At 47.4% G+C, this 72,089-nt stretch overlaps 4 protein-coding genes across 4 annotated transcripts; all 4 read left to right on the forward strand.

Annotated features, from left to right (window-relative positions):
- The first annotated feature begins 15,110 nt into the window (after positions 1-15,110).
- LOC119405748 (transcription factor Jun) lies at positions 15,111-15,956 on the forward strand. The gene has a single exon (XM_037672583.2). The coding sequence runs from the start codon at positions 15,120-15,122 to the stop codon at positions 15,954-15,956; it is 837 nt and encodes a 278-aa protein (XP_037528511.2). The 5' UTR covers positions 15,111-15,119.
- Positions 15,957-20,268: 4,312 nt separating this feature from the next.
- Positions 20,269-21,237, forward strand: LOC125759957 (transcription factor Jun-like). The gene has a single exon (XM_049419498.1). The coding sequence runs from the start codon at positions 20,269-20,271 to the stop codon at positions 21,235-21,237; it is 969 nt and encodes a 322-aa protein (XP_049275455.1).
- A 4,650-nt stretch (positions 21,238-25,887) lies between these two features.
- On the forward strand, positions 25,888-27,108 carry LOC119405749 (transcription factor JunD). The gene has a single exon (XM_037672584.1). The coding sequence runs from the start codon at positions 25,888-25,890 to the stop codon at positions 27,106-27,108; it is 1,221 nt and encodes a 406-aa protein (XP_037528512.1).
- Positions 27,109-38,414: 11,306 nt separating this feature from the next.
- On the forward strand, positions 38,415-39,020 carry LOC119405750 (transcription factor kayak-like). Its single transcript, XM_037672585.1, has one exon. The coding sequence runs from the start codon at positions 38,415-38,417 to the stop codon at positions 39,018-39,020; it is 606 nt and encodes a 201-aa protein (XP_037528513.1).
- The last annotated feature ends 33,069 nt before the right edge of the window (positions 39,021-72,089 follow it).

A 72,089-nucleotide genomic window follows, 5' to 3' on the forward strand; every position in this document is an offset into this window, starting at 1 on the left:
GCCGCCAGCGACAGATCGACTATAACTTGCAGCTGCAAGTGAGGGTGAGAGAGCTCAAGACGGAGATAGCTTGGATGAAATCCACAGCGAGCCCTCTACTCCACCGGCTGCACTGGCTCAGGCAGGAGGTGTCGAGGCATGTAACTCAGGGCTGTCAGATATGATGCTGTCACACGCGTCCTATGATTGCAGCTGACTTCCATTAGAGCGACTTCGCGCGCGTGTTGTGTGTGCAAAGTCAAATAGGCAGTTTATGGCACTCCACAACACCGTCATCACCCCCATAACCACCATTGACATGGATGCTTCGCACATCGCGCGAGAAACAATCATCTTTAGAGCGTAGTCATTGGAAAGATTCGATAAAACGCATTTTTGTACAGAAAAATAAGTACTTGTCATTACCCCCCTTGTTGTTTCTTCGCCGCTTCCTTGTCACAGGAAATACCGGTTTGACGAGGCACAGGACGGATTTTCTGCGCGCCCGCAGCGCAATGTTTCAATATGATCATTGATGTTCAATTGTACATTGAAAATGTTTGGTGCAATCTGTCGGAATCTATCTATCTATCTATCTATCTATCTATCTATCTATCTATCTATCTATCTATCTATCTATCTATCTATCTATCTATCTATCTATCTATCTATCTATCTATCTATCTATCTATCTATCTATCTATCTATCTATCTATCTATATATCTATCTATCTATCTATCTATCTACCTATCTATCTATCTATCTATCTATCCATCTATCTTTCTATCTATCTGATCGCCTCCTTAACTTGGTGTCATAAGCGTATCTACTGGGGGGGCAAGGGGAGCGCTAGCCCGCCCATTGAGAAAAATGTTGGGGGGGCGGAGACCCCTCACTTTCGACAGTGGTTATGGTCGACTGCAGACTGGGAAACTATCAAGTCAGGCAAAGTTTTACTTGAACGCAGCAATAACGTAATTTTGTAATAAAATTTGTCCTACGATTCTGCGGTGACGACTGTCCTCCGTGTGCCATGACACGCACTGTAGGCTACCTGCGGTGCGGGCTGCCTATTCCACGCTTGTGCGTCTTGCGCTCGAGCATTTCAGAGGAGGCTATTGCTCAGCAGGGGCTCTATAACATTACAGCAATGTGTCATGATTTTAGTTTGTCCTGCCTGGCCTGAAATTTAAGTAATCCGCGACGCAAATTTGGGCGGGAACCAGTAAACGTTTGAGGGGCGAAGCTCCTTTGGGTGTGAGTCTGTCCCTCCGCTGTAGTATGTAGTAGTAGTAGTAGTAGTAGTAGTACTAGGTAGCCCACGGCCACCTCTAGTTCTTTGAGTGTTCACTAGATGACGTCGTCGTAGCCACCTCTAGTTATCAGAAAGATCCCTAGATGGCGTGGAAGAGCTCGCTGCGTTTTTGGGAACTCAGTTGGGAACTCAGTGGTGTGCATGAAGTCAGAGGTGCAATCAGGAATGGATGTAAATCAAAGGACGGTGGGCCGCCTCGCGTTGGGCGCTCACGGGAAGACGACAAATGAGGCGGTAAAGGGTGATATGGGATGGACAGGCTTTGAAGTGAGGGAAGCGCAGAGCAAAATGAGACTCGAAGAGAGGCTGAGGAAAATGAAGGAGAGTAGATGGGCAGAGAAGGTTTTCAGGTATTTGTATAGAAAAAGCGTTGACACGCAGTGGAGAAAAAGAACTAGGAGGCTCACCAGTAAATATACGGCTGGCAGCGCGGGCGATATGGCAACAAGGAGCATTAAGCGGAAGGTCAGACAGGCGGAGAGGACTTATTGGATGACAGCGATGGAAAAGAAGCCGGCTCTGAGTAACTACCGAAAAGGAAAAAACGAAATAAGGAGGGAAAGGTTTTATGATAATTCAAGGGGAAGCGCTTTACTGTTTGAAGCAAGGTCGGGCTGCCTTAGAACGCGTAGTTATAAAGCGAGATTCAGTAACGAAGAAGAACAATGTACATGCTGCGGGGGAACTAAGGAAACGATGGAACATGTACTGATTGAATGTGGCGATATTCACCCAGGTATACGTGTGGGCACGAGTCTACATGAAGCCTTGGGTTTTAGGGACAACAATGGAAAGCTGAACACGTCCGCCATAGAAATAAGTAAGAGACGGTTAGAGTATTGGTGGCAGAAAAGTAGAGATAAAGTACAAAAATAAATAATGGGGGAAAATAAGGTCATTCTGCCTTAAGAGGCAGAGAGATGGACCGTGAATTTATATTTTTTGGTATAATAACATAGATTTAATCAATGTAGATAAGGCATTAGGACAACATGAAACAAGGAAGCTTTTTTTCTTCTTTCTCTTTTTTTTCGCCTTCGAGCCTGGTGGCAGACATGTCACCGCCCCGTTATAAAGGGGACGCTCATAGCATCCATCCATCCATCCGTTGCAAATGCGTGCTCTAGTCCCCCCCTCCCCCCCCCTATCTCGCCTCGCGTCGCCGACGCTCCGCGCTCGCTGCGTTGCAGATGCGTGCTCTAGCCCCCGCCCCCCCCCCCCTCGCCCCCCTCTCTCGCCTTGCGACGCCGACGAAGGCAGCGTCTGCTAGCGAGTTTCTTGACCGAAATAACCGACTGCTCGCGCTGCACAGCCGTTCACTGACCACCCCGTATATATGGGCACTACAGTTTGACCTCCAAGGTAGTGCCTGTGTGAGATTTTTCCTGTGCGTGAATAAACAATAAAAATTCACAGCGTACATGTAAAATTAAAGTGAGCTTCAAGTCGCCAAGACTCTCATCGACCCTTTAGTATAAACGTGCCCGATCTCACGTCGTTGATGATGTACGGGGCAGAATTCACGGAAGATTCACATATGGGGTGTGTCATTGGTGGAAGGCAATCGTTCGATTTATTGCGGCGACGTACACTAGGGGGACCGTTGTAATGAAGGGACCACGTAAACCAACAGTACAATAAAAGATTGATGTTTAATATGTACACGGTGTTTCTCACGTGTTTACTTGGTCATATATTGGGAGAATTACTCGGAGTATTCACGCTTTACCGATGATTTCCTCCGGAGCTTCGCCCCACTCATCATCATTCACCCCGTGGATATGCTGTGGATTTTATAGCCCGATCAAACGCTCTCCTTTTTCAGGAAATTCAGTTTCGTTGAAAACGAATAGCATATAGCGACTGCTCCATACATAAGCTGCTGTGAGTTGATGAGTGTGCAGAGGTGTCTAGTATTTTAGTTGTGCCTAGCCAGGACAGCTAAAATAGATTCCCACTTTAATCTCCGATTAGCCTGCTTCACTTGGCTTATCATATGGTAGCCTGCCGCGATCGTGGCGGCTTGTAACAAGGCAGCGGACTCGAGCACATTGAGAAACCCAGCTTTCAAGTTTGCCCCGTTACATGGATCTCCCTCACCAGGGAGATGATCAGCGTCCACGGTTTTCTGGACTAAGAAGGCTGCCTACCTGCAAAGGATTGCGTCTGTTCCTAATAATGTTTATTTCTCTCTCTACCTCTTTTTCAGCAACGATGAGTTCACATAGAGTTGTACACACGCAAAAACAGCTCAACATCGTTATACTACAACTGAAAGTATCTATTATACACATATGAATTCATGTCGCCCGCTGTTATAAGCAGCCGCTGCCAATGTGATTGGCGGGCAGCCTTCTTAAATTACGTTCAGAAAAAGACACTGCCTGGCTATTCCGAAAAAAATGAGTTATTGTTCAGCAGCAGCACAGTGATGTGCTGCTTATTGTGCACACTTCATTTTACCGCCGCGAGTTTTCGCAGACTTGTGACGTCGCGTAACAATTGGAGGCGATTTTATGGCACATTGAAAATTTTTGACGAAGAGCGAAAAACCAATGACAAACAAGACGTCATATTGAAAATAGTTCATTAATATTATTTTTTACGCAGTCATGCGTACGTGGTAATTACGTGGTGGATCACTTACGCGTCATTTGTTGCATCGTTTTAGGAGCAGGTGCTGTGAGTATGGTGCAGAAAATTTCGACCAATCATTAACACCTAACGACCTGTACGGAAGGAAACAATGCGGGGTAGTTTAACGTTATAGTCACCCACATTTTTTCAAGGACAATTTGAGCTTACACAGCTTACGTATAGGCTATTTACTTGGAGGAACCGGAGGGGGGTAGTAAAGGGCCACTTCACCGCTTTTCCTCCACCCCCCACCCAAGATAGGAAAAGTAGGAGGGCAAGGAACGACACCTAATATATAAATTCGTAGTAATTTATATTCTTATACCTATACACAACCAGCTCAATGCGGTTTCCTTAAGTATTAATCCACTGAACTTGGTCTTTTTCTCAAGAAAGACTTTATATTAGTGGGCTCTAACAGTAAAGAAATTTGCACTCGGCTTATCCTGAACACTTCTGCGAAGTACCGTGCTTTGTCAGCCACATGTTTTGTATAATAAGTGAAAATTTAAGGCACTAAAGTCATAGAGGTTCTTCATATGCGCAAGCCCTCGTGTGCTTCTTGAGAACCACCGGTCTTCACGAGCACCTGTGAACTAACAGCGCGAGTTCGTGTTGTGTAGTTTCAAGCTAACTGTTCATCCATCTCTTTCTTACTCTTCTTCTCTACCTTTTCCTTTCTATTAGTTCCCCTTCCCCCACCCCAAGTATTGGGTAGCCAACATAGCCAAACCTTGGTTAACCTCCCTGACTTTCGTCTTCGTTTCTCTCTCTCATACTCATCGTATCTACAACGCCAAACTAGCACTGGGAAGTTAGCTGATGGAATGCTCAGATGATCAGGTTAAATTTGGGTGTACTTTTCAAACTTCACGGTAATATTTACAAAACGTTATTAAACACTGCTGTGTTGTCGCGGTATGCCTGCACAATTTGTTTGTGCAGATTCTTCCTTGATTTAAAACAAACCATTTTGCAAACCTAGTCAAGTGATATATATATATATATATATATATATATATATATATATATATATATATATATCTGCATATATATATATATATATATATATATATATATATATATATATATATATGCCTGCACAATTTGTTTGTGCAGATTCTTCCTTGATTTAAAACAAACCATTTTGCAAACCTAGTCAAGTGATATATATATATATATATATATATATATATATATATATATATATATATATATATATATATAATATATATATATATATATATATATATATATATATATATATACACACACACACACACACGGCGGACATAGTGAGCGACGCCAGCCCCCCCACTCGCGAACGAGTTGGTACGCCACTGCTTGGTGTAGACCAAAATTGGCATGGTAGAGTAAGAGGATTTGACGAATATGACTGTCGGGTCATGACATGAATAACGGGAAAAACATGTCGCGCGTACGTCGTCAAACCCTTTCCTCCAGACTCGTGTGGCACTTACCCGTGGCACATACCCGGAAGCAAGCGAGAAATAAAAAAAAAGAAAGGGAAATAATACGAAGAAAAATAGAAATAAATACGTAATAGGGAAAGAAATAAAAAAGAGAGAAAGAACGGAAAAAGAGAAAAGGGAGGAGAAAATCTAAGAGAAACGAAGATGGCTACCCAGCTCCGCACTTCCTTCAGGCTTGACGCTACTAATGCGGAGCTGCCATAAATTATTTTGTAAAGAAAAATAAGCGTTTGTCGTTACTCCCAGTTGCTTGTTTTTGCCGTTGGCATCCGCGTCTGCTTTCAGAGCAGGCATGGGCGCCTCTGCCGTGGTTTGTCGTTTTGTTCGCGGCCGCATGTGGGCGTGAGCAATCCGCGCTGCATGATCAGATGTCCGAGATAGCAATGGTAATTACTGTGGTTGGAGTGGGTAACAATGATACTCACACGCTGTAGTGGGGCGCTCCGAATTAATTTATACCCCCAGAGGTTCCTGAACATGAACCTAAATCTAAACACAAACATGGATGTTATTTGCACTTCGACCTCATCGAAATGCAGCCGCCTTGTCCGACAATCGAACCCAATCCCTCTAGCTTGCCGTAAGCAACGCGATGCCGTAAGCAACCATGCGGGTTTCCATTTTTTTCTTTTACTGCAGAAAGCGTAAATCTCAGTGGCAACCACCGCTGCGCTTCTTGCAGACATCGAAACAGGCTAAAGCCTGCTGTGTTCATATTTACGGTTGAAGAGAGGAACAGATCAGCGGCGCATATCACACGCATAGAATAAGCGACCCACTCGCGTGTTTCATAAGACTTAATCCGCTTTCCTGGTCAGATGCTACTGCGATGCCCCCCCCCCCCCTCTTTTTTTTTCGGTATTTGCCGCTTATTGGTCACAGGGAGTTGCGGTATGACGCAGGGTTGCCAGGTTTGGCTACTTTGCGCCAAATGGGCTACTTTTTTAGGCCGGTGGCAGCAGAAAAGCGTCTTGGCTAGTTTTTGGCCAGTTTTTGTTGGCTCAATTTGGATCTAATTAGCAATATCTTGCGACGTCGCAGCCGCTGGCGTTCGTGTGTGGGGTGTCAAAACATGATGACCAAGGAGTTTTACAGCTCCCAAAAATGAATTCGGCGTTTGCATTATAGAAAAGAAAAGCCTTATGTGTCGGTGGCTGGAACCCAGCGAAAAACTGCTGCGTGGCATCTGTCATCGCGTTGAATACCGGACAACACCAAAGAAACCTCCACGTAGCTGCTTCTGCGGAGAGAGCGATGGTCCTGCGAATTTCTTCGTGGGGAGAGTGAAACAAGCAAACAAACAATGAAGCCAAAGACAACACAGGGGCATTATTTGTAGTATTATAACTGCAATGTGGCAATTAGGATATAAATGTAAAGAAATTGAAATGCACGAAAAGACAACTTGACGCTGGTAGCGACCGAACCTACAGCCTTCGGATCACCCTTCCTATGCTCTACCAATTGAACTACAGCCGCGGTCGTCCTCCCGTCGACTTTCTTGGGTATTTGTAGAAATACCCAATAAAAACCGGTGTTCTACCAATTAAGCAACATGGCGGTCCTCCTTCCGTCAACTTTATTGCGTATATCTAGAAATACCCAATAATGTTCGATGCTCTACCAACTGAGCTACAGCGGCGGTCCTCCTTCAGTCCACTTTATTGCTTATTTCTAGAAATACCCAATAAAAAACCGCCAATACATGCACGTGCCGCCAGATCATTTATGGTGCTGTCCCTAGAAAATTCCGCGCGAGGTCTACCTAGCCTGGTCACGTGGTTTTACGCACGTGCAATGCGTTGTGCCTTCAGGAGGAGGTGGAGAAACGTTCATTTGGCACTATATACAGGGAGCTGAAGTTCAGCGTGCGAGAGTCCACTGTTGCTCACAGGCACGTAGGCAAGGGGGGGGGGGGGCGCCCCACCCCGAAATACGTACAGACTTCACAGACTTCAATATTACCGGGGAACTTTTTTTCCCGCGTTGCCGTGGAAATATATTCTTTCGAACGACTAGGCGTTGACACCCCCCCCCCGAAAAAAAATTCCTGGCTACGTGCCTGGTTGTTCAGGTGGCCAGCAGACCTTGGGCCCTGGCGGCTGCTTCTGCCCGCTTGAGCTGCGCGGCCTCCCACAGCTGAGGGGTAGTGATGTGTGCAGCCAGGGGATCATTATGTTCCAGCGGTTTAAGGCGTAGAGATGTGCGTCATCTTTTCGGGTGTGAAGGTATTCTGCAGTTGTCTCCAAATGATTTCCTCTCTCTTCTTTGGAGTTTTGTGCTCTTGGGGATACACTAATCCGGCTAGACTATAATGTTGCGTTATCTCCTCAAGTATTACCATGCGGTCGCGCGCCGAGGATCCGGGCTCTTGGCTCCGGTACGCTCATTTCCGGTTGGTGAATGGCCTTCGGCTCCGAGAAAGAATGCTCGAGCTTTCAGAGATCGTGCGACTGAACCACGGAAGCGAAGGCGGCTTGAGTTCGCGGGCGCACGTACCGTAATATCGTGAAAGATAGCCCACCTAGAATCGAGAGAAAATCTAGTGACAATACGAGCTGGGCCAACTTTCTGTGTGCAGTAAAAGTAGTTGGAAAATCTATAGAAGCCAGTCGATGAACACGCGCGTTTAGCAATACCGAAGACATTCTTCATTAAAGCCGTCGAACAACCATTCGCTCTCGCTCTGAAGCATAAGGTCGATAACCAGGCCCGTATAACGAGGCCCGTAGCCAGAACCTCCCCCACCCCCTCACTGTTTTTTGGGGGCGTAGCTCCTCTTATGGCTCATTCACACTGGGGAATCCGCCCGCCACAGCGACCGGAATTCGCGTGCCGCCGAAATTGAACATTGTTCACACCGCTTAGCAACCGCACCGCCGAAACTAGGGCGTCTAGTTGTCATCGTCCCTTCGCGCGAAGGAACGCTGGCATCGACGCGCTCGGCGTTGTGTACGCGTTTCGTTATGGCGAAGCGCATAAACAGGAACAGGGTCGTCGAACTGCTGGGCCTGCTGCAAAGCAACTTTCTGGCGATGTCTGAGGAAGATAAACATGCATTCGCCGAACAAAAGAAACGACGCAAGCAGTTGTGGTTGGTTCGTCCTTATTTGCAAGACGCGAGAAGCTTGGTCGAGCCGAGGTAATGCTACCCGTTTTGCGAGATCGTGATGATGTATTGCAAAGATGCTAATCGCGACAACACTTGGTAGTTGTCGAGAGCTACAAGATGATTACGAAAGACTTCGCTGTTGCTGCGGGCTTCGACGACTCCGATATCACAAGCGCGCCGCCATTTTTCGAATGTTCGACTCACGTTCCGATTGGTTCGCGGTGAGGGAATCCGGCGGCAGCTGCCGCAAAAATCGGTCCAGGACCGATTGGCGCGGAATGGGCTTTTCCGGCGGATCTCGCTGCCGCCGAAGCGGATTCCGCGCGCTCTCGCCGCCGAATGTCTCAGTGTGAACGCGCCATTAGTCTAACCTTGTCACGTCTCCGTTGTCCGGCGTATCTCCCGGCAGCCGGTCCCCCTCACCATTCCCCATGTCCTCTACCCCTCTCCACTCACCCTCTCTCCTCCCCCTCTCCCATACCCCTCTCCGCTCCCCCTCCCCCCTCCCCCTTTCCACTCTTCCTCTGAAACGCGGGCTAGACCTGCCGAAATTCTCTCCTGCGCAACGCCGCGATGAGCTCGAGCGCATGCGCGTCCCCTCCCCTTCTCTCTCCTCTCCTACGCTGCCTCCCTCTCGGCCGCCTGTCGACGGCGTTCCCCGCTCGCCTTAACGGCCAGGCTAGATGGAAGATACGACGCGCGTAGCGTCCCTCTTCGCGTTCCACGACGCGAGGTCGGTAGCATGCCCAACGAACGCCAACGGAACTCGATCGTGCAAGTGCTCCGGATTCGCATCGCCTCATGGTCCTCCTACGGTCCCCCCCCCCCTCCCATCTTGCCTCGCGGCGCAGCGTCGCGAGGCAGCGTCGCGGCAGCGTCTTGATTGAAAAAACCCACCGCTCGCGCTGCACAACCGTTCACTGATCACCCTGTATATATAGGCACTGGATTTTGACCTCCAAGGTAGTGCGTGTGTGCGATTTCTCCTGTGCGTGATTAAACAATGAAAATTCACAGCGTACATGTAAAATTAAAGTGACCTGCAAGTCGTCATAACTTTCATCGAACCTTTAGTATAAACGCGCCCGATCTCACGTCGGTGATGATGTACTGGGCAGAATTCACGGAAGATTCACGGTTTACCGATGAACCTCCGCAGCTTCGCCCACTCATCATAATTCACTCCGTGGATATGCTGTGATTTTTTTTTTTTCACTCATACCTTTCTTTTTCTTCTTTTACCATACTCTTTTCACTCTCACTGTCCCTTTAATCCCCAATCCCCCGTGAGTGTATCGGTTGAGGTGTCCTCACTTGAGAGACAGTTATCGTGCACTCCACACCCAATTTCCATTTTCATTTCCTTCTTCCTTTTAATAATCACCTCCCCCCCCCCCCCCCGTAGCCAGAAATTTTTTTCGGGGAGGGGGGGGCAGGGTGTTGGGGCACTTCTGTAGGCGTTATGTATTTTAGAAAGAACACATACTTTCATTATTTCTTCTCGGTAAAACGTCTCCCTCCATCAAAATTTCGGGGGGACCCGGGCCCCTAGCCACCCCCATGCCCCTGGCTACGGGCCTGTCGACAACCTCCTCACGCACGTTGTTCCACGTGGTTGGGAAGGCAGCGGAAGGGCGAATAGCCGAAGCAAGCCGCCTTGGAAACTCCCCGAAATATGATTCATCGACGTTGGTTGGTTGATATGCAGAACCGCTCAAAGGAACGGTTGACGACTCTACGGTTATCTCCCACGCCAGTTAACCTCATTTCCGCCGGCGTTATCATCGAAATGGATTATGTTATTCTCAGGGGCGGGTAATGTATCAGCGATAATAAAAAAAAAAACTAGTAAGTCGAGTCAAAAACAGGTGCGGATTATCTTTCGATGGTGGACCATATCTAAGGATTTTACGGTTGGCGCATACTTGTCGCTTATATTGGAAATAGAGGTGGGCGCTTTCTTATGGCTATGTGGCGTGCAGACCGCGTAAAAATTTTATGGACCACCAGACACAAGAAAAAGCTGAATATTCTCGTTGCTTTGGTAGGCAGCCTTGAATTTAGAGCTGCCGCGCCGCGGTGGTCTAGTGGTTATGGCGCTCGACTGCTGACCCGCAGGTCGCGGGGTCGAATCCCGGCCGCGGCGGCTGCATTTTCGATGGAGGCGAAAATGTTTGAGGCCCGTGTACTTAGCTTTAGGTGCACGTTAAAGAACCCCAGGTGGTCGAAATTTCCGGAGCCCTCCACTACGGCGTCTCTCATAATCATATCGTGGTTTTCGGACGTTAAACCCCACATATTATTATTATGATTATTGAATTTAGAGCTACGGCCTGTTCTAGAACGCGCTAGCAACATGTGCCGCACAGTTCGACCGCAATGCACCAGAAATTGCTGGGAAATTCAAGATTTTTTATGAACTACTGGTGAGTCATATTCCGTTCCACGCCGAAGAATTCCCATTCCGGTACATGGAATTTCCTGTTTCTATGTTTTTGACGTGTTACGACTGCTAAAATCAGAACTAGTGATTGCGCTCCTGCTGAACACAAAAGCATGGCTTTCTTACGTAACCCATGTGCTGTAAGTATTGCACGTTGTTCATGCGTGGGTTTCTAGACTCACACCTAGAGTAAACGAGAAATCGCTCCATATAACTGTAACAAACAAATCTCAAGGGCTATGCTTTTGCGTGCTGCAGGCACCGGAACCGATTTCAGAAGCCAAAAGCGCGCTGTCACCGCAGTGCGTTGTCCATCATAGGGGAATATCCACACTTCTAAAATTCCTTACAATATCGCAAAGATTCCCGTTTTCCCTTTCGTCCAAAATGATGGCTCGAAATTTCCTGCACGGAACATCACTACTACTGGTCTTATAAATTTTGACGCCGACTGCGCAATTCACCAGGAGGTTGGGGGGGGGGGTAATTATGAAGATTGTGATCGTGCACGAATCACTTTCGTCCAAAACACGTACTCGTGCTTTTCATCTTCAGTTCACGTACCTACATTGCAAACACAGAAGATGTTATTTATCTCGTGCGTCTGCAGTGTAGATGCATGCGCACTCTCCAATCTTGGTTCGAGCACCGAAAGGTCTCATAAATGCGCTGCCACTACCACCGATCAAAATGTTTCTGACCAGCCCAAACTGAGCGTAAGCTTGCGCGTGTTAATTAGTATGCCATTTCAGCATCTTGCGCACCACACAACACAAGTGAAATAAGACAAAGACGGACGCTTTCTTCGTCATATTTCACTTTGTCTTTGGGTTGTGTTGAGCGCTACATGCTGAAATCAACTCATTAGGCTCTGAAGTACAGTAACCGTTGATCAACTACACGAAAATTTACAAAAGCCTCCAAAGCTGGCTGTACTTATTCGACCCGCCACGCAACCGCGTATCGGTAATCAGCAACCATGCATGTACTCACTTGGTTAGAGAACAAAACAAGAAAGTCGGCATTTTTCGCTCCACTTGCCTGGATATTGATGTAATGGAATGGACTTTATGCGGACACACAAGAGTCGACTGCTGAATTAAATGGCGTGAAGATCGATCGCACAGCAAACTTGCTGCACGACCATGAGCTCCACTTAAGATTTATTTAAACACCGGCTCGCGAGGCACTTACAGCGGAAAACGTAACCACTGGTGGGCAACATGATTCATCCAAACAATTCGGAGAGTCCGGAGTGACGTCGAAGTTGTCGTTGCTTATACCCTTAGCAATCTTTGTCTTGAGATTGGTCATATTCTTATCAATAAACGAAGGCTACTTGATATTGAGATTACTCATAGACCATTGAAATTGCTGATAGTCATAACTGTAGAAGCATCCAGATGTGGGCTGGATGCTGCACGTTTATTCTTACAGCGCAAAAAAAGAGAAAAGACGGGACAAAAGAAGAGAAGCTAAAGGAGATCGCTTATCTAGTAGCCTACCTCCTTTCGTCCCGTCCTTTTTTGCGCTGACAATAGTCTTAAAAATAAACGAAAGCTACTTGAGATTGGGATTGCTCATAGGCTATTGAAGTTGCTGATAATCTTACCAATAGACCACATCTACATCTTTCTTAAGATATACGAGTACTATCAGAAGACTTCGTAGGCCCTCGCCCGCCGCGTGCCAGCGATAGAAATCTATCGGTGCGTCCCCTCAGGCATGACGTGTACGTGTGTGTGTGTGTTTGTGTGTGGTATAGGGAACCAGCGCTGGAGTTTCCGCGGTGTGGGCAGTGCCGCCCTGGCGGTCAAAGCGCGCATACTCCAGCCGCTCCCGCGGACGAGAGCGGCTACTGGTTGAGGCGATGCGGGCGCGTATCGCCGAAACAAAACTAAAGGATGCTGGCGGTGCTGTTGCGCATTCAAGTGCCACAGTACGTAGAAATGAGCGAGTACGTATTCATCTACGCTTTTCCTTCTAAAACATATGAATAGGAACGGATGCGGCGTTGCATCCCGGTAGTCATGCCAGCACAGTATGTTCTGCTCTTGCTCTCCTGTCTAGGGGCGTCGGGCTGGTTTCTAAACCGAATTGCGCGTGTCTGCTAGATTTATTCGATAGTTAGGGCCACCAGTGGAAACCGGGGCCTACGAGCAGGAATTAATAGGTGTTTTGTCGTAAATAAAACATACATATTACACAGCATGCGGCATATATGTAACAATCTTTTCATCTGACCACCACCAAGCTCCTTCTGATGCCACCGCGTGCAGTGAATATGACACGATAGGCAGGTAGTCTACATTATTTGCAAACAGTTACGCAGAAGGAAAGCTGCCTGTCTACGAGATGCGTACGGAGGCAGGTTCGCCGAAGCCGCTGAACTGTTATGAGAAATACGCACGCGATGAATGCCTCCGTTGAACTTCACTTGTGCTACAGACAGAGTTGTTGTCATGAACAAAGCAGCGGACTACTCCAACCTTAGCTTTCTGGAGTCAGCCGATGCGGTAAAGCTTCTTTGTGCATTGGCTGCAGCGGCGAAGTGACATCGCAATTTATGCCTCGCTAGAAAAGGGCCAAATGTATTGGATTTTTACTCGCCGTTTAATTCGCCTAACGTACTGTTAGTTTTTTCGCTTGCCTGTGGGAATAAACGTGTTTGATCAACATCGACAATTGCTGGCGTTTTACGTGCCAAACAAGGTATTATTATGAGGCACGCCGTAGTGTGGGAATCAGGATTAATTTTGACCGCTTGGGGTTCTTTAATGTGCACATAAATCTCAGTACGCGGGTGTTCCTTGTATTTCAACCCCATCGAAATGCGGCCACCGTGGCCGGGAATCTATCCCGCGCCCTCTAGCATAACAGCGCAACACCATACATGCTATGCTAGCACGGTGGTTTTCTTCATCAACGCCGGCATGCATACATACCGCGGGCTGGGCATACATACCACGGCAGAAAAACGTTGACGCAGTTACCCCTTGCCTCTTACTTTTTTTTTACTGCAGTAGTGGGCAGCTGGTATCGACGCAGCACGTACTTATCAATGGAGGCTTGTGAGCCTGCACTAGCTTGACAGAAATCCCAGGACGCAACCAGAAAATGGTGACGACGGGTTGCCACCACGGCACGGCACAGCACTGTCTCTTCGACGCCGTATGCACAGACGTAGTCTGCTATATACAGGGCTTCTCTCCATTTTCCAGTGCTTTCCTGAGAAAGTAGCCTTCAGACAAAGTTATTTTTTTCTAAAGCGTAGACCACTATTACTGGCGCAATGGCTGCTCGAGCTGTTCGCGCCAAAATGATGCACGGGAATGGCGCACGCGCGTGCGCTCACCGCGGTACAGTGCGGCCGGTCGTCTGAGCGCGAGCGGCATGGCCTCCGAGATTAGCCGGCGGCGCGGAGGCCATGCGAGCGGCTGAGTTATGTCGCGACTCTCCGCCAGGCGCCCTTTTTCGGCGCGCCACCTATCCAGCGCTGGTCTCCCATACATGCCTTGCACGTGACGTCACAGACAGGTGCTCTGCGCTGGAGCCCCAACATGGCGGCCACCGTGACTTTTTTTATCTCAGAGTGTGTCAGTGCAGAGGAGGACACCCAGGTGTTCGGTCCCCGCGTTCTTTCGTGCTCTCCCCGCTTTCTTTTGTTCGCCAGCCGCGCCAAGGGGGAACACAAAGGAGCGCGGGGGTTTTGGTGTGAAGGATGCTTGGGTGCACCGGCACTAATCTGATGGCGAGCCGTCACCGTTTCTTGCTCGGCGCGTTCGAACAAAAGCTCACGGATCGTCTCAACCCGCTGGTCCCCCAAGATGGCGGGCACGGTGACATCAGTGCAAGCTATGTATATCCCGTATTTTTTACTTCCTTTCCCTCTCCCACTAACACAACCCCCAACCCCTGCCACATCCTCCTCGCTCCCTTGTGGTTCGCATAAATAGGCATCTTTCGTTTCCACAAAACACTACTCACTCACCCCGCTGGATTGACGTGCGCGCGTAGCTATAAGAGCGAAGGCGACCGCGATAGACGCGACTTCCTACGAGTGCACCAGACGTGGCATCAGGGCGCACTGGACGACCATGTACCAGTCAGAGCAGCAAATGCAGGAGTTGAGCTCACGCATGCGCAGCATGACCTTGGACTTGGAAAACGCTGGACTTCCCGAACTAAGCAGGAAACGGGCCCGCTCATCGAGCCCGCTCACCACTCCGGACCCGGACAAGCTGCAGCTAACGTCGCCCGAGGTCGAGGAGCTTGTCACGGACCTCTTCGCACCGAAGACGCCTCCGTCACCAACTACGCTGTTCTCCCGCACCGAAGAAAGGGAGCAGTACGCGAGCGGTTACTCCAATGGGCTACCTCATGTACAGCTGCAGCAACAGGAACAGAAAAATCAGCCGCCGGAACCTGCGCTTCAACAGCTCGTCATGTCGGGCCCGAACATCTCCGATTCAGTCGTTCCGGTCTCAAACCCTGGTTTCAGCCTACCTTCGACGTCCAAGCACTCGGCCACGGGCGACGACGTGAAGGACACGCCACAGATGGTGCCTGCAATGGGCGCCACGCCGCCGCCGTGGTCCATCGGCTCTGACGAGGAGCGTATCGGGAAAGGCAGTGCACCGCCACCGACGACGATGCATCAGGCACCGCAGCAGCTGCTGCCAAAGTTCGAAGAGGTGAGCTCGCGCAAGTGCACCATGACCCTCGACTTGGACAACGCATTGTCGCACCCGCACAACAGCAAACGGGCTCGTATGCTGCCGACAGTGCATCTACAGGGTGCTGAGCCTCCGCTATCGCTCATCGACATGCGCGACAGACAGAGGACGAAACTAGACGAAAAAGGGTACAGGAACCGAATCGCACAAGCCAGGCGGCGCCACCGACAGATGGACTTGTGGCTACAAGTGAAAGTGAATGCGCTCAAGGTCTGCAGGGCCTGCTCGGGCAGCAGGTGAGGAGGCACGTCACGCAGTGCTGCCAGAGATGATGCTGTTGCACGCGCCCTCAAATTGCTGCTCATACCAGAGCGACTTCGCAAGCGTGTCGGGTGCGCAAACTGTCATAGACTGTTCATGAATCTCCCCAACAGCGTCGTCTCATCTACAACCGCCACTAACCTCCACTGACATGGATGCTTTGCACCACGAGCATTTTTCGAGCATTGCCGTCCAAGAATAAATGCATTTTTCTAAATAATGAAAAGTTTTTTTCGTTATCCCCAGGTCCTTGTTTTTACCGTGTGGAGACGCATCTGCTTTCAAAGCAGGCACGGGCGCCTTTGCCGTGGTTTTCCGGTTTGTTCGCCGCCATATGAGTATGTGAGCGATCTGCGCTGCATGATCGAATGTCTGATGTAATAATACGAATTACTGTGGTTTACGTGCCACAATCACAATATGGTTATGAACTTATGAGGCATCCTGAAGTGGGAGACTGCGGACTATTTTCGGCCACCAGGATTTCTGGAATGTGAACCTAAATTAAGTACATTTGCTTGTGTTATTCGCACTTTGCGCTCATCAAAATGTAGCCGCCTTGATCGAGAATTGAACCCGCGCGAGCTTACTAACGCGATGCCCTAAGCAACCATGCGGTTTTCCATTTTTTCTTTTGCTGTAGAAAGCCTAAATCTCAGTGGCAACCACTGCGGCGGTTCTTGCAGACAGCGGAACAAGCGGAAGTGTGCCTTAAGCCTATTTATAGAGACAAACAGATCAGCGGCTCATATCAAACGCATGTAATAAGCGACCCACTTGCGTATTTCAGGCGACTTGCCGGTAGGGGTGTGCGAGTAGTGAAATTTCCTTTTGAATCGAATTCGTATCGAACAGTGTCGAATGGTGGCCAAAAATGTCGAATATCGAAACGAATATCGAATACAAAGAATTTTATTGAAATTTGAAACAAAGAAGAACGGTAATGCTGTGCTTCATTGTCATGAGTGCTCCGGGCTCAAAAATCGGAATGGTAATATGGAAAACGCTGTGAAATATTTATAATTAGAATTTTTTCGATCTGCGGCTAATATGAAGTTGTACACACAGCACATGCTGCAGGCTTTGGGATTTAACAAAGAAGGTGACTGGGCTGGCTGGTCGTGCTTACTTGAAATAAACAGCGCAAAAAACGGACGGCGACGGAAAGGAAACACACATGCAGGACAAGCGCTTGTCCTGTGTGTTTCCTTTCCGTGGCCGTCCGTTTTTTTGCACTGTTTATTTCAAATGAGGATTTAAGCGTGATAGCGGCTCGATCTCGTTATTGAGCTGTGGTTTGTTGCGCATGCGTGCACACCGCGCTCCAGCGGCTCAAAATGTTGCAGTATAGTTGCCGCGAAGGCAGCGCAGCAGCTCAGCGTCAAATCCTTTTACCTCGTAAGCAGCACATAATAGAGCGGGAATGGACAGTAAGGTAGTACATACTCTCATTTTTGAGCACCAGTTATTGTGCGCGAAGAAGGGTCAGACTGCATACAGCAAACTCCATAGTGAGGCATGAAGGCTCTTACGCTAGGCTACGCAATATACAGTTTTTAAGGACTTTTAAACGCAATTTAAAAATATAATCCTACACAAATCGCGAATAGGGTGATTGAATATGCCACCATATAATTAACTCTCTTTTTCATTTCCACCAGCATCTAATCACACGTTCTGAGCAGTTGTACGTGCCTCTCAGTGAATTGTGCATTAGTGAATTGTCCCTTTACAATACCAAAATCAAGACTATTGCTGCGGTAAAGACGCAGTATATATATATATATATATATATATATATATATATATATATATATATATATATATATATATATATACACACTGGGATTTTCTTTGAAGCAAGCAGGGGGAAATGCCGGAAACAGAATATTCTTTGTCACAGAATGGGAATTCTTCGGCGTGGTGCGGAACATGACTGATCAATAGTTCTTAGAAAATTCCCCAACAATGTGTGATGTATTCCGGTCGAACTGCACAGCACATGTTGCTAGCGCGTCTTAGAACAATCCAGACGCCTTATATATATATATATATATATATATATATATATTATATATATATATATGTATATATATATATATATATATATATATATATATATATATATATATATATATATATATATATATATATATATATATATATATATTGCGAAGTAGAGGGCGTGCACAACGAAAACTTTCCGTTTTTCCGACGTTTCAGCCGGGACCGGCCTTCATCAGGACGCTTCCTTCCTCATATACATATATTATACGCAACAACATAATGCATGTTTCTGACGTGGTACGACTACGCGAATCAGACGTAGTGCCTGCGCTCCTGCTCAACACCAAAGCATGGCGTTCCTATGTAACCCATGTGCTGTAAGTAATTCACGTTGTTCATGCGTGGGTTTCGAGTCTCACACCTATAGAGTGAACGAGAAAGCGCTCCATATAACTGTAACAAACAAATCTCAAGGGCTATGCTTTTGCGTGCTGCGGCCACCAGAACCGATTTCAGAAGCCAAAAGCGCACTGTGACCGCAGTGCGTTGTTCACCATAGGGGAATATCCACACTCCTAAAATTCCCTGCAATATCACAGATTCCCGTTTTCCCTTTTGTCCAAAATGACGGCTCAAAATTCCCTGCACGGAAGATCACTACTACTGGTCTAATAAACTTTTGACGCCGACTGCGCAGTTCACAAGGAGGTGGGGAGGGGGGGGGGGGGCGTGTAATTATGAAGATTGTGATCGTGCACGGATCAGTTTCGTCCAACACACGTACTCGTGATTTTAATCTTAAGTTCATGTATACACCTACATTGCAAACACAGGAGATATTACTTATTTCATGCGTTTGCAGTGTAGATGCATGCGCACTCTGCAATCCCGGTTCGAGCACCGAAACTTCTCATAAATGCGCTGCCACTACCACCGATCAAAAATGTTTCGGACCAGCGCTAACTTAGCGTAAGCTTGCGCGTGTTAATTAGTATGCCATTTCAGCATCTTGCGCACCACACAACACAAGTGAAATAAGACAAAGACGGACGCTTTCTTCGTCATATTTCACTTTGTCCTTGCGTTGTGTTGAGCGCTACATGATGAAATCAATTTATTAGGCTCTGAAGTACAGTAACCTTTCATCATTATAGCTGAAAAATTACAAGTGCCTCCAAAGCTGGCTGTACTTATTCGACCCGCCACGCAACCGCTTCTCGATAATCAGCAACCATGCATGCACTCACTTGGTTAGAGAACAAAACAAGAAAGTCGGCATTTTTCGGTCCACTTGCCTGGGTATTGATGTAATGGAATGGACTTTATGCGGACACACAAGAGTCGACTCTTGAATTAAATGGCGTGAAGATCGATCGCACAGCAAACTTGCTGCACGACCATGAGCTGCACTTAAGATTTCTTTAAACACCGGCTCGCGAGGCACTTACAACGGAAAACGTAACCACTGGTGGGCAACATGATTCGTCCAAACAATTCGGGGAGTCCGGAGTGACGTCGAAGTTGACGTTGCTTATACCCTTAGCAATCTTTGTCTTGAGATTGGTCATATTCTTATCAATAAACGAAGGCTACTTGATATTGAGATTATGCATAGACCATTGAAATCGCTGATAGTCATAACTGTAGAAGCATCCAGATGTGGGCTGGATGCTGTACGTTTATTCTTACAGCGGAAAAAAAAAGAAAGAAAGGACAGGACGAGGCGAAAGAAGAGAAGCTAAAGGAGATCGCTTATCTATAGTAGCCTACCTCCTTTCGTCCCGTCCTTTTTTGCGCAGAATATAGTCTTAAAAATACACGAAAGCTACTTGAGAATGGGATTGCTCATAGCCTATTGAAGTTGCTGATAGTCTTAACAATAGACCACATCTACATTTTTCTTAAGATATATGAGTACTATCAGAAGAGTTCGTTGGCCCTCGCGCGCCGTGTGCCAGCGATAGAAATCTCTCGGTGCGTCCCCTCAGGCATGACGTGTGCGTGTGTGTGTGTGTATGTGTGTGTGGTAGAGTTTGGTGGCGTCTCATTTTCCCATCTTTTTTACTTCCTTTCCCTCTCCCGCTAACACCACCCCCCACCCCTGCAACATCCTCCTCGCTCCCTTGTGGTTCGCATAAATAGGTATCTTTCCATTTCCTCAAAACACTACTCTCTCACCCCGCTGGATTGACGTGCGCGCGTAGCTATAAGAGCGAAGGCGACCGCGATAGACGCTACTTCCTACGAGTGCACCAGACGTGGCATCAGGGCACACCGGACGACCATGTACCAGTCAGAGCAGCAAATGCAGGAGCAGCTGTCGAGCCACGAAGAGTTGATCTCACGCATGCGCAGCATGACTTTGGACTTGGAAAACGCTGGACTTCCCGAACTAAGCAGGAAACGGGCCCGCTCTTCGAGCCCGCTCACCACTCCGGACCCGGACAAGCTGCAGCTAACGTCGCCCGAGGTCGAGGAGCTTGTCACGGACCTCCTCGCACCGGAGACGCCTCCGTCACCAACTACGCTGTTCTCCCGCACCGAAGAAACGGAGCAGTACGCGAGCGGCTACTCCAACGGGCTACCTCACGTACAGCTGCAGCAACATGAACAGACTCAACAGCCGCCGCAACCCGCGCCTCAACAGCCCGTTACGTCGGGCCCGGAGATCTCCGTCGGGGTCGTTCCGATCTCAAACCCTAGTTTCAGCCTACCTTCGACGTCCAAGCACTCGGCCACGGGCGACGACGTGAAGGACACGCCACAGATGGTGCCTGCAATGGGCGCCACGCCGCCGCCGTGGTCCATCGGCTCTGACGAAGAACGTAGAGGGAAAGGCAGTGCACCACCACCGACGACAATGCATCAGGCACCTCAACAGCCGCTGTCAAAGTTTGAAGAGTTGAGCTCGCGCAAACGCACCATGACCCTCGACTTGGACAGCGCTTGGTCGCACCAGCACAACAGCAAAGAGGCTCGCATGCTGCAGAGAGTACCTCCACCGGGTGCTGAGTCTCCACTATCGCTCATGGACATGCGCGACCGACTGATGACTACACTGGACGAAAAAAGCTGCAGGAACCAAATCGCGCTAGCCAAGTGCCGCCACCGACAGATGGACTCGTGGCTACAAGTGAAAGTGAGCGCGCTTAGGATGGAGGTAGCCAGTATGGAATCCACAGTGAAAAATCTACGCTTTCAGCTGGGCTTGCTCGAGCAGCAGTTGACGAGGGACGTCACGAAGTGCTGCTAGACACAATGCTGTCGCACGCGCCCTAAAATTCGTGTTGACTTCTATCAGAGCGACTTTGCGAGCGTGTTGTGTGCACGAACTGTAGACTGTTCATTAAACTTCACAACACCGTCATCTAATCCACAGCCGCCCTTAACCACCACTGACATGAATGCTTTGCACCACGAGCGAGAAGTAATCATTCTTCGAGCATTGTCGTTCAATAATATATGCATTTATTGTAAACAATGGAAAAAAAAGTGTCGTTACCCCCAGGTCCTTGTTTTTACTGTGTGTGCAGCCGCATCTGCTTTCAGAGCAGGCATGGGCGCCTTTGCCGTTCTTTGCCGCTTTGTTCGCGGCCGCATGTGTGCGCGAGCGACCTGCGCTGCATGATCGAATGTCCGATGCAATAATACCATGTGCTGTGGTTTAGGCGCGACAGTCACGATATGATTATGAGGTACGCTTCAACTTCAACTTCAACTTTTATTATTCTTCTAGTACAGAATAGAAATTTCCTCCGGGGCTAAAAGCTGCTCTCAGCAGCTTGACTGGATCCAGAACGCGTTGTACATGACAGTGCGATAACAGTAAACATTTAGGTGGAAACCTGAAGCGTAAATTTGACACTCAGATACATGATTTACAACAGGATGTTTAACATTCAAAAACGGACATTGTTCAGCAAATAGCGAGGCAATAAAACAAAACATGGTCATTTTATTTGCGTCGTGCTACATGAATATATATATATATATATATATATATATATATATATATATATATATATATATATATATATATATATATATATATATATATATATATATATATATATATATATATATATATATATATATATGTATATATATACATGTTTACATGTTAACGAAATACATCTTCAATATCTTCAATTCCTTGCGAGATAGATTAGTAACGTCAACATGATTATTAAGACTTATCGGCAAATTGTGTTTAATGGATTTTAACTTATATTCGGTGCGAACGTGCGGTACAAACCAAGGGGGGTTTCTGAGCTTCACAGGTATCTCTTTGTGTTGCAAGCTCGCTATAGATGTAAGAAAATCTCTATATTCTTTTTTTTTGCAACAAAAAATATTTGTAAAACACGGTATTCGTTGTATCGATCTACCGATATGATGTTGCATTTTTGTCCCAATGTGTCTGTTGTTGATCAGGGTTCGATATCAGCAATGCGCCGGAGGAGCACTTTTTGTAATGCTATTATTTTATTTATGTTAGTTCGCGTTGTGGTCGCTCATACTAAACTGCAATAATTAAATTGCGAGGTGAACAATGCAGGATAAATTTGTAGCCTCGCTTTCATCGGTATTAAAGCTCTACAGCGAGATAATACACCGGAAACAGCAGAAAACTTGTTCCGAAGGTTATTAAAGTGAGCATACCAACTCAAATGACACGAAAATATTACTCCAGTGACTTTATGTTCGTTAACTAGTTCTATAGTTTTACCTGAATGAGTGACTGAATGCTCCAACTGAAAAGGTTTATTTGTGGCTTTAAAAAGGATGGCGTTCGTTTTGGAGGGGTTAATGCTGATCAAATTTAAAAGTGACCAATCAGACAGTTTCATTAGCAATGCATTACATCTGACAATTAGTTCGTTTGCGTCCTTTCCATCAAAGTGTGTGGTGCTATCATCCGCATATATAAAGAAATCATCTGCAAGGTCTATATTTAGAATATACAGGTTAAACAATAGTGGGCCCGAAACACTCCCTTGCGGCACTCCATTTTTAAGTGTTAAGAGAGAAGATAGGACGTTGTCGACACATACGCACTGCGTTCTATTTGCAAGATATGATTTCATCAAAGCGAGTGGATGTCCGCGTATACCGTACATTGATAGCTTATACTTAAGAATGTCATGGCTGAGTGGAGACTGGCGATGTGGGGGAATTCGGATTAATTTCGACCATCAGGATTTCTTGAACGTGAACCTATAATAAGCACACTCGCTGGTGTGATTTGGAATTCGCCGTTATCGAAATCTAGCCGCCTTGATCGAGAATCGAACCCGTGCCCTCGAGCTTACCAACGCAATGCCCTAAGCAACCACGTGGGTTTCCATTATTTCTTTTACTGCAGAAAGCCTTAACCTCAGGGGCAACCATTGCGGCGCTTCGTGCAGACAACAGAACACGCCAAAGTGAGCCTTGCGCCTAATTATAGCTTAAGAGACAAACAGATCCGCGGTACGTATCAACCGCATATAATAAGTGCTCCACTTTGCGTATTTCAGACGGCTTGCCGGTTTTTTGAGCGATATGCTGCTGCGATGCGGCTTTGTTTTTTTGAAATTAGCCGGTTTTTTCGTCACAGGGAGTGCCGGGACACAGCGGAAGCATTTACCGCGCTCTCCGGTTTGATATCATCATTGGTATTCGATTTTATATAACTTATATCAGCTGAAATCTGTCGGATTTCTAAACGATGAAAGTGCCATAAATTTCAGCTTCTACTACGTTCCTTCAAAGAGAATTGCCTTCATGTTAATAACTAACCGGTTTTGTGAATTAATCATCCATATTTAACTGTAGCTGCGGAAAAGTAAGAGAACAGACTTTTGGGCTAGTTGGTTTGTTGCGTGCATTGAAGCCATAGCGCTGATAAGACAGGGACCACAGAAAGAGGACGGGACGTGCGCTACTCACAACTGAATGTTTATTGCGGAAAACATGTTGTACTCATACAGCAATGAAAAACCACAACCATCACCACAAAACCGTATCACAAGCGCAAGCCTGCGTCACCAGGTACGCAATTTCTTATGCACTAAGAGCAATCGAGGGCGCACTGACACATTTGGTATCTTCTCAGCAATCAACCAGGCCTCGACAATCTCCCGCGTATCCTTTTCAAAGTTCCTATGCAAAACTTCACACTCACTGAACAAAGCTCGGCATCCGCAGTCATTACAATGCACTGACACATGCCCGTCGCGGTAACAGTGCGCCGCATTTCTTGCATTTAAGACGGCCTCATAAACTTTTGACGCCGACTGTGCAGTTCACAAGTGGTGGTGCCGGGGGGGGGGGGGGAGGAAAATTATGAAAATTGTGATCGTGCGCGAATCAGTTTCGTTCACACTCGTCATGCTTTCCATCTTCAGTTAATGTACCCATACATTGCAAACGCAGGAGATATTATTTATCTCGGGCGTTTGCACTGTAGATGCACGCGCATTCTCCAGTCCCGGCTCGAGCACCGAAACGTCCTATCAAATGCACTGGTAGTCTCTCCGATGAAAATGTTTCAGACGTGCCTTTACTGAGCGTAAGTTTTAGCACGTATATTTATATTACATTTCATCATCACAACACAGGGACAAAGTGGTATATGACGAAGACTGGCGCTATCTCCATAGTATTTGATTTTGCCTTTGGGTTGAGTTGTGGGCTATATGCTGAAATCTACTTATGAGTTTCAGACGCTCGATAACCGTTCATCAGCTCGCTAAGAACTCACAAGTGCCTCCAAAGCTGGCTGTACTTATTTTGAGCTGCCGCGCATGACGCTTATATTCAATCAGCCACCACTCACTTGGTTAAAAAACACTCTTACAAGAACGTCCATATCTTTCACTCCACTTCTCCGAATATTGACGTAATGGATGAAACATTATCTTGCGAACGCACACACTGACAATACTCGACTGCTGAATCAGGTAGCCTGAATCTTGATCTCACAGTGAATTTGATAAACGAACACGAGCTGCTATACAAACTTACTTCAAGCTCCGGCTCACCGGGCACTTAATTTGTAGTACGTAATTACTGATGGGCAACACGATTCATTCAAAGCGACCGCTGAGTCCGCAGTGACATCGAAGTTGGGGCTGCTGATAGCCTTAGCAGACTCTGTCTTGAGACTGCTGATAGTTTCAACAATAAACGAAACCTACTTGAGAATCAGATTACTCACCAATAATATTTCTGATAGTCTTAACTGTAGAAGCGTCGAGATGCTGGCTGGTTGGCATACGTTCAACTTTACAGGGCAAAAAAAAAGAACGGGAAAAAAGGAGGAAAGCTAAAGGACATCGCTTATCTAGTAGCTTCCCTCCTTTCTTCCCTTCTTTTCTTTTTGCGCTGTGATAGTCTTGACAATACACGAAAGCTATTTGAGATTAGGATTGCTCATCGTCTATTGAGATTACTGATACTCTTAAGAATAGACCCCATCTACATCTCCCTTAAGATATCGCAAGTACTATCAGAAGCCTTCGCTGGTTGTCGCGAGCGCCGTGTGTCAGCGATAGAAATCTCTCGGTGTGTCCCCTCAGGCGCGACATGTGAGTGTGTGTGTGTGGTATAGTTTGGTGGCGTCTACTTTTTCCCTCTTTTTTACTCCCTTTCGCTCTCCCCCTATCTCCACCCCCATCCCCTTCCACATCCTGGGTTGCAGAAGTAGGCATCTTTCATTTCAACAAAACACTACTCTCTCACCCCGTTATACTGACGTGCGCGCGTAGCTATAAGAGCGATGGGGACCGCGATAGACGCGACTTCCTACGAGTGCACCAGACGTGACAGCAGGGCACACCGGACGACCATGTACCAGTCAGCGCAGCAAATGCAGGAGCAGCTGTAGAGCCGCGAAGAGTTGAGCTCACGCATACGCAGCATGAACCTGGACTTGGACAACGCTGGACGACCCGAACATAGCAGCGAAGTGGGCTGCTCTTCGAGCCTGCTCACCACTCCGGACCTGGACAATCTGCAGCTTACGTCGCCCGAGCTAAATGAGCTTATGATGGGTTTCTACGCATTGGAAATGACGCCGGCACGAACTACGCCGTTCTCACTCATCGAACAAGAGGAGCATTACCCGAGCGGCTACGCCGACTGGCTTCCACAACTGCAGCTGCAACAGCAGGAACAGACTCAAGAGCTGCCGCAATCCGTGCTTCAACAGTACGTCACCCCGAGCTCGAACGTCTCCGACTCGGGCGCATTGACCTCGAACACCAATTTCGTCGTAGCTTCTTCGACTAAGCCCTCGGTGACGGGCGACTACGTGGAGGACAAGACACAGGTTGTGCCTGCACTGGGCGCCACGCCGCCCGGGCTCGACGAGCTCCTCAAGGGTCTCTACGCATTGGAGTCGCCACTGATACCACCTACGCTGTTCTCGCTCAACGAAGAAGAGGAGCAGTACCCGAGTGGCTGCGCCGACGGGCTCCCTCAACTACAGCGGCAGCAGCAGGAACAAACTGAACCCATGCTTCAACAGCACGTCACGTCGGGCCCGAACATCGCCGACTCTGGCGTATCGGCCTCATACCCGAGTTTCGTGCTACCTTCGGTGTCTCCGCACTCAGTGACGGGCGACTACGTCAAAGATAAGACACAGACGGTGCCTGCGCTGGACGCCACGTCGCCTCTGTGGTACATCAGCTCCGACGAAGACAGTCGCGGGGGAGACTGTGCACACCCGACGACGATGCATCAGGCACCGCAGCAGCAGCCGAGGTGCGAAGATTTTATCACGCTCAAGCGGACCGCGGCCCTCGACTTGGACAACGCTAGGTCACACCAGCACAACAGCAAACAGGCTCGCAAACTGCAGACAGTGCCTCGACAGGTCGCTGAGCCTCCGCTATCGCCCATCCACATGCGCGACCGAGAGAAGTCCAAAGTGAGAGAAAGAAGGGACGGGAAACGAATCGCGCGAGCCAGGTGCCGCCAGCGACAGATCAACTGCAACTCGCAGCTACGAGTGAAAGTGAGCGCGCTCAAGATGGAGATAGCCATGATGGAAGCCATAGTAAAGAGTCTACGCTATCAGCTGCGCTTGCTAGGGCAGCAGGTGATGACTCACGTCATGCAGTGCTGTCAAATATGATGCGGTCACACGCAACCTAGGAATGCTGCTTACTTCTATCAGAATCATGAGCGTGTTGTGCACGCAAACTGCCATAAACTGTTCATGAATCTCCACAACACCATCGTCTCTATTACAACCACGACTAACCACTGCTGACTTTGATGCTTTGCACCACGAGCGAGAAATCATCTTTCGAGCATTGCCGTTTAATTATATATGCATTTTTGTAAAGAACGAAAAGTGTGTTTGTCGTTACCTCCAGGTCCTTGTTTTTACCGTTGTCAGCCGCGTCTGCTTTCTGAGCAGGCATGGGCGCCTGTGCCGTGGATTGTTGTTTTGTTCGTGGCCGCGTGTGAGCGTGAGCGATCTGCGCTGCATGATCGAATGTCCGATGTAAAAATGCTAATTGCTGTGGTGGTATTGGCTATCAATGGTAATAACACGCTGTAATGGTGGACTCCGAATTAATATAGAACACCAGAGGTCCTTGAATGTGAACCTAAATTTAGGCACACAAACTTGTGTTATTTGCCATTCGCCCCTATCGAAATGTAGCCGCCTTGGCCGACAGTCGAACCCGCGCCCTCGAGCTTAGCAACGCGGCGCCCTAAGCAATCGAGGTGGGTTTCCGCCTCTTCTCTTGCCGTATGAAGCGTAAAACTCAAGGGCAGCAACGAGTGCGGCGCTTCTTGCAAAAAATCCTTAACAAGCGAAAGTGCCTTTTGCGCCTAGTTAATAGTTAAGGAGACAAACAGATCAGTAGTACATATCACACGCCTATAGAATAAGCGGCCCACTTGCGTATTTCAAATGACTTGCAGCTTTACTGGCTAGGTGCATGGGGCTGCGATGCGCCTTTTATTTACTTTTTTTTTTAGTATTCACCGCTTTCTAGTCACAGGAAGTTCCGGTCCGCCGTGACACAGCGGACGCATTTCCTGTGCCCTGGGCGCGCTCTGTTTCGATATATAATCATTTATACTTTATTGTATATAACTTAAATTAGGCGCAAGCTGTCGGATTTCTATTCGATGGGAGTGCCATAAATTTGCAAGCCCCACTACATTTCCATCCAAAGAACTGCCTTCATGTTCATAACTGAGAAGTTTTGTTAATGAATCATTTATATGGAACTGTAGCGGTAGTAGAGTGATTCCGCTTAGACGGGATATTCGTATCTCAGCACGACAGGTTCGCGACAGTCCTAGTATTTTTATAAAAAAATGTTTATTTTCTGGTAAAAGCACATTAATTGTATGTATCTATCCATACATAGCTAATCGTTCTATCTGATGTTCTTTAAAGTGCACTGACATCGCACAGTACACGAGCGTCTAGCATTTCGCTTCCATCGAAATGCGACCGCCGCGGCCAGGATCGACGATCAAAATTTCTTGAACAGGGAGCTGGAGCCAACATTTCGACAAGGGGACTTGTCGTCTTCAAGTTGCAGCCTTGAAGGAATGTCCGCTGTCGAAACCCTGGCAGCAGCTACACCCCTGTTCAAGAATTTTTCATCTGTATAAAGCTTAGCTCACAAACCAAAGGATAGAGTTTATTTGATAGAAATGCGCGAATGCATGTAAGTAGTAAAAGTTGCATGTGGTAAAACCCTAGACGAACGGAACCTAAAAGGCGGTGCACTGAAGCCCAACACCAGCAATCGTTGCGTACGCCTCATTTTGTTACATTAACAGCCGACAGTGAGTGTCGTACCGCGACCTCGGCCGACAAGAGCGACTTTGCAGACACCCCTCATTGCCGTAGCACCGCGTGGGACAGCTCGCAGAAACGCCTAAACTACCTAAAACGTTTCTAATCTAGATGTTTCTCACACATGCGAAGGGAGTGAGCCAGCATATACACGGTGAGCATAGATGAAGCAGACCAATGTCTCTGTCCCAAAACGCCGTGGGCAGCGGCATCCTTTCTTTTTCCGTGTCATTATGAGTGTCCCGTTCTCGGTGGGCTCTTCTGCTGTGGTCTTATTTTTTAGTTCTTTTAGTTATTCTTCTTTGCTCTTTTCCGTTCGACTTAAGTCGAAGGAAAAGTTTTAAGATATCACCTTATAAAGACCGGCCTCCGACTTCGGTGTTGTGCAGGGAAGATAGTCCTCTTGGCGATCTCCTTTCCCAAACTGTCAGGGGAGCTGTGTAGTGGAAAGGTGAAAGGTGGAAAGGATATTGGGAATAAGAAAATCTGAAAAAGTGGAAAGCGCGAAATGTACATCACCTTTAACGAGTATTGCTGTTGGATTTTTTTAATAGAAAAAGAAGTAACTGTAACGATATTTCCCGTCACAGTTACTGTGTAACTGTAACGGGAAATCTGCAACGCTCTATGAAACACGGTCTGAAGTTTGTTCCGTGCATTCAAAATGTGGTATACTCAATGCCCTTTACATGCGGTCGTCAGTACGTACGACAGACCGGGCGTTGTTTAAATATTAGGCTGAGGGAACAGCACAGTTCTTTGAAAGGCTTCGCGCATTCACATTTGTCCATGCACTGTCGCGATTGTGGGTGCCGCCCCCTTTTTGATAAAACAAACGCGCTCTTCAAGCACCCCGAAAAACTCTCAAGGGAAATTATGGAGGCGTTTTTCATACATAAGAACGGCTGTCGGTGTGTCAGCCAGTCATCTATTGCCTTACTTTATAACAAAGCTAACATGTTAGATTGTGGATAATTATCTTTGTTACCCCGTGTCGTGCTTTGGCTACGCCTTTTTACTTTGTAGACGTCTCCTTTACTTTGCTTAGATGCGCAGTGTGCTTTTCTGAGTCATTTGATTATAAATTTCCAAGGCTGGGTTAGTCACGTGTTGTTCTCTTTTCGATGTATATGTGTTTTCGTGTTCTTCAATAAAAATTCACTTGAAAGTCAGCGCTGTGCCATGTCCACGTCTTGCTTACTCGTCTACGCGTATCGTGCTGTTAGCTGCAATGAATCTACGCCAACTCGCCCAGTTTTCCATCATAATTCGTGGTAAGCTTCGATAATCTCACGTCCTCTTTCCTCTGTGTATACGTTTCCAAAACGGTGCACTGCTCACTAATTGGCTGGCAGCCACATGCTTTGCAGTGCTGAGCTAAGTGAATGGGCACAGATCCGTTGAGCGAGTACGCATGCTCTAGTAGCCGGTCGTTCAAGCATCGGCTCGTTTGGCCGATGTAACAACGCCCGCATGTGAAACGATTCGTGTACTACACTACAGCATATCTGCATTCATCAAAGTGCTTCCTGTGCTTTATCTCACAGTTTTCCTTCTTTTTGCCCTCCTTGTTCACTTTGTGGCACAGCGCCGCAAGTTCGCTATGACTGATCTCAATGTCAAGTAGCTGTCGTTTTTTGCTAAGACTATCGGCATTTTCGAGACGGAGATTGCTAAGACTATCAGCAAGTACAACTTCGACGTCACTGCGCACTCGGCTGTCAGTTTAGGTGAATCTCGCTGCCAATCAATGGTTACGTCTTCCGATATAGGCGCCTGGTAAGCTGTAGTTTGAAGTAAGCTTGAAGAGCATCTCGTCGTGTAGCAAGTTGACTGTGCGCTGAAGCTTCAGGCGCGTAGCTTATTTGGAGAGCGCTAGTACGCATAATTTAAAACACACGAGATATGTAATACCTCGTTTGTCCATGAGCTGAAGATGAAAAGCACGAGCACGTGCGTACACAAGGCTGATTCGTGCAGGATCACTCACGAGTTTCATAATTCACCCCCCCCCCCCTGCCCCTATTTCCTCCTGAAAGATTCAGTCGGCGCCAAAGAATGAGAGACCTCTAGGTCTGAGAAAACGTTGAATTTCCCATCAATTTCTGGCTGTAATCGGTCGAACGGCACAGTTGAAGTTGATAGCAGGCTTTGAAACAGGCCTCATTTCTAATTCAAGGCTGCCTACCGAAGCAGCTGGAACATTCAGCTTTTCCTTGAGCTTGGTGTTCCATAAACATTTGACGCGGACTGTACACCGCTTAGTCATGAAAACACGTCCCCTTTATTTCCAAAGTAAGCGGCTACTGTGCACCCACCGTTAAATACCTGCCGTGGCGGTCGCTTATGAATGGAGGCGGAATGCTGGAGGCCCGTGTGCTTAGAATTAGGTGCACGTTAAGGAACCCCAGGTGGTCATAATTCCCGGAGCCCTGCACTTTGCGGCGTCTCTCATAATCATTTTGTGGTTTTGAGACGTAAAGCCCCTAACAATTATTGCTATAAGATACCGTGAGATATGCCCCACCATCGGCAGATAACCCGCGCCTGTTTTTGGCACGATTTTCTAGTTTTTCAATATCGTCGATGGATAACCCGCCCCTGACAATAGGATCGTCCGTGTCTGCGATAACGCTTGCGGAAACGATGTAAGCTAGCGAAGGAGATAACCGAACAGCGGCTCGGAATATCAACCATCCTCGATGATTCAGATGGCGGAATGTTTCAAGGGCGGCTTGCTTCGGCTATCGCTCTTGCCGCTACCATGCCATCCACGACGAACACCGTGCTTGAGGAGGCTGTTCACTTCCTCATTGGACAGTGAGAGCGACTGTTCATTGGGCGACTTTGGAGACGAATGACTTCAGTGTTTCTAAGTGCGTTTCCATTGTTTGGCTGCTATGCGTTTTCCAACCTTCTTTTTTTTTACACGAAAGTGTTTTAAGCTGGGGTCCACCACGGCTCCATAACGCATTTCCGTCACGGATATGACGTTGTAAAATATAAAGACTAACATATGACAAAGAAAAAGCTAGAAGAAAAAGTTCGTCACCGGGAGTCGAACTTACTACCCCTAGATCCCCAGCGCGCAGCGCGAAACGACTCCGCCACAGACGGCACGTCCTTCGTCAAACTAACGGCGTGCTATTTATATACACCATTTGCCGGTGGCCGTTGTCAGAGATCGGTGGTAGATCAGCGCGTTTTCGTTATCACTAGCGAGGTGGCGCGAAGGGCTCGAAGGGCGCGCTTCAAAGGTCGTCGCCCCACGCGTTGAGATGAGCGTGCGCCTCTAAAGGGCGTGGTCTCTCGTGCGCGTGCGCTTATCTTGTACGTCTTGCGCTCTCACCGCAAGGTTGCGTTGAAGTTACAGAGAGCACGAAGGTCACTTCGCTCACTGCAGCGGCCGCTTTTGCGAAACGAGCGCGCTGAACAAATAGGTTACAACTGTGACAGTTCGCGCTCATCCTGTGTATACTTGTGCGTTCGTTTCGTGCGTCCTCCTTTGTATTTGACCAGCGCGCTTTAACTGTCGAGCTGTGACAGTTGTTAGTTCGTGCTCATCCTGTGTACGTTCGTTCCATGCGTCCTTTCTGCTTGAGCAGCGCGTTGTAAGTTTCGAGCTGCTTGCCGTTCTTCGCGTGACATGACAACTTGTTGCTATAGCATCCATTCCTTCGCCCTCGGGGTGAAACAATGCACAACAAACGCTCAACTACGTCTGCTAAGGCACGTTTTACTTTCGTGTTATACCGATTCCTATGACAGAGGGATCAGCCATGTTTTTTTGCTAGGCATTGAAAATTATTAGCCCACCTCATATTTTCGCTAGATTTTATCTCGGATTCATGTGGACTAGCTTTCGGATATTACTTTACGTGCGCCCGTGAACTCAAGCCGCCTGCGTTTCCGTGGTTCAATCGCACGACCTCGGAAGGCGTAATGTCTCGTAGGTGCGTAAAACCACGTGACTAGGCCGGGTACATCTTTCGGGGCATTTTCTAGCGAGAGCACCAAAAAGGGATTTGGCAATATGGGCACGTTTTGATGGCATTTTTTTCAACAGAGCCGAAGCAGGATGGATGAGGCTAGGATAAAGTGGCTAGAGGGGGGGGGGGGGGAGGGCGGGCGGGGAGGGGTGTCAGTACCGTATTGCCGGCGAGGCAACATTCTTTCAGGACGAGGAGGCGGAAGAAACTGCCATCGCGCTGGCCATCACGAGCGCTTCCGCTCGGACGGTCATAAGCGACTCTAAACGAGCAATAACAAATCTGGCTAAATGCAGCGTAGCCGTCCCTGCGGCAAGGATCCTTGAAAAAGACCGGGTTGAAGCAACCGTCGAGCTTGTGTGGGTCCCTGCCCACTCGGGGAACCCGGGGAATGAGGAGACGCATCGTGTATCCCGAGGTCTAACAAACCGGGAGGCGCGCCCCTCGGACCCTGTTTTCCCGGGTGAGGCACCGATTCTTTATAGCGATGTCACAAAGTACTACAAGAACGAACGGAGGCTTTACCCTTCGCCAGATGACGACCTCACGAGGGCGCAGGCCACAATCCTACGCCGCGTACAAACGCACTCTTTCACTATTCCTCATATACTGGCAAATATCACGAACGGAGAATTCGAACCAAACTGTCAAAATTGTAGTCAAAATGCATTAGCTGCCCAAGATCACACCTTGTGGGGATGCGGGGGCTTTCCTCCTCCAAAATCGCTCCTACCAGCTCCCTCAAAATTAACATGGGATGAACTTATCAGAACTCCCGACCGGGAGAAACAGCTGGCCATCGTTTCCTGGGCCGAAAGAGTCGCCTCCCGCGTGGTGTCACCATTAGGAGTCAGACAGGTGACTTTTAGTCAAATAAAAGTTGATACCAACACCACCTTTCAGGACGATGCGGTGGCGCCGCTGTCGGCTCTGATACGCCGTCCTCGTGCTGGCTTAGGTCCGGGCAGGTATTTGGTACGGAGGTGGGGCACTTTTTCGGTCGGCGACTTCTTACGGCGCACGCTACTCACATAACAATGTAATTTTCGAGGTAAGGCGAAGGCATCAATGCAGCTGGCCTAACGTGAACTTTCGTAATCTTATAGTTTTAGCTTTATGTGCAGTGCAACGCTTACAAAACACTGCACCGCGGCTTGTGCAGTTGGTGGTCGTTTGCGATGATAGTGCCGTTTTTATATCTTAGATGGCTGTTATGCGGTGTCGTTTGGTTATCTCGGTCGGCATCTGTCCAGTTATCTTCTCCCACGCCAACTAACCTCGTTTCCGCGGTCGTTATCACCGAAATGAATGATGCTATTGTCAGGGGCGGGTTATCTATCAGCGATAATGAAAAACTAGAAATTCGTGTCGAAAACAGGCGTGGTTTATCTTTCGAGGGTGGGGCATATCTTGAGATTTTACGGTAGGCCCACACTTACCGCGTACATTGCAAATAAAGGGTACCGCTTTCTTAATAAGTTACCGTACAGTTAGTGTCAAAAGTTGATGGACCACAAGGCACCGAAAATTTGGGGTGAGGCGAAGCATGAAAGAAAGGGTGTTTCAACTCCACTGACGTGAAACCTGTGGAGGGGCGAAGCATGCAGTGCGCGCCGGTGTTTCCCACGGCAAAATCACTGCTAATGGGCAATGAGAGACAGAAGAAAGATTAGACACAGAGACCCGCAGTCCGCTTTTAGTTAACGTGCACGCTGCGAATACTTATTGTTCAACTACGCACAAAAGAAATCTCTCACCCCCACTACATTGCAGGACAAGATCCAGTGCCTATATATACGCGGTGGCCGGTGAACGGTTGTGCAGGGCGAGTAGTCGTTTTTTTTTTTTTTAATCAAGAAACTCGCTAGCAGACGCTACCTGCGTCGGCGTTGTCCTCACGGGCGAGGGCGCGTTATCGTTCTTTGCAAGCTGGTAGTTCAGCGTTCATCGCAGAAATAGCGTTTCCATAGTCAACGCGCGCCGTTCGCTCTCTCTCGCGACACGGCGAGCGCTGAGGCGGTGGCGCCCTCTCTTCAGTGTTGGCGGTAACGCGTTACAAGTAACGGCGTTACCGGTAACGCGTTACTCTTTTCAGTAACTTAGTAACGTACTCGTTACTATTTTGGAACTGTAACGGGTAACGTACTTTCGCTACCATTTTTCGGTAACGTGAGGTGTCGCGTTACTCGTTACTTCTCATTCCAGCTATCCTCGCCGTCTTAGAAAAAATTAATTCGTCTTGTAGGAGCGCCTCTCTTGGAGCTCGCCCCGACGTGATTTTGTTGCTGCCGCGGTCTGCTGTCGGCCCGCCAAGCGTTGACAAAGCGACCCCGCATGTGGTGCTTTTCTTGCGCGGGGTAAAATGCAGTGGGGAGCAAATTCCCGAAATTTAATAAATGGATCTGCTATAGTTTCGGCTACCTTGGTATCGAGGTTCAAGTTGTCGTTGATTGTCGTTGAAGCGAAGCGTAATGCGGTCCTTGTAACCGTCAAAAGCGAACTGTTGAGATCTGCTCGGCTTGTGGACATCAAGACTCGATGTGAGCTCCAGCACAAAGGAGGATGACTTCTTCGGAAAAGCCTTCTGAACGTAATCGCCAACTGAAGATGAGCGACTGTCTCGGTACCTTTGATGCCGCATGGCATCGTCATGAGCGGGCTCAAGGAAAAGTTTACGCGCGCTCACCAGCTGTTCCTTAAAGTGAATACAGGAGTACCATATAGTGCGTGCGTCGAGCTCCTATTTAGCGTAGGTGCGGACGTATTCGCGAATAAACGAGTCAAGCTGTCCGATTAATGCTTCGAAACGCAACTCTTGCTTTTATTCAGCAGTTTGTAGTTACATTAGGAAACGGTTCCTGCATACTCTAGCACTGTTTATAAACTTCGTATTCAAAATTAGTTTTGCTTCTTCCTATTTTAACTGCACCTACGTTTCTGGTTGTTGAAATCCTGAGCAAGCGAGGCTGACCTTGAACACTCACATACGCAGTCGCAATATTTGAGGCAATTATACAGGCCATATTGGAACAAAAATCTTCTTTATGCGCGGAAATATTTTCCCCCAGATGTATTCCATTTAAGCATTCCTTTATTGCTACAAAATCTGCGCTTTTATTTTCGTAGTAGAAGCACGCCGTCATAAATACTGAGGCTTGTTCAGTGGTGTTTTCATTGCGGAGACGGTTGATGATGAAATAGATCACTCTGTTTAATGAAGCGTTCAGAAAAATATCTTACCCATGTGCCACAGGGTTAGAAGCCATCACATGTGACAGGTAACTTTAGGCCACTATATCTGCGAAGATACGGTAGATTTGTGCAAATTGTTCTCGTTTAATCAGTATTGCGGGTAACATTTTTGCTTGGGCGACAACTTTAATGTTACATGTGAATAGGAGTTTTATAAAGTTGCTATTGTAGGTTATTGAGGCGATGACGCACTGAATAACATTTCTGACTATGGTGTAACGGCAGAAGTAACGTCCGTTACTTTTTTTCGGTAACGGTAACGGTAACGCGTTAACTTTTTTTATGGGTAACGCAGGGCGGTAATGCGTTCCTTTTTCATTAGCGTAACGAGTAACGTATTTAGTTACTTTTTTTCGGTAACGCATACAACAGTGCCTCTCTTGCGCTCGAGCAAATGGACCGTCCCGACAGCGACGACGATGCACGCCGCGACAGAAGACGACGATGCACGACGCACGCCGACACGCCGAGACCTTAAGGTTCTTCGCTCCTAAAAGGCTGAATTTCCCGCGACTTCGTTAGATAGACTTGAATTTAGAACAACAGCCTATTGTATAACGCGCTAACAACGTGTGCTGTGCAGTTCGACCGGGTGCAGCCACAAGTTCCTGGGAAATTCACTTTTCTCAGACGTATACGGGCTTCTAAACTTTTGGCGCCAACTGTACAGTTCAGGAGCGATGTGGGGCGGAGAGGGGGAGAATTATGAAAATTGTGATCATGCCCAAATCCGTTTCTCCTACATCCGCACTCGTGCTTTCCATTTTCAGCTCATGTGCGTACACCCAAGAGCAAACGTATACGGACCGCGGGAGCACGTGCCGAAATCGCCGTCTGCGCTTGGCGAGCTGTATGCTGTCTAGAGCATTGCTCTCGCGAATGCGTGGCCATTGGAATGCTGTCGACAGCGGTCGTCTCGCCACTATAGGGAACTCAAGCTGAAGTTTGGCGCTATATATGCTCCCGCGGCTGAGCTATGCGTTAGTGGGGGCAGACGCTGCCCGCGAAGGTGGTTTGTCGTCGAATTTTCCAGCGGCGGCGGCAAGGATACGTGCGCGCATGCGCTCCTCATTTCAGCCCAGAGCACTGCTAGTCAGGAATAGTTACATTGTGACGCATCACAGACGCAAACCGAGAGATCTGCGCGAGCGCGGAAGCGGGGGCGGCAGTTTTGTGGCCGTGGATGCCCCCAGTTGCGATAAGAGCAGTGGCGCCGCTCGACGTTGCTTTGGAAGCCTATAGACTGCGCAGACGGTAATTTCAGCGCGGGCTCCCGTCGTCTGTATGCTTTAGCTTTTTTGTTTACGGGTGTATATTGCACACACAATATATTATTTATCTCGTGTGTTTGCAGTGTAGCGCACGCGCACTCTCCTATCCGACTACGAGCACCGAGATGTCTAGTACTGCCAATCTGTGCGATCAAAATCTTTCTTATGCGGCATAATTCAGCGTAAGCTTGCCCATGTTAACTTGTATTCAATTTCAGCATTTAGCGCCCCGCGAAACACAAGAACGAAGGAAAATACGATGAAGAGTGGCCATGCCTTTATCGTATTTGATTTTGTGTTTCGGTTGTGTCGTGCGTGAAATGCCGAAATCAAATCTTTAAGTTCAGGAGATCAATAAGCGTTCGTCAACTAGCCGGTATTCCTCACAAGTACCTGCAAAGGTGGCTGTACCTATTCGACCGGCCACGCTACCGGTTATCTGTCGGGAGCCCTCCACTACAGCGTCTCTCATAATCATATTGTGGTTTTGGGACGTTAAACCCAAACAATTATTATTGTTGTTATACTTTAACGCCTTTTCTCGGAAGACTGATGCAGTTAAATTGAACTCATTTTGCAAACACACATTCTGACAATAGTCGACTGCTGTATTGAGTGGCCTGAAGCTTAGTAACACAGTGCTTCACGACCACGAGCTGCTACGCAAGTTTGCTTAAAGATACAGCTCACCAGGCGCTTGCACCGGAAGAGGAAATCATTGATGGGCAACATGAATCACCTAAACTGGCAGCTGATTTTTCAGATACGTCGAAGTTGGGGCTACTGATATCCTTAACAAGCTCTTTCTTAAGATTGAGATTCCTGGTAGTCTATTGAGTTTGTCGATGCTGTGAGGCGCCGCGTGGACAAACAATGTGAAACGCAGTCACGTCATGGCAAATGATGAATCAACGGTATGGTGGTGAACAAAAATTGGTTAGAACAGATGCTTGGGCGATTTGGTTCATACTTAGGAATGACGCTCAGATAAGCGCTTTATCTGTTCTTTTTTTCTGTGTGTTCTGCGTTTCAGTGCTCTTATCTTTCCTAAGCGACATAAAAACCCTCGCTTCAAGGGCACACCACATCAGACCCGAACATGCACGACTCGGGCACTTCGAACGCTAGTGTCACCCTGCCTTCGTCGTCTGAGTACTCGGCGACGGTCGACTACGTGGAGGCCAAGACGCAGATGGCGGAAGCACTGGGATTTACGTCGCCGATGTGGTCCATCGGCTCCGACAAGGACAGCAGCGCGGGAGACAGCGCACACCAGACGACTATGTGCCAGCAACAGCAGCAACAGCTGTCAAGGTGCGAAGAATTGAGCTCACGCAAGGGGAAGGTGACCCTCGACATGGACAGTGCACACCAGTGCAACAGCAAACAGGCCCGTAATCTGCAGACAGCGCCCCGACCGAGCGCTGAGCCTCCGCTGTCGCCCATCGACATGAGCGACCGAGAGAGGACCAAGCTCGAAGAAAAGAGGTCAAGAAACCGAATTGCGCAAGCCAATTGCCGCAAGCGACAGTTAGACCTTATCTCGCGGCTCCAGAAGGAAGTGAAAGCGCTCGAGAAGCAGAAAACCGGGCTCGAATCCGAAGTGAACGATCTACTCGAAAGGCTCAGTCAGGAGACGTTGACGCGCTTTCTGCTCGAGCGTCAGATATGGTTCTACCTCACGCGCCATTGGCACGCCTGCTGACTTTCTTCGGGGACCCTTCGCGAACAAGATGTGTGTTCGCACGCACGCTTGGACAGTTCATGAATCTACCCAACACCATCACCGCCACCATAACCGTCTCGAACCACCGCGGACTTGTGTGCCGTGTACCACGAGCGAGAAAGGATGTTTTGAGCATTGCTGCCCAATAAAACTCAATCTTGTAATGAAAAAAAAGTGGTGGTCGTTTCTCCCAGTTTTTTGTCCTTACCGCTGGCTCAGGCCCGTAGCCAGGGGGGCGGGGGGTCCCTAGGGGCCTGACCCGCCCCCACCCCCACCCCGACATTTTGGTGAAGTACGTGTTTTTACCAAAAATAAATAATAAAAATAGCTGTTTTTTTCAAAAAGTCAAGGTTTTCAACAAGTGCCCCCCCCCCCCCCCACTCCCACCTCGAAAAAAATTCCTGGCTACGGGCCTGCGTTGGCTGCTCCCTCTGCTTTTAGCCCCCTACAGTAATGCCCATTGGGCACTGTAGGTATCTGAATAAATAAACAGAGCACGCACGCGAGTCGCTTAGCTCGTTTTGTTTGCGGCTACATGTGTGTGAGTTCCGCGCTGCACGATCGAAGGTCGGATGTCACGGTGGCCCGGGACTTCTTCTTGTGCTACCCCACCATCTACGCACCGAGATTCTGCAACAACTCCACGACGTACCAACAGCCGGTCACATTGGTGACTGTCGCACATACGATCGTGTGCGACTCCACTTCTTCTGGCCTGGCATGTATCGTACTGCGGTCCGCTACGTCGCTGCTTGTGACCGCTTCTACATTCCCATGATTTGGGGACATTTGTACGTGGCGCCATCTCTAGACGGCAGCAACAGCGTCCTGCCATAACTGAATGGGCAATAGGCCAAAAAAATCATATCCCTTGAAAAAAGCTAGTTATCAAAAACGATTCTGTCTATCTATTTTCCATTTTCTGTCTTGTCATCTTTACGCGATATTGTTATTCTGTAAAATTTCTGTACTTTCAGTCAGCATTAAAGTTTACAGAATGCTGTTGTTATTTATTTTTTTCTTATTTCTTCTTATTATTTTTTGATCTTGCAATTACAGTACCTTTTTGTATTACGAAGTTGTTTATTCTGTACTAAACGTTTAAATGCAAATTTTACTGTGCCTCTCTGTATGCTATTTCTATTGCTTGATGTAATCCTAACTGCAACTCCTACAGTATTACTCGTGCATATTTAAGTATGATCTTACATGCCCATTTGTACTGTAAACGTCGTATGCTGCCAATGTAAGGGTCTTCAGGGACCAAGTCAAGCTGCCTAGAGCAGCTTTTAGCCCTGAAGACTATCCAGAATTTTCTGGTGAAATAAACTTTGACATTGACTCCGGGTTCTATACAGCAGAGACCTACTGGAACATTTTGGTAAAATTGCAGTATCGCACTACAAAGCGTGGGGCTTCCCAGGACAATTGATCACCGCCCATAATAAACACATTGGGCTCTATTGTAAAGTTTTAAACACTCTAAGAAGCCACGCGGTTTGTAATGCGACACTGTAATTTTAACAGAACGTTCAAATAAGTCTTTGCTGTACATAACCGGGAGTCGTTTTTGATAACTATCTTTTTTCGTCAGATATTACTTTTTTCGCCTATTTCCCATTTAGTTACGGCAGGCCACCGCTGTCACCGACGAGAGATAGCGCTACGCGCACATGTCCCCAAATCTTGGTCATGACGCCGAAAGCTCCCCTCTGTGCTGCTTTCCGGTCACCCCGCCGACATACCTACGGAGCCACTTTTTCATGTTGATCACCAGATCGTGTGAAAAGATAATCAGAACATTAAAGTCTGAACAGAACGGGGACAAGAAAAGAAAAAAAAACCCTGAAAAGTAACAAGAAATTTGCCGTCCTACCGCACGTACTGCATAAAATGTCTCCTGGATTGAAGAACGTAGCAGGCCGGTTTGGTGTCCAAGTAGTTTATTCAGTGCCTAATCAGCTGGGAGGAATTCGCGCACGTGTCAGCAAAAAGGCAAAAGAAAAGATTGAGAGAAATAAGGTAGGATACGGTGTGAATCACAGAAGCCTAGCCACTAGACAGTTTTAGCTAGATACGGAAATGCGGTACGCAAATACGCTACCACATGACGGTACCGCTCCTCCTTTCCAGGTCGTCGACTTTTTGCCCGTGAAGGCACCCCAACACCACAAAAGCTTTTTCAAAAATTACTGTGGGGTTGTCACGCCTTATTCTCGCCCGTCAGCCTACGCATTGTTAACGAGACACCCATCGTTTGGGTTACGCATTGTCACTGGAAAGGGGAGCGGCAAAAGCACAAACAGTGGGAAAGGAGGAAAGCTACCGTACTGCCTTACCGTATTTACGTACCGTATTTCCGTAACTTGCTAAAACTCTCTATTGACTCTGCCACAGGGGTAGTGTACAAGCTACCCTTGTCGTGTGACTCTGAATACGTAGGGCAGACCAGACGATGCGTGAATCTTGTATTAAAAGAACATGAAGCAAACACTCGCGCTGAGGGACTATCGCCTTTAGCTGCGCATTGCAAGGAGTGTGGGTGCGCTCCTCATTTTAGCAAAACTATCATAATCACCAGGAATCCTGAAAAGACAACTCGTGAGATAATTGAGGCAGCGTATCCATTTTGCGGGCCTTGAAATCACAGACATTACACTTGCTCAATTCCTCATTAACTCTTTAAACAGCTAAAAGTATATCAATAGCCTTATCCCCATATGTGTATCAACTAATGTGTTGCCGTGTTCTGTTTCTTTTTTGTTGTTTTTTGTTGTCACTGTTTTCTTTCTGCAATATTTGTACACGTCTCTACACATGGTAACCTATCTCTTGCTATTTCAAAAGTGTATACAACTTTTACTGTCTCCATTTAAAATTACTCCAATTTATGCATATGCTTGTATTTTGTGTAACTAGGGACAGTTACTGCTACCATTTTATTAGGTGTCCTGTCGCCACCGCTACACCTCTGCCTGATGTAACTGGAGGGTGAGAACTAGTCAAGCGGCTAGTCGGTTTTTTTTCATCCCCTCCATCAACACAATATTGGTGGAATAAAATTATTATTATTGCGATAGCAATTATATGGACAGTCTCGGCTGGATTTTTCCGTCGCCGTCGCCGCCGTCATGCACCGTATGTGTATAAGTATATATATATATATATATATATATATATATATATATATATATATATCAAAGTCCCAACGAAAAGTAATTCAGAAAAATGCTTCCGAAGCGCGGAATCGAACCAGCGACCTCTCGTTCCTCAGCGCGTGGCGCTAAGAGCTACGCCAGAAAGCGCAGATCCTTCAGGTAGCTAACGGCGAGCGTTATATACACACTTTTACCGCTGGCAGGACTCAGAGACGGCAGGCATTTATAAGCGTTTCTTCATTACCAGCGAGATGGCGCGAGGAGCGCGACGGGCGCATTTAAAAGTCGTCGGCGAGCTCGCTCGCTTCTTCTCATATTTGCGCAGGGAGAACCTTGCCCTTCCGCTGTCTGCTCGCGCGGTTTTTTCGTGGTGAGGGGAAGAGGAATGTTTCGAGCTTTCACCATGAAGTGCGCGCTCATGTTACGGAGCGTACGAAAGTCATTCGAGCTCAAGGGACGCCGCTAAACGAACAAACAGAAGATGAGCGCGAACTATCAAGTGTCACAGCTCGACACTTGAAGCACGCTAGTTTCCTTCGCTGCTTCGGCCGCCTTTGCAAGAGGAGCGCTGTTCAAACTGAGAGTATCCATTGGCGAGCCTCACTTCGTATAGCATTAGTTTCTTGCTATCGCATTCATTGCTTCGCCCTTGCGGCGAAACTGTGACTTTATTATTATTATTATTATTATTATTATTATTATTATTATTATTATTATTATTATTATTATTATTATTATTATTATTTGCACATACATATAACAGGAATTCGTGTATTAGCGTTCCATCTGTGGCCCTGCAGGAAAAAGTCACAGTTTCGCCGCAAGGGCTAAGCAATGAATGCGATAGCAAGAAAAGCGGCCCGTGATGGACGCGCTGCAACTACCGCGCGTCCATCACTACCCGGCAGCTACTAGACAGTTTTAGTTTCCCGTACGTAGGGACTTCACGTACGCAAACGTGAAAAATACACGTACAGCCGCGGCCACGTCTGTGTAGAGCGCGCGAGCAGACGGTTTTTGCTCTGCGGGGCGACACCTTGAGGCAGTTTCGGGCTCTGACATGGTCAGCCTGACTACTAGGCCGCGCATGCTCCTGACACACCACGTCAGCCCGAAACTGCCTCAATGTGTCGCCCTGCAGAGCAAAAACCGGCTGCTCGCACGCTCTACACAGATTTGGCCTCGGCTGTACGTTACGTGCACGACATCTGAAACGCTTTTAGCTACACGTACGCGACGCGCGGTGAGAGCTACCACGTAGCTCCATCTGCTGAGAATCATGAACACTGCGGTAGCTTGTTCGAGCGCCCGCGCGAGCAGACAGCGGAAGGGTAAGGTTCTCTCTGCGCAAATATTAGAAGAAGCGAGAGAGCTGGCCGACGCCTTTAATTGCGCCCGTCTGAGGGACTTTACGCCCGTCGCGCTCCTAGCGCCATCTCGCTGGCAATGAAGAAACGCTTATAAGCGCCTGCCGTCTCGGAGGACTGCAAACGGCAAAGGGTGTGTATATAACGCTCGCCGTTAGCTACCGGATTGATCTGCGCTTTGTGGAGTAGTGCTTAGCGCACCGCGGTGCTGTGGCTGGTTCGATTCCGCGCTTCGGTAGCGCTTTTATTTATTTATTTTTCTTTGAGATTTTGATGTACATATACATACTTATACATATACGCAGCATGACGGCGGCGACGGCGACGGCAAAAACCAGCCGAGACTGTCCATATAATTGCTATCGCAATAAAAAGAAATCTTGTATTTGAATAGGCATATTTGATATCTTTTGTTTCTTTCGTGTTTTTCATGCTGTGTGTGAGCACGTGTGTGTATAAAAGGTGTGCGTCAAAGTGAATGAAGATTAGTTGAAAGTCCGGCGCTTGTCTTCGTGCCTTCTTCATCGTCAATGTTGCGCTTCCTTTCGTCGCGCCGTTTCGTAATCATCAACCCTTACCAACTCGCCCAACTATCAGTGCCCTTCTGTGTTGGACTTGACCTGTTAGGCCCTTTTCCCACGTCCACCCCGGGCAAGAAGCGGGTTGCAGTCGCCACAGATTACGTCACAAGCTTTACCATCACTCGAGCACTGCCTACAGATTGCACCACCAACGTGGCTGACTTTTTCTTGTACGACGTCATTCTCCATCATGGCGCCCCTCGGCAGCTGCTTACCGAGGGAGGTACTTCCTGTCACGTGTCGTGGACGACATCCTCCGCACCTGCTCCACTGAGCACAATTATTATTATTATTATTATTATTATTATTATTATTATTATTATTATTATTATTATTATTATTATTATTATTATTATTATTATTTTGTTTGAATGCATGGAGAACACGAAGACACAGAGGAAATAGGGAGGGAACAGGCTGACAGCTGCCACCTAAAGGGGCACAACGCCTGCCTGCTCCTTCGGGAAAGGGAAAATAGAGGAAATGAAGATGAGGGGGGAAATAGGGAGGAAAGAAAATAGAAAAAAAGACAAATAACACAGGCTCAAACACAAATAAGTAGTCACGTGAAAAAAATGTCTAGAAACACGAGGCCAAATCGGTATTGTTTAAGAAAGTTAGTAGGGCTCGATAGGCCTGGCCACGCCGAGCAGCACAAGCTCCCGGGAACAGGCAATCATCAAGGTTCGTACACTTAAGACCAATACGCCCATATTCCTTGATGAGCAGTGCTCGGTACATAACGAATGCGGGACACTAAAAAATTATGTGTTTTAGTGTCTCACAGGAGCCACACGACGTACATGATGGACTACCTACACGTCCTTGACGGTATAATTGCTCACGAACTAATACAGAGCCAACTCTTATCTTATATAAGAGGGCTCTGTCACGACGAGGCAATCCACGACCACGAATACGAGGAGGGAACGATCCGCTTGCTACACTCTGGTCAGCGTGCTGCTTTAGAAGATGTCGGCGGATCAACAGGCGAGCGTTGTCAAACAGGCATGGAATTTGTTGGCTGTCACACTCTTTGTGGGCACAACTTGAAGCTAGATGATCGGCCTCTTCATTCCCAGCAATACCCACATGCGAAGGTATCCACTGGCAAATGAGGGACACTCAACGAGAAATAATATTTGTGGCAGATTGTGCAACACTGCATGTGATTAGACCGTCGGAGTCTTTTCTCAAGAGTCTGCTAAGGGCAGCGCTATAGTCTGTGCATTGGCGTAGGCAGTAAGTTTTTCCGGGGAGTGGGCACCTCTTTGATCTGACATTGGATCTGGGCAGATAAGGGAGGTCGAGTGTCATTTTGTGCTCTGTATCCCATGGGAAAAACATTTTTTTTTGGGGGGGGGGGAGGGGGCACGGGCCGGGTGTGCCCCCCGCCCCTGGCTACGCCACTGAGTCTGTGAGTACGACAACCTTTGATGCTCCTAATTCTTCTTGAACGTATTTCAGAGCAACATCAATCCCTGATAGTTCCGCAGTGGTTGATGAAGACGGATGCGGTATACGAAACACCCGTCTGATGTTAGTCGGAAGGGCAAAATAAAGCTGCACAGCCACTTTGGCCATCGCTGCATACAGATGCGTCTGTAAATACATGACGATAATCGTCAAATTTTTCAAATAGGTGCGACTGGGACCACTAAAATAGTGCCGAAATAGGCTGGTCGAACTTTTTATGTATTCGGGAATGGAAATATAAACGGGGAAGATGCACTGGTTGTGCTCTTTCGGGATTGTAAAGGAAGTGGAATCTTCTATACTGCCGGCAATCGTAGTAAACAATGCCGCCATTTTCCCCATGCGAGAGTCCGGGTGCTGAGTGAGGCGAATAATAAGTGATTTACCGTCTGTTGCTCGGTGCAAACGCTCGATATGGTGCAGCGCTCTCTGGTCTGCCTGCAGCCTCAGGGGCAACTGGTGCGCTTCAGTGAGTAGAGCAACAGATTGCGCCTCGCGAGGTAAACCAAGTATGATTCGGAGGGCAACACGGTGGTCCCGCTCCAATTGAGACATCAAAGTAGGCGGCACGTTCAAGACTGGCAAAGCGTACATCAAGCCAGAGAGCGCAGCTGAATGATACACCTGTAGGACTGTCGTCTGGTCGACGCCAGCGCCCCTAGGAGTCAGGGCGGCCACATACTTCTTACCACAACTTTTCATGCACAGATGAATGGATTGAGCGAGCTTCTGAACTGAACGCTTACTCAAATGCTCTCAGTGTAGGCCAGTGCTGGGCAGTATCGAAGATACATGTATCTTAGATACTATCTTAGATACTCTATGGGTATCTTGTATCTGTATCGCGATACGTCTCGAAAGACGAGTATCTGTATCTGTATTTCCGATACATTCGTTAATGTATCGTGTATCTTAAGATACAAGATACTTCTATCGCAGCACAACCGCGCGAAACAATAATCTCTGGCCAAGCTCCGCTTCTCAAGCTGGTACTGGTGTGACTAAGCCATATGAGTAAGTCTAAGGGCAGTGATGTTATTTTATTTTTACGCCGGAGTCATCCAGTCAGGGTAGAAGACGAGGAAGACAAGCACGCGGATCTCTATGCCCAGCCCACGTACCTTTTGTTTTCTCGACTTCTTTTATTTTCAGTTGCGGCAATGCCGCGACACAGCCACTGTCCTGCGCCGCGTACTTCACTACGTGCGGCGTCTATCGCACAAATTCTGATGTTGCTACAGTGTCGTTATTGAAGATTCTCTTGCGTCTTGCTGCGTAACGAAATGGGATGCGTGCAAGAATGGGGTTGCTTTGTGTCTTGTGGATTTTACATATCAGCGATTTGAAGGATCTCGTGGATGTAACTTTGACCTACATGCAATGAATTAACTTATATGCAAATAAGATTCTAACAACTTTAGCACCACTGGTACTGATGCTAGATCTAATAGAGCAAGCGTTTACCTAACAGAAAATATCTTGGCGTACCGTGTTTTTCACTTCCCACTACATTTATTCAAAGAATTTATTAAATCATAATATGATTATTAGCACAAGTGCCTTCTTAGCTGTCACTTTGCATCACATACATTACCTAGGTCTCTGCACTGTTTTTTTTTCGGTCTGGTCACTGCAGTATGTCTTTTGTAACGCGCTCCCAAAATAAGATTTCTGCTTTATTCTTCTAACCTATCTGCTTTCTTTCTACTACTGTTTACACATTTACACGTTGTCAAGGCGATTTGAAAACAAATATATTATTATGTAGGCGTGCCTTGAGTATACAGTGCAAAATATTCTGCTTACAGCTTAAGAAAATAGTGAAATTGAGTTTGCATCATAATAATGGAAATCATTAGGAGCCATCTCAAAGATGTCAGGAAGGGGATTCGAGGAACGTTGTTTTACTGAATGCTCCGTTTTACTCATAAGCTTCCCAACGAGCCGTTTCAGGAAATTTTCCATAGGCACTGAATTTTCTATTCTCTCAAGAGGTAAGTTGACGATACTTCATGCTCATAGCTATTAAAGGCGCCGTCTGTATTGTGTTTCTGTACTCGTTCAATGTGAATGTTTGATACACCACCTTTCTATTTTACTTATATTTGCTTTCCTGTTTTAGGCCTTCTTAAATATTTTTCGTATTACTAATCGCCACGTAATGGGAGGGAGCTATAAACGGCAATAGCGCGAATAGCGGCATGGTCCTGCGACGCTTTGTGCAACTATACAATAAGTCTGAGACATTTCTCTGTTGCACATGCTCTCTCGTTGAAGAAAAATTGTTAAAGATTGCACGTTAGTGAGTATATCAACAAAGAATCCCTTACGCCAGCAGCTAAGTAGAACATGTAAACTCATTGCAGTTTTACGTCATCTACGTACACACCAGGGGTCTCAAACTCAGCTTATAGCCGGCGGGCCGCAGTCGCAAAATTTAGCTCCAAGGGCCATGGCAGTTAAGTAGGTGGGGTCGGGGAGAGTTTGAACAAAATGACGTTTCCATTTGAAAGAAAGCCTTTCCCATATCTCATATATAGGTCATTTCTGAAGGGGATTTGGAGTCAGGATTCGAGAAACATCGACACCGATGTACACAACGAGTGAAATTTGGACGCGGATTGAAATATAGAGTTTTTTTCCACGGTTATGTTTCAGCACATGGGGACGACATGTTCCTCACGAAAGAAATGCTTGAGACCAGTCATGTCTGTGTAGCTCACGAACATATTTATTTAGAAAATAAAAACAAATGGGACGGAGACGGTCATGTGTACCGGCCGGGCTGCTAGCGAACGGGCTTAAACCCCGTATACACCATTCCTCCCCCCCCCCCCCCCAAAAAAAAAGTCGCTACCAGCGTTGTTGCTGCTGTACAGCTGTCCGAATATACGGTATTCTGCAAACTGTCTTTTACGGACAAGGTAAAAGTCCACACCGGTATTTGCACCGTCGTACGAAGGCTTCTTATAGACGTTATTGTGATTATATGGCAATCCGCTAGCTGGTCTGCAAGCTGAGCAGCGACTCCCATAAATTGCAAAAATGACAAGCAAGAACCGCTGTCAGCATACTGTATAAAGAGTTGTCCTGTGAAGAAGCTAAAACAGGCCCCAATAAGTTGTTTTGGAAAGAAACTAATGTACTTTAAGCAAGAAGGGCAAAACTTTTGAGATACTAACAGACATTTCATTCAAGTGAAACAAAATAGGTCACAGTTAAGAAATTTTCAAGCAGACATTTTCGTGTATAGGCGTTTGCTGCTACGTTATATGGATCTGTAATAACAAATCTGAGAATGTATCGAAGTATCTTAAGATACAATTGCCAAGTATCGTATCGGATACATTTATTGCGGCAGTATCTTGTATCTGTATCTCCAATACTTCTTGCCTGAGTATCTTGTATCGTATCGCGATACAATTTCAAAGTATCTTTGCCCAGCCCTGGTGTAGGCCTACGTTTCACCAGATCACCGTGACTCGGACAGCGCACTCTTATTTGACACCTTTGAGTATAACACTTCACGACATGACACCGATGGTTTTTCACCGTTGTATTGGCTATTCGACCGAAGTTCAGCGTTACCATTTGACACCCTCCTCCCTTCGGCTACACCCTTGTCAACTGCATGCGCCGGTGACGTCGCTGCTCGAGCCCATACAGCTCGTCAGTGTGGCCGTGACTGACTATCCTTGCCGAAAAAACACCAAGAAGATCGTTATGATAGTCAGCATCGACGTGTTCACTTCACACTGGTGTAGTGGAGCAGATGCACCAACGGGTATGCGCCTGCGGAAGAAGACGACAAAAGACCGGTGCCGTGAGGTCTCTGGGTGGTCCTATTTTGTCCATTGTATCTGATACAGCTTTTATTACTGATTCGAGATTTCGGAAGTATTCTCTAATTCAAGATGCCAAAAGTATGAAATTACCAGTTCCCGAATATGGTCATCTTTCATTCGGCTGGAATAATAAATGGTCTCCCACTCGAAGACTTATTTCACAAAATTTACCCGGATACTTACACTAGCAGCTCGTGTCCCCTTTGTGGGGAAATAGCTAACTTAGAGCATATGCTCTGGCGATGCCCCTCGTTACTGGGCAGTGAACAAGCCGACCCAGCCAAGTGGAGCTCCGCCATCAGAAGCCCCAACAAGGGGGATCAGCTTTGGGCCGTCCAGAGAGCCCACGATGCGGCGGTCAGGCTAAGCCTGCCCGTCCCAACGTGGGAGAAGCCCACTGGGCGCCAGTCGCGTCTCTCAGGACTATATTTAATAAAGTTCCACCATAAATCCACTCGAAGACTGGAAGTGGCTATTACGAAATTGCGATGCCGGATACCCCCACTTAATTTTTATTTATACCGGTCTGGTCTGGTGCCATCTCCTATGTGCTATTTTTGTCAGGAATCTGAAAACATTGATCATTTCTTGCTTACCTGCCGTCGATTCATTAGGCATAGAAAAAAGCAATTCGAAATATTATTCAGAAACTTAAGAATTAATCTGAATTCTCAAAATATTCTTTCCCTTGGGGCGTCTTCTCTTGGCTTCAGCAGCAGGAACGTCTGTTCGGTGAGACACGAAGAATTCCCTGTTAACTTATTCCTTAACAAAATTTGGTACTCCAGAATTCCTTTCATTCATTTGTTAATTGTTTCTCATATTGTGGTATTATTCTGCTCCTTATTCCATATCGACTAGTCATTCTTAAAATTTCGTTTATTCCTGCGGCAATTGATTTATTCCTCGTTGTTTAAAAAAATATTAAATTAACCGCCGGTTTCATGGCCGATCCCCCGTAGTGGGTAAGAGCCAATAAACGGGCACAAGCAAGCAAGCAAGACTGCGCGAGAGCCTGTGATATTTTGCGGGTCTTGTACTGCTTTACCGCGCGGTCATTCTTCATTACGGCCTCATCGCATCGGCAAGCCCCATCAATAAACCTCGTCACACCAGGATCTCTGGTACTTCTCTGGTCACCATGCCGCCAAGTCGGCTTATCAGGGAAGCTTCTCTCCCGTTACAACGGCCCCTATAAAGTACTACGCCTACTGCGCGACGTGAATTTTGAGATCACACCCCTGGACACAGCCTCTTCGACCACCTCACTTCAGCCGGACGTTGTGCACGTTTCCATACTGAAACCTGATTGCCCTGCTAGCTCCTCGCCGCCATACCAAGCGGCGTGATGGCGCTTCCGCCGCGGGAGAGTGATGTTACGGTGCGACATGGGCATGGACTAGTGCGGTGCTCTCCGAAGGTGAAGACGACGAGTGAACGTGAAGCGCTTGCGCGTGGATCTCCTCAGCCATCTTGTTTGGCTGCCGATTCACTGGTGTAAATATGTATTAATGCCCCGGAAGTGTGCATTGCGTTTTCGCGAACAGACACTAACGCCTTACTTCGGGAAGTAATGCGCAACTCCACTTTGGAGCACTGGAACAAACCAGAACGCCGGCACAAGCGGCATCATAAATGGGACCCAGAAATGAAGTTTCGTATGCCTCACAAGCTGAAGCGAAAGATGACATGCATGATTCACCGCATGAGTCTTGGTGTGGCATTCACAAGACGCTATGCCCACTTGATCGGCTGCAGTGACACAGGTCCCGATTGTGGTCATTGTCGGATACCAGAGACACTTGAACATATATTTTGCGCCTGTCCAGCGTACGCACGAGAACGACAGAAACTTATCTCATCAATTCGGCAATATCATAGTAGGCCATTAACCGATGAGGTTGTATTAGGTCCTTGGCCTGACGTCAGCAGCACAAGTGTGGTTATAGAAGCAGTCGCAGCCTTCTTACAAGCCACTAGACTCTATGCACGTCTTTAGATTTGCTCCAGCGTCACGAACCATATTCTCATCTCCCTACCTTACCATCGTCATTCATCACTCTTTCGCTCCCCTGTCCCCCCTCCCCAGTGTAAAGTAGCAGGCCAAAGCAAACTATAGCTCAGGCCGATCTCTCTGCCTTTCTGTAAATACATTCTCTCTCTCTCTCTCTCTCTCTCTCTCTATTAAATCGACATCTCGCCTCCGTCACGATATCACTAATGCCCGGCGTTTTTCGTGCCACAAACACGACATTATATTAGGCACGCCTTAGTGAAGGGCTCCAGATTGATTTGACCACTTTTGGTTGAAACGATTAAGCCTCAGGAGCGAAAGAAGAGACGGCTGACCCAGAATCGACGCCAGCAGGGAACGCAAGCCGTTGCTTCACGTGCCACAGCCAAGCGCCATCTTTATTTTCTTCTGTCGCGGCCGCACGCTATCCGGGGTGCTCGCCGTCCAAAAGAGGGCGCTACAGGTTCTTTAAGGTGGAGCTAAATCGCGGTGCACAAGTGCTCTTGCATTTCGGCCCCGTCGAAATGCGGCCGTCATGGCCCGGGAATCGAACACGTGACCTCTGGCTTAGCAGACCAGCACATTGGCCGCTAAGCAACCATGGCGGTTTTGAAGATCAGGGGCCGAATTCACAAAATTTATCTTTCTTAAGTGCGTTTGACCATTAGTCAGCCGGCCATGCTAATAATATGTCCCGCATCGTGATTAGCTGAAATATTCTCTTGCCAAAAAAATTTAACCTAAGACGTTTTAAGTGCGTAGCACTTTAGGGTCCCGGCTTGTCGTCGTCTGTATGTCTATCGCAAGATCACGCTCGAAATCAATTTGCAAAAATATTAAGACAGCTTCGCACTAGTGGTGCCAAGCCTGAAGGAAGTGCGAATGATGATGATGATAATGATGATGACCTCTTCCTGGTGGCGTTCACCCATATAGGAGGATGGGCCAAAAAGGTAAAGACCTATGAAACTAAACGAATGTGGAAATTTTGATTAAAATTGAAACATCGAATAAATGAAAATGCTTAGCGAGCAAGCGGTCAGACTATCGTTTGAGCTTTCTGGCAGAAATAATGACAGATTTGAAATCAAGATTATGAACAGCGAAAAATAGACTGAGACGGTAATCTTTTTGTTTCATTTATATAACTGAACACAGCCGAGCAGACATCCCTGTGGCTATAACCTAACGAGGTGCCGCCAAATGATAAAATTACTGGAACATTTATTGCTAAGGAGCTTGGCAGCCTTCTTTGTTTCTTTTCGGTTTTCTCTTTCTTTTCTCCTCTCTTTCTTTTTCTCTTGGAGCGAAGTACGGCAGCTGATGAGGGATGCAGTTGCCGTCGGCGTTAAGCGGCTCGAGGCTCTATTCTTTCGTGCAGCCTCCCATACTATAGGTTGACGCTGGAGTCGAAGCGCCGATTCCGAGGATGTGTTCCGGCTGGACAGCTGCGTCCGAGCTCGGGCTCGAAGCCCAACTACTTGGACCCGTCCACGAGCACAGGAACGTTTTCTCAGCAGAAGCACACTAGAGACCCACAGCCAGGAACAGCAGGTACCCAGTAGATCGCTCAGGACTCGGGTGGACTAAGGCAGACGCCGTGGCTCTGGTCCGAAACACGATGGCCAAGACGCGTGGCCCGTCTTTCTTGCTGCTTGTTCTTGTCCGCCTTCAACTGTGGCTCACACCCGCTGTGGGGGATTGGCCAAGAATTTAGTGGTTTTGTAAATTCTTATAATACTTCATAAGGGAGGTTAAAGAATAGAAACATTGAAAATTTGATAGGAAATTTTCGCGCTTGATCAAATATGAAAAAAAATATTAATAAAATAAAATAAATCAATGCCCTAATTTTTAAAATATATACGTGTGTCGACACAGAGGGATAATCATATAGATTATCTAGTTAATCGATTGGTTTCATTGAGGTAATCCCTCACGGCCACGCGAACCTTCGCATTGGAGAACCGAGAAATAGAGGCTCCAAAAGGCAAAATCACAGGCACAAATAAATTCATTCCGATAGCACGTAATGGTGTTGCAAAGAGGGTTTGTCGTGCTGCAGTATATCGCCTGCAGGTCAGAAAGAAACGATCAATTGTTTCCAGCTCACCTGCCAATGTTTGTTTGTTTGTTTGCCCTGAGGAGACTGGCACATACAATGTTTCTTCTTCCAGTTTGCTTCGCTTCCCTCTCTCCTCGTGCTTCCGAACTATCGCCGCGGCGTTTCATTCCAATTGGGGTTTCACTTATTTATCCTTTTTGCTTTTTAACGCCCGTGCCAGTTTCTTCGTTGTCTTCCACTGTCATTTCACGGCGCGCACTTTAAAATCCGCGCACTTCACCACAAACACAGAAATGGCCAAACGTTAATCGCAATCATCAACTGAAAATCGCTAAAAACGCTTCCGAAACCTCAGGCTGACACCCCCGCAACACAAGAGAGGGCGCCACCGCCTCATCAAGCACGCGATTTCTCCGCCCACTAGCGCTTTTCAGGCATCCAATTATGTCATCCTACGCACTTTCTCAGGTTTCACGTTAGTGGAGATGCATTTAGTGCAGTATTTAGAACTGCATAAAGACCCACACCAAAACTTCTCGAGAACGACATTTTTACTTTTTTTGTTAATACGGGCACTGATGTTTTCTAATTCGCTTCCTTCGTTTCGCGCACCACGCGTGTGCACACCGTTCCTACTTTCAGATGAGGTCTAAGGTGCGCAACACAGATTAATTAGTACGTGCAGAAGTGTGTTTCACGGCGCGTGCAAATCCTTTCCTTTGTATGTTGTGCTTAGCGAATGGGAAAGGGCCTGTTGAAGATTTCTTCTATTGTGCAAGAGCGCGAGCGAGAGAGCGAGCGGAAACAGAGAAGAAAAAAATCACAGCATATACACGGAGTGAATGATGATGAGTGGGCGAAGCTGCGGAGGTTCATCGGTAAACCGTGAATCTTCCGTGAATTCTGCCCAGTACATCATCACCGACGTGAGGTCGGGCGCGTTTATACTAAAGGTTCGATGAGTTATGACGACTTGCAGCTCACTTTAATTTTACATGTACGCTGTGAATTTTCATTGTTTAGAAAACCAGTGCTTTAGAAAACATCTGGCGTCTTTCGTTAAGCAGCTGGCGTCTTTTTGTTTTGCTTTAGAAACATCTGGCGTTCTTTCGTTTCGCTTTTAGAAAACATCTGGCGTCTTTCGTTGGTTTATTTCATCAATCAACGGCGTTTTGAACAAAATTTTTATTGTTTAATCACGCACAGGAGAAATCTCACCAGGCAATACCTTGGAGGTAAACAATGGCTGCTAATGGGAATGAGAGACAGAAGGAAGAAGTCGGCTTTTAGCTAACACTTACACTTCTACTTCTACTAACGTTTCCTACTGGAACATGCCAATGGCTGCTAATGGGGAATGAGAGGCAGAAGAATTCGGCTTTTAGTTAACGCGCACGCTGCGAATTTTTTATTGTTCAACAACGCACAGGAAAAATCTCCCACCGGCACCACCTTGGTGGTAAAAGCGTAAGACTGGTTACGCACTACGACTACTACGACTACGACTACGAGGGACGAACGGGTGCCGCCTTAAGGAGCTTCGCCCCTAAAAGAAGATCATCGGCAGCGTTCGCCATGAACACTATGTCAGTGCTATAGTCTGCTTTGATGTAAATATATTCATTACCTCTCTCTCAACTGGCGTGGTTTATTCTACAAGTGGTGCCGAAGACCCGTCGGGAGTTCTACGCGCCAGGACCCTCCCTACCGGAAGACAGCCTCTCGGAAAGCCAGCGGAGGACATTGCCAACCAGGCCGGTGACAGAGATGTCAACGGTGCAACGGAAAGCCAGACTGGGACTGTGATTTCAAGCAGGCTCATCAACGAAAGTGAAAGCAAGCTCCGTTCTGCGAATGTGAAGGTGAGCGACAGCAATCACAACCGTGAGAGAGACGTCGCGTCGACAAATGAACACGCGCCTCATCAATGAAGCTAAGAGCGCTTTAGAAAGCGACAACATCGGCACTATAGCGTCACTGACCGAAAGACTCGAAGCGAACAACGCGGAGCTGGACAAGTTGAACGAGATGATAGAGGAGCACATTACCGACGAGGAGTTCGCTGCGGAATTTGAGGCGGTCATGAGATACCAAGATGCTGCTAGGAACGATCGGAGAATTAAAGGCTAGAGAGGCACTATTGCGACTTAGCCAGCCTTCGTCCGTGACAGCGCCACCGGCAGCAACGCCTATGGTTCAACTGCGTGAGGAGAATCGTGCCCAACGATCCATAAGGCTACCAACGCTTCAGTTGCAGACATTTTCTGGAGAAATTTGTAAGTGGCCTGGGTTCTGGGAACAATTTAAGGCATCAGTTCACCAGAATGAAGGACGCATTACTTAAGAAACATACTGGGTGGCGTAGCGGCAAAAGCGATAGAAGGCCTTCAGGCGACGGAAGAGTGTTATGATGATGCCATCGACATCCTCAAAAGTCGCTTCGGCGACAAGCGTCTCATAATTCAGGAGCACCTGCGACGTTTACGAGAGCTGCCGAACGTCACGCGCTCCAATGACGTCCAGGGCTTAAGGACTTTGTACGATTTCGTCCAATGCCACATACGCGGATTGAAAGGCCTCAGCATTAGTTCGGCTACTTACGCCACGATGATGACCGACATATTGCTCAGGGCTTTACCGACAGAAATCGTTGTTGGATACCACCGGGATCAAGCCAGTGGTGCATCATCTTCCAACGAGACACCTGGTAGCAGCCGTGACATTTGCGCAGACGATGACTTGCAAGGTTTGCTCAAGTACCTTCGAATAGAAGTAGAAAGCCACGAATGAAGCCAAAGCAATGAAAGTATGGAAAGGAGATACTCCTGACCTGGAGTGAAAAGTGCTTCGTCTTCTCAGCCACCGACAACAGCAGCTCTATGCGCGTCCTCGAAGACAAACAACAAGGCGTGTGTATTCTGTGGTTCAGCCAACCATATTACTGAAGAGTGTACGTGCAATATAAGCAGAGAAGGAAAACTAAAGAAGCTGACTTCAGAAAACCGCTGCTTTCGCTGTACCATGGTGGGTCACCGAGCCAAAACCTGCCGACGAAAAGTAAAATGCGGCAAATGCCAAGCAAGACATGTGTCTTCAATGTGTGATCCGACATGGAAGCCAAAGAAGGCCGAAATTCCAAGTAACACAAGTGCAGTTGCAATGAACAGCCTTCATACAAGCTCATACGCAAGTCTCGGCGCAGACGTTTTGCTGCAAACCTTTCGACTGTGGGTTATAGGGCACACGAAGTGCGCCTACATCCGTGGCATAGCAGACAGTGGTAGCCAACGCACCTTTATACGAGAAGACGTTTCCAAGACGCTCGGATTGAAAGAGCTCGGAAAAATTAGCCTTACTATCAACATCTTTGGACAGACAGGATCCCTTTCAAGGCTGCACCGCATCGTAGAACTTCGACTGCGTAGTCAGTACGACAACATGGAGAACGTGATTCAAGCTATTGAAATTCCCTTCATTTGCAACGACGTACTGCAGGTGCCAGTGAACCATGAGTTCATAAAAGAGATTGAAGACAGCGGGTGCCCCATTGCTGACAAGCTATTCTCACCTGGAATGACCGCTGTACCTGGAATAAGCTTCCTGCTTGGAGCGGATCACTTGTGGAAATTCATGACAGGAGAGATTCGACGTTGTTCCCGTAACAGCGACTTGGCCTCTCTTGGTTCTACATTCGGATGGATGTTTCAAGGGCCACTCTTCTTCAGTACATCGGTCAACTTAGCCACAGAAGTGAGCGTACTACGTGTGAACACCTCAAGCGAAACGACCGACAAGGTTCTACGAAAGTTCTGGGAACTTGAGAGCATTGGAATATTACCAGATGATGACAGCGCAGCCAAAATCAATGCTTCGGTCCTGGAAGAGTTTCAGAGAAAACTCTCATTTGTCGATGGTCGCTATGAAGTTGCCCTTCCATGGAAAGAAGATGGCGAGAAACTTGACAGCAATCGAGCGGAAGCTTTAGAGATTGTTGTCACTCGGAAAGAAAATGAAGCGCAACCGTGATTTCGCAGTAGAATATGAGTCGACCATAAGCAATTATATGAAGATGGGACACGCTGAACGGGTGCCCAAAGAACCTGAAGAAAGTCACAATGTACCATCTAGGATTTATTACATGCCGCATCATTCCGTCATACGAAGCGAGTCTACGACTACCAGAGTACGTGTGGTCTTTGATGCGTCAGCCCATGGACCTGACTACCCTTCCCTAAACGAATGCTTAGAAAAAGGTCCCAATCTGCTGACTGACTTGGTGGCTCTTCTCATACGATTTAGGATGTATAAAATCGCTTTAACGGCCGATATAGAGAAGGCCTTTCTACAGATCGGTATTAGAAAGGAAGACCGAGACGCCCTGCGGTTTCTCTGGATCAAAGACGTTCCAACTACAGCAAACCGGGAACCTGAAATTGAAGAGTGGAGGATGACCAGAGTACCCTTTGGAACCGCAGCGAGCCCATTTCTACTAAATGCCACTTTGCGACAACACCTGACGTCCCTCCAGGGCAAATTACAGCCTACAGGCCAGATGTTAGCTGAATCTTTTTATGTAGATGACCTTCTCGTGGGAGCTCCAACAGAGGAAGAAGCTAAGCAAATCTACCGGAAAGCCAACGTTATGATAGAATCAGCAGGTATGCGTCTAAGAAAATGGGCATCAAACTCGAAGGCTCTACATGAATTGTTTGCTGCGACTGAGGAAACCGACATTTCTTCGGGCTCCGTGAAAGTGCTCGGACTTATATGGAACCCGTCGACAGACGTTATGACGGTTGCTTCAGAGTCGGCGCTTGGATTCTTGCAGACAGAACGAAAACCGTGTAAGAGATCTGTTCTGCTGACGGTGTCAAGAATATTTGAACCAATGGGAGTGATAGCACCTTTCATTATACAGGCGAAGCTACTCTTTCAAGAGCTGTGGAAGAGAAAGGTTGATTGGGATGATGAGCTACCAGAAGATCTTGATATACAGTGGAGTAAATGGTGCTCAGAATTGCATCAAATTCAAGAGACGGCCATCAATCGTTGGGTGGATGCTTGCCAGGAGATGGAACTGCGCAACTACATCTGTTTTGTGATGCAAGTCAGAAAGCTTATGGAGCCTGTGCGTTTTTGAGATACGATGGACAAAACAAGACCATCTCTACGGCCCTCCAATGGCTAAATCAAGAGTAGCACCGCTGCAGAAAGTTACGCTGCCCAGACTCGAACTTCTGGGAGCGGTGCTTGCTACTAGGTTGGCGACATTCCTTATTAGGACCCTCAAGACATTTGAACATAATATAGACGTGACCTTCTGGACCGATTCCACCATCGTGCTACATTGGATCCGAGGAGCGCCATCCCAACGGCAACAGTTTGTTGGCAATAGAGTGTCAGAAATTCAACGCAGCTTTGACAAAACTCGATGGCGACATTGTCCTGGGACTGATAACCCCGCAGATTATCTTACACGGGGCACAGCGTTGGAATTCCTGAGCCGCGACAAACTATGGTGGCAAGGTCCATCCTGGTTAAGAGAGGAGGAAGCAACATGGCCGACTAACACACCTAATGCGCCATGTGATGAAACAGACTTGAGCGAGTCCAGCGTCGTGCAAGTCGTACATGTGAAAACATTTGGGCCAATTTTGGACCTTGAAAGATACTCGAACCTTACAAGAGTCCTGCGAATTACAGCGTGGGTCTTAATATTTATTCAGAACTGTCGAAACAGAAGCCCTCGAGAGAAATTATCGAGCATAACAGAGACGGACATGAACAAAGCTGAAGACTATTGGATTAAAGTAGTGCAAGAAGAAGTATACCTGGAAGAGATTGACGAACTCGAGAAAGGGAAATTGTTAAATCAACGGTCGAGTGTGAAGACACTCCATCCTTTTCTGGATGCGGAAAGGTGGCTACGTATAAGAGGCAGGCTACAGTTAACTCAAGAAACAGAAAAAGTGAAGCATCCTGTACTCTTGCCTCCGCATCATCACTTCACTAAACTTCTAGTCCGTGACTGTCATCGGCGCGTCCTTCATGGAGGTGTACAAGACACTCTTACTGAAGTTAGAGAGAACTTTTGGATACCTCGTGGCTGACAGGTCGTGAAGAAAGTTATCGGTGGATGCAACACGTGTGAAGTATAGAGCCAAACCAGCGAGCGCCCCTGTGGCACCCTTACCACGAGAAAGAGTGTGTCGCTCCGATCCTTTTCAGACTGTGGGAATAGATTTCGCCGGACCGCTGTACGTGAAAATGGACAATTCATCTTCAAAAAGTTATATAGCTCTATTCACGTGCGCTGTCACAAGAGCTATACACTTAGAACTGATCTCCAGTGTATCAGCCAACAGTTTCATGCTGGCCTTTCGAAGATTCACCTCACGTCGTGGATTACCTTGTGTTGTATATACGGACAATGCACAAGCCTTCAAGAAGACTTCAAAGGAAATCTCGTCTTTATCGAGTGCCTTATTCAATGGCCAATTTCAAGAATATTGCTCTCAAAGAAAGCTTGAATGGAAGTTTATTGCAGAAAAGGCCGCATGGTGGGGAGGCTTCTGGAAGAGAATGATAAGAACAGTAAAGTCCACCCTACGGAAGATACTTGGTCAGCAAAGACTCACGCCGGAAGAGTTGATCACAGTCTTGTACGAGGTAGAAGCTGTGACAAACTCCAGGCCTCTCACATACTTATCATCGTCACCAGAAGAAATGGAAGTACTGACACCAGCCCATTTCTTGACTGGTAAAAGAATCACTGGCATTCCTTACCACAAACACGAAAGCGACCTTTCAAGCTCCAAGGCCACAGTTACAAAAAGATGGATTCATCGTGCACAACTAATTGAGCACTTTTGGAAAAGGTGGAGAAAGGAGTACCTTTTAAGCCTACGTTCAGCGCACCATGCCAGTGTTCAAGCTCAAGAATCTGACAGTCCTAAAGAGGGTGAATTAGTGCTCGTCTATGAAGATAAAGCACCGCGGCAGCTTTGGAAGACAGGAAGAATCGTAGAGCGATACCAAGGACGGGATCGGAACATCAGAGCCTGTTCTGTGAAGCTATCCAACGGCTCTGTCATACGAAGAGCTGTACAACATCTCTACCCCATTGAACTTTCCTTGTCTTAGATGATTCGAACTGCGCGCCTTTTCCGGGGGCGGAGAATGTTGAAGATTTCTTCTATTGTGCAAGAGCGCGAGCGAGAGAGCGAGCGGAAACAGAGAAGAAAAAGATCATCGGCAGCGTTCGCAATGAACACTATGTCAGTGCTATAGTCTGCTTTGATGTATATATATTCATTACCTCTCTCTCAACTGGCGTGGTTTATTCTACAGGGCCCGTGTCTGCGAGCTATGTCCCCGCTGTGTTTGTAATGACGCGACCTACGCCGCCCAATACGACCTTGTGTTTAGCGAAGCGCACGCATATTAAATAATTGTGCAGTTCAGAGTTGAGAAATGTAGCTGTATAACTTCCTCAGTGGTGCTGTTACCAGTGGTGCGATTCATTGTGCACACCGAGTTTCTCACTAAATCCGCGATGCTCTCTGCTCGCGTCAACATTCGAGGCTAATGAATCGCCGCACACTTTCAAGAACCAGAATAGTATAACTCCACTAATGCTGACCAGAAAAATATCCTCTAGCAACTGGCTGTCTAGGCGAAAGTTTTCGACCATGAAATTTATTCGGCTTGCACAATTCTTCTGAATCATTTTCTGTTGCGATTGACACTTTGCAAAATAGTTACTGCGACCCGCCACGGTGGTCTAGCGGTTATGGTGCTTGGCTGCTGACTCGAAGGTCACGGGATGGAATCCCGGACGCGATGGCCGCATTTTCGGTAGAGGTGAAAATGCTTGACGCCTGTGTACTTAAATTTAGGTGCACGTTATAGAACCCCAGGTGGTCGAAATTTCCGGAGTCCGCCACTACGGCGTCCCTCATAATCATATCGTTGTTTTGGGACGTAAAACCTCAACAATTATTATTATTAAAATACTTAGTGTGCATGCGGGAAGGTTTATGTTTTCCAAACAGCCTCGACCACACATGGGCAGAACAAGCTATTTTATTCATTCAACATTTCTATCTGCCTTTCATTTCTTTCGTTCGTCCCTTTCTTTCTGTACACTAGGGACATTACAATGGGGCCTGACAATCATGCAGCAATTTTTAAAAATCCCTTGTGGTGCTCGAGCACCTTAGCTGAAATTTGGAGGGGTGAACGCGCAGAGCCACAAAAACAGTCTGAGATCGAGAGTGCTCTTCGGGAAAATATTCTTGCAGGAAAGTCAACATACTGGTGTTAGCAAAGTGTACGCTAGGGGGATCTCACTATTTTGCAAATCAATTGCTACTGTATATGCCACTGTTATATAGCAAAACTGCGCGTCTACTTCCAACTGCAGCTAACAACTGTGCATTGCCGGGACACTGATGCTCAGCCATATTTCCGTATTTCTCGACGCCGCGGCTGCAGCGAACTGGGTTGACACTAGTCATCGCCAGTCAAGTTCATCACCAGTAAACAAGGAATATTGTATGCGGCCTCAGTGTACCTTTCCATTAGGTTCGCCGGTGAAACGTGCTTTGCGGAGAACGCAGTTGTTTAAGGAAGGAGCGCACACACATGCGTAATGCTCCTTGCTGCATTTTTTTAAAGCTGGTGTCCCGGTAAAACAGGAGTGTTCGAAGACACTCTCAATGGGTTCTTGCCGTTGGCGTCGCCGTAATTTTTCGTATAAAGTTCAAGTTGATAACATCACCCCGCGCATCGTATATTAGTAAAAGCTGGCGAGCGCTGGCGACGAGTGCGGCTGAAGCGCAGATGAAACGACCCGGCCATCTCCATCGCACGGAGGGGGCGTGCGACAACAACATCCCACGTGCCAGGCCTGCCGTCGATTGCTAATCGGACAGAGAAGAAACGACACGCCCGTCTTTCGTAAGGAGCATGAAGAGACGCCAGGGGAGGGGGGGCTGCGTCGCTCGAAGGGCGCGGTCGCTGGCGCGCGCGCTGTGTCGACAGGCATGAGGAGACTGCTTGTACACTGGCCGTACTCTCAACGCCTACTTCGCGTTTAGAGAACTGACATCAGGAAAACCGTTTCGGTCCCTGGAGCTGCCGTATTCCCCAAAACCAGTGCCTCCTCTATTTTTCAGTGCCTGGGCGAAAGCTCTCCTCGGGCCTTCGAGCGCGCGTTCCGCGTCCGCTCGCCGCTGCCGCGTGGTGGCGCTGTGCAAGTAGACTACGGGAAGCTGGCGCTGAACGGCCGCGCGTATCACGAAGCTCACGAATTCGTGTATGCATCCGAGTTTAATTGCATTTGTGCTTATTGCAGGCTTTCACAGGTACAGGGGGATGAAAAGAAACGCGAACATAGCGGCGCGCTGTTTTCCTCACGGTCTAACCATGGTGGCAATAAAAAGATGCTTGATGTTCTTTTATTGTGTCATGAATGACGTCGTGTTCTCATCAATCATCCAGGCTATAACCATTTGAAAATAGATGCGAAACAGCAAAGAATGCAGATGCCGCATGTTCGCGTGTCTTTCCATCTCCGCTGTAAGTATTCCGCAGGCAGACTGTCAGGCCGTGCTGCCGGTTCGATACTTGCACTCGAGTTTGATAGTATTCGCGTTTTATTTTCTATTTCAGTCTACTGCAACCGCCCCAATGCCTTAGTATGTCATACTGTTGTGTTCCACTCTGCAAATGGAACTGAAAGAAATGACGCTTGTCTTTTTTTATTTCCCTTTATTGATAAAGAAAAACAAATCTCACAAGGTCCCTTATGCATTCATCTAAGACGACTGAAAGGCGAAAGCCATCTTCTTCTTTTTCTTCTAGTTAATGTATTGAACATTCCTTGCCTCCTTCCGAGATATTTCTGCGCCTAACGTGGTTTTCTTACAGCCTCAAGGATCGGAGGCAGTGCAAGCTTTCTGCACATCAGCGGAGGCATGCACTGCCTCCGTGATCGGCCCATTTTGACCAAGCGAATATGTAATATGACGACGTCACGTTATGTGACGTCACGACGATGTCACAAAATTTTATGATCTGTGACATCATATGATGACGTCATCACGTAATTATTTTTTGCATCACTCGTGCTGACGCTCCCGACGGTCAATTTTCGCGTTTGATGAGGCATCTGAGTCTTTCTCCTTAATACACTGCTCGTCTGTCGTTCCGCGAAATTCCAGCTGCCGCTGGTGTTCGGTAGAGGTGGCTTGCAGTAATTACGCGGGATAATTGGTCTCCTAATATATCTTCAAACTACACTAGAATATGCAGCCGTCGTTGCGAAGATTTCATAGAATATAAGAAGCGGCGGCTTACGAAGGATGCAGAAGCGTCACTCTTTGCAGACTACCCTTCACGTTTGGAGCCCAAGGTAACAACTTCATCAAGCATGGCAAGTACCCCGAAACGTGACCGTGTTGCGTCCGAACAGTCAACAAATGCATGTAGTACCAGTAGCAACGCTGCCTCGCGATCGCCGCCATGTGCATGCAGCGCTGACATTAGGTCCCGAAGCTGAAGAATCGGAGCCCATGGACGCTACATGCGCTACCGGCGAAACAACCGACAGTCATTATGTACATTGTCACTGGAAGCAGCTTAGTGACATTTCATACTATTTAGAGCATGAACTCATGGCTTGCGCATAGTGTGCTACACCAGTAGACGGTAGCACGTACTGGGGAACTTTAAGCGCCCAAGCTTTCAGTATTAGCTCTTGGCAAATGCTGCTTTCGAAAATCGACTTTCAGACAGTCAATAACCGACGCTCAGTCAAGCGAACGTAACGGTGACAAAACAATTTTCCGCGCATCACTGGCATGCACTCTCTGGAATCGGGCTAGCAGACGACGCGCGAGCGTCTCGATCAAATAGCCGCGAAAGACACATGCCTTGGAAATAGGCTGGTTGCCCACAACAAGTGCTTCATAATTCCAGTTTACAAGTTTTCATTATACTTTAAACAACGCGAATATAGCCGAAAACTGAACCATATAGCAGCTTCTAATGCGGCCACGGCATTCATTTCCGCGAGCGACGACGCGACGGCTGGTCTACTACGGTGGCGGCGCCCGGCGGCTAAAAGCCGCAATAACGCCGACGGTCGGTTCCCATTGCGCTCCGCTCCTTCGCCCAGGCACAGAAAAATAGAGGAGGCGCTGCCAAAACCGGCGTTTAGCTGAATTACGCGAGATCGGATCCAAAAGAGTTAGCTTCCAACAGTACTTCGTATAAGATTACAATTTGTTGCTATTGCGCTCATCACTTCGCCCTTAAGCGAAACTAATGAGCACTAACAGACAATTTCTTTCTTCACATTTATCTTACATTTACTACTAATAACATCCCCCATACTTTCGTTGGCATTATTGTCTGTTAGTGCTCGTTAATATTGTGTATACCAAAGAAAAACGAGTCCTTAAGATTTCCACTTCTTTCCTACATTCATAGCGAGGGTCTCGTTCTGGCAGACTTGATGCTTTCAGGTGATATGCGAGGCATTATTGATCAGCTGCCAGCTCGTAATAGGTTCGCATGCTACGTGACGCCAACAGGCAGAAAAAGAGTGTTCCACACTCGCCGTCATGGCTACTGGCGGCGCTGACTGACACTCCCACGTTTAATGTACATATATACCCCATAAAGTGGACGGAGGGATGGCCGCCGCGGTAGCTCAGTTGGTAGAGCATCGGACGCGTTATTCGAAGGACGCAGGTTCGGTCCCTGCTCGCGGCAAGTTATCTTTTCGTCCATTTTTCTTTCTTCACATTTACCTTACATTTACTACTAATAACATCCCCTATACTTCCCTTGGCATTATTGTCTGTTAGTGCTCATTAATATTGTGTATAACAAAGAAAAACGAACCCTTAAGATTTCCACTTCTTTCCACCCTTCTGGATATGTAGCACCTGTCTAGTAGAACCTTGTCACAACAAGAGAAATAGGGGGAAAAAGCCTAATATATTACCTTTGTTGTAAATACGCTAACCTAGATAAAAATTATAACCAACTCCGTGCGCCACATGTACTTTTCGAAATACGTATAAACAGTCGAAAGGAAGAGAAAAGCACTTTGTCACAGCATTCTTTTCTTATATCGCACTGCGGCTAGTATATACAGACTATAAGTTTTTTGTGGCATAGTTTACAGTTCATTTTTTCACATGCTATCGTGCAAGAAGTCAAATTATCCATTGATTCCGGCTGTACGCACGTCATGTGCGCTTGCATCAGATATGCAAGCTCAGCTTTTCACCTGAAGGACCCCCAGCAATTTCGTTGAAAAATAAAAGCATTTCTGATTCTGATTCTGATATCCTGCCGCGCTAAAGTTTCTTGAACTACTTGCGCTAGCCGCAGGGGCGCACAAAATCAGCCTTGCGAGTCGTGAAGGTGTCGGCGGTCGTTGTTCTCAGACTTCCACCAGTGGAGCAAATTTCGGACGTCTGCGCGGACCTCTGCAGAATGAACATAGCTGTCCAGCTCATCTCTTCATTTCTCTTGTTCCCGAAAGTCATGCGTGCCATTCTCCCATATAATCTATAAACTCCTCTTCAAGGGCTTCTCCTTAGTGGTTTCAGCAGTGTATGTTATGCACGGTTTGTACTGTGCTCTCTTTTTGTCCATATTACAATGCTGTATGCCTTGCTAACGATGTTGTAACGGTGGAAGGTCGCGATTGAACTACATGAGGAAGGCTGGCAGGATATGGATGAACAGATTTAGATCTATTTTCGGGGTTCGTTCCAGTTTGGTAATAAAGGCGCGAATAAGATTCTCGGCGCTTACTCATTGGATGCATATGGTTCGAGGTAAGGGACCATCAACCGGCACGAAATTCGTAACTGTATTTATTCAAGCCAGACATTTCGTCAAGTGAGCAAACATTGTCACACATCCTGTTTAATGAACCTATGCTATTCCTGCACATTCCGACGCTGTTGCGGCAGTACCATGTAGCTCTCGCACCATACGGCGGAACAAGATGAAAGCTCCGATGTTACCAAAGGGTGGACCCAAAGCAGGCTGTGCATGGTCATGTCGCGTCTCATGACCACTGGGAGCCGCGTCGGAGCCACCGAAAAAGGATGTTTCTTTAGAGCGATTCTGTCTAACGAGACTCCGCGCAGACCTTTTGTTTTAGCGGACTGCTGGAACTATCAAGAACGTTGCCCTGCTTTGGAGCTCTGGGATCGCTCTTCCGATGATAACTTATGAATATAAATTTATTGTATTATATTTATTACCGCGATTACAAAATAACATTTGGGTTATAAAATGATAGCTAATGCAAATAATAATGCGAATAATAGTTAGATGTCAACTATATAAACGCCTGGTATAATTACTCTTACCTCGTCCGTTTCAGATAACTCAAGCGGCCCCATATGCAAGAAGCAAAAGAAGTTGAGTGCTTATCCGTCAAAATTTTTCCAAGTAGCTTGCCCCACATAAAAAACCGCTTTTTTTGATAAAATATTGTCACGGTGTGGTGACGTTGACAAAGGCAGCAGTCGACGTGTCCAAGATGAAACTCTTTATTTGGTCGAACTTGTGGCCGGTAAACTGAAAGTCAGACTACAGCAATACACACTGTGCACTGATAGCGGCGAACAGAGCGTCGGCCATCAATCAAAACTGAACCGCGGCAAGGCGCGTCGGCATTTATACATGCGGCATCGAACATACGAGCCTTATCGCTGGTGGCTGCGTTAGTTCCAGAAAAAACTCAGCTGTTCGCGTTTGCGCTCTCAAGACTAACAGATGATCTTCAAATAATCTCGAATGTTCCCACACATTCTGGCGCGGTTTGCGCAAGGCAGTAGCTACACGTGCAGTGGACCGGTAACATAAAACATAGAAAGAAATGAGCGTGTGGGGCAATATGTGGAAAATATATGTATGCACAACGTATGTGGAACAATCCCTCCAAGCCCGGCCCGACCCGAGCCCGCCACCTCAAACCTGGGCCCGACCGAAAGCCCGGAGCTTCAGACCCGAGCCCGCCGTAAAAACTACCGTACCTGGTCCGGCCCGGCCCACGGGCCAGGCCGGGCCCGAGATTTCGGGTAGGCCCGAGCCCGTGCAGTGCTCGAGCGGAGTTGCAAAGATTTGTCGCACGCTGTAATTGCTTTCTCTCTTCTCTCGTCCTGACGAAAGCGCTGGAAGCTAAGCAGGGAGGGCTGTCACGGGGGAAGGACGTACGTCACGCGCGCCTCGGGACCTTGAGCACTTTTTGTTTCTTTTTTATCGAAGGCACGGCGTACCTTCATTGCAATCGGGCGCGCGCGCGGGCAAGTGACGGCCTACCGCGGCGGCCGCAGTAACTACCGAGCGTGCCATGTTCAAATCAGGCAATGGCATGGAATTTGTATCAGTGACGCAGTGATCTTGGGTCAATAGCATCATTTGTCAAAAGTAGAAGAAGTAATCTTTAGCTGACCTTGAGAATTTATTTTAAATCCCAGGCCGCCTACTGCACTATAATGTTTGGCTCACCTGTTCTCGGGAGCCTCGACTACCGATCGGCAGCGTTTTCTGACCATGCTAAAAAAAGTGTTGCAGGGCCCCTTCAAACAACTGCGTTATGCGCAATGCACGCTTTACAGACAAACTTAGTGAGAAGGCACACTGAGGTTCTCCAATATTCGTATTTTACCGGAATTACAGCTTAAGAAACAATGCGGCACAGAACATTACGGATCTCTGTGCTTCTTCCTTAAACAACTGCGTTATGCACAATGCACGCTTTGCAGGCGAACTCATTGAGAAGGCACACTGAGGTAGTTTTCAATATCCATATTTTAGATGCGAAACATCTCTTGCTCGGGTGTATGTCCCTCGGCCTGGTAGTCCGCACTCACACTACGCATGCGCAACTCCCCTCCTTTCCTCTCTCCAACAGCCGCGCGTTACACTCTCCACTTCTCTACCAGCACCTGCTTGCGCTTCTCCTGCGTTCTCGTTTCTGCTCTCGCGGCGCATGCGCTACTCTCCTCCTCTAGTCTCCTCTCCTTCAAGTGGTAGAGCGCTGCGCGCGTTCAGTCCAACGCTTGCTTCGGTTGACTCCTCTGAAATGCGGGTTTGACATGCCGAAGTTCTCTCCTGCGCAGCGCCGTGATGAGCGCCAGCGCATGTGCGTCCACTCCTCCTCTCTCTCCACTCCATCTGCCTCCCTCTCGCGCGCCTGTCGACCGCGTTCCCCGCCCGCCCTGTGAGAATTAACGGCCAGGCTAGAGGGAAGACACGACGCGCGTAGTGTTCCTGTTACCAAAAATTGCTGGAGTGGCGATTATTGCGAAATAGTGAAGCCGTGCCCACCAAAAGATGGCGGCTGCGTCCGCCATCTTAGTAGGGGCACGCTGAACCATCGGCGTTTTGCGAAGGAAAGCGAGCGTTTTCCTCGCACGCCAGACGAGTTCAATGCGGCAACTATTTCGGGTCATCTTCGCGTTCCACGACGCGAAGTTGGTAGCATGCCCGAGGTCAGTAGCATGCCCAACGAACGCCAACGGAACGCGATCGTGCAAGTGCTCCGTCTTCGCATCGCCTCACGGTCCCCTTTAGCGGGAGATGGTGTAATTTCTTCACCGGAACGACAGCTCAAGAAATAATGTGGCATAGAGCATTAGGGATGTGTGTGTTTCTTCCTTAAACTCTTGCGTTATGCACAATGCACGCTTTACAGGCGAACTTAGTGCGAAGGCACACCCAGGTCTTCTTCAATATTCCCATTTTACCGGAAAGACAGCCCAAGAAACAATCCGGCAAAAAGCATTAGGGATGTGTGTGTTTCTTCCTTGAACTCCTGCGTTATGCACAATGCACGCTTTACAGGCGAACTTAGTGCGAAGGTTCACTCAGGTCTTCAATATTCCCATTTTACAGGACAGACAGCCCAAGAAACAATGCGGCATAGAGCATTAGGGATGTGTGTGCTTCTTCCTTGAACTCCTGCGTTATCCAAAATGCACGCTTTACAGGCGAACTTAGTGCGAAGGTTCACTCAGGTCTTCTTCAATATTCCCATTTTACCGGACAGACAGCCCAAGAAACAATGCAGCATAGAGCATTAGAGATGTGTGTGTTTCTTCCTTGAACTCCTGCGTTATGCACAATGCACGCTTTACAGGCGAACTTAGTGCGAATTTTCACTCAGGTCTTCTTCAATATTCCCATTTTACCGGAATAACAGCCCAAGAAACAATGTGGCATAGAGCATTAGAGATGTGCGTGTTTCTTCCTTGAATTCCTGCGTTATCCAAAATGCACGCTTTACAGGCGAACTTAGTGCGAAGGTTCACTCAGGTCTTCTTCAATATTCCCATTTTACCGGAAAGACAGCCCAAGAAACAATGCGGCATAGAGCATTAGGGATGTGTGTGTGTTTCTTCCTTAAACTCTTGCGTTATCCAAAATGCACGCTTTACAGGCGAACTTAGTGCGAAGGTTCACTCAGGTCTTCTTCAATATTCCCATTTTACCGGAACGACAGCTCAAGAAATAATGCGGCATAGAGCATTAGGGATGTGTGTGTTTCTTCCTTGAACTCCTGCGTTATCCAAAATGCACGCTTTACAGGCGAACTTAGTGCGAAGGTTCACTCAGGTCTTCTTCAATATTCCCATTTTACCGGAAAGACAGCCCAAGAAACAATGCGGACATAGAGCATTAGGGATGTGTGTGTTTCTTCCTTGAACTCCTGCGTTATCCAAAATGCACGCTTTACAGGCGAACTTAGTGCGAAGGTTCACTCAGGTCTTCTTCAATATTCCCATTTTACCGGAAAGACAGCCCAAGCAACAATGCGGCATAGAGCATTAGAGATGTGTGTGTTTCTTCCTTGAACTCCTGCGTTATCCAAAATGCACGCTTTACAGGCGAACTTAGTGCGAAGGTTCACTCAGGTCTTCTTCAATATTCCCATTTTACAGGAAAGACAGCCCAAGAAACAATGCGGCATAGAGCATTAGAGATGTGTGTGTTTCTTCCTTAAACTCTTGCGTTATGCACAATGCACGCTTTACACGCGAACTTAGTGCGAAGGCACACTCAGGTCTTCTTCAATATTCCCATTTTACCGGAAAGACAGCCCAAGAAACAATCCGGCAAAAAGCATTAGGGATGTGTGTGTTTCTTCCTTGAACTCCTGCGTTATGCACAATGCACGCTTTACAGGCGAACTTAGTGCGAAGGTTCACTCAGGTCTTCTTCAATATTCCCATTTTACAGGACAGACAGCCCAAGAAACAATGCGGCATAGAGCATTAGGGATGTGTGTGTTTCTTCCTTGAACTCCTGCGTTATCCAAAATGCACGCTTTACAGGCGAACTTTGTTCGAAGGTACACGCAGGTCCTCTTCAATATTCCCATTTTACCGGAATAACAGCCCAAGAAACAATGTGGCATAGAGCATTAGAGATGTGTGTGTTTCTTCCTTAAACTCTTGCGTTATGCACAATGCACGCTTTACAGGCGAACTTAGTGCGAAGGCACACTCAGGTCTTCTTCAATATTCCCATTTTACCGGAAAGACAGCCCAAGAAACAATCCGGCAAAAAGCATTAGGGATGTGTGTGTTTCTTCCTTGAACTCCTGGTTATGCACAATGCACGCTTTACAGGCGAACTTTGTTCGAAGGCACACTCAGGTCTTCTTCAATATTCCCATTTTACCGGAATAACAGCCCAAGAAACAATGCGGCATAGAGCATTAGAGATGTGTGTGTTTCTTCCTTAAACTCTTGCGTTATGCACAATGCACGCTTTACAGGCGAACTTAGTGCGAAGGCACACTCAGGTCTTCTTCAATATTCCCATTTTACCGGAAAGACAGCCCAAGAAACAATCCGGCAAAAAGCATTAGGGATGTGTGTGTTTCTTTCTTGAACTCCTGGTTATGCGCAATGCACGCTTTACAGGCGAACTTTGTTCGAAGGTACACTCAGGTCTTCTCCAATATTCCCATTTTACCGGAATAACAGCCCAAGAAACAATGCGGCATAGAGCATTAGGGATGTGTGTGTTTCTTCCTTGAACTCCTGTGTTACCCACAATGCACGCTTTACAGGCGAACTTAGTGCGAAGGTTCACTCAGGTCTTCAATATTCCCATTTTACAGGAAAAACAGCCCAAGAAACAATGCGGCATAGAACATTAGAGATGTGTGTGTTTCTTCCTTGAAACTCCTGCGTTATCCACAATGCACGCTTTACAGGCGAACTGCACTCAGGTCTTCAATATTCCCATTTTCCCGGAAAGACAGCCCAAGAAACAATGCGGCATAGAGCATTACAGATGTGTGTGTTTCTTCCTTGAACACCTGCGTTATGCACAATGCACGCTTTACAGGCGAACTTAGTGCGAAGGTTAACTCAGGTCTTCAATATTCCCATTTTACAGGAAAGACAGCCCAAGAAACAATGCGGCATAGAGCATTAGGGATGTGTGTGTTTATTCCTTGAACTCCTGCGTTATTCACAATGCACGCTTTA

Source organism: Rhipicephalus sanguineus, chromosome 9 (assembly GCF_013339695.2).
Source record: "Rhipicephalus sanguineus isolate Rsan-2018 chromosome 9, BIME_Rsan_1.4, whole genome shotgun sequence".
Classification (NCBI taxonomy): Eukaryota; Metazoa; Arthropoda; class Arachnida; order Ixodida; family Ixodidae; genus Rhipicephalus; species Rhipicephalus sanguineus.

What these genes read in the sequence shown, in the direction of transcription:
- LOC119405748 (XM_037672583.2), top strand. Translation starts at nt 15,120, where the DNA reads ATGCGCAGCATGACCTTGGACTTGGAAAACGCTGGACTTCCCGAACTA.
- LOC125759957 (XM_049419498.1), top strand. Translation starts at nt 20,269, where the DNA reads ATGTACCAGTCAGAGCAGCAAATGCAGGAGCAGCTGTCGAGCCACGAA.
- LOC119405749 (XM_037672584.1), top strand. Translation starts at nt 25,888, where the DNA reads ATGAACCTGGACTTGGACAACGCTGGACGACCCGAACATAGCAGCGAA.
- LOC119405750 (XM_037672585.1), top strand. Translation starts at nt 38,415, where the DNA reads ATGCACGACTCGGGCACTTCGAACGCTAGTGTCACCCTGCCTTCGTCG.